Consider the following 72,089-nt stretch of genomic DNA (forward strand, 5'->3'; position numbering starts at 1 on the left):
CATTGGGCAGGGAGCAGAAAGGTGAGCAACTGATGCAGCAGGAGAAGAGGATTCAAGTGGAGTTGATCTTATTTTGTGAAATACCAACAGAAAATTGGCCCTCATTGTTCTTTTCTTCATGTAGGGGGCCCTGACTACTAGGCTTAGAAAATAGTGGGTGTTTGTCTTTCTTCTGTTCAGTGGCTAGAGTATTCACCTAGGAAGCTAGAGGTCCTCAGCTCTTGCCCATCATGGAGGAGGGCGGGTTGAATTTGAGCATTCCTGATTTTGCTGTACAGTGCTTTAACCACTGCATTACAGGTCAGCTATTGCTTACTATTTTCTCTAGTGCTTCTTTTGTAGCTGAGCCACAAATATAATCACTGGAAAAAATAATAGAAAGAAGACAGCATAAGGGCTGGAAGCTTCTGTCTCACTTGGGAGAATGGCTTGAGCTAGAAGGCATCTGTAGAGGCAGCTATCTCAATGAATCACACAGCCTCTGGCCTGTGCCTGTCTTCCTAGCCCCACATATGTGCCACAGACCTCCCACTTGTGGCTGCCCTGTGTGGCAGCTTCAAAGGGAGCACAAGAGGAGGACCTGGCTAATGGCTGCCCTGTGGGATGGTGGTTAGAGTGCTATGTTTAGAAGTCAGTGAAGACATGCTAGGTTCAAGGCCCTTCTTGATGCCCAGAACTCAGGCTGTCTCACTTCCTTGGTAGTCAATAGTTCCAATCTTTGTAACTATATAGTAGCCCCTACATATCCAGGAGTAGAATTCCTTTAGGCATGTAAGTGGAAAGCATGGTCACTTGGATGACCAGGAAAGAATATGATCCCAATAGGATGGGTATTCCTGCTTTCAGTTTTCTGTTAAATAAAATATCAGCAGGTGATAATCCAGACTTCATTGGTGGTAACCTGTAATTGAACAATCATAAATGTAAATCAGAGTCTGATTTTGCATCCTTTCTTTGTAGGTGCTTTATTTTGACAGTATTCTACCAACATTGTGGAATAGAGAGATTTTTTAATCTAAATCTACTAAACTGTCCCATCAGACATTGCCTTGTCAAGATAAAAGAAAAAGTAGGCTGTGTTTGATCACTTATTTAATGATTAAGTGTCAATCATATTAAAAGTCTCCTATGGTCTCTCTGGGTGTACACAGGTTGATCTGAGTCTTTACAACTCATACTAGTATAAATTAAATACACAACAAGATAGCATCATGCTAGTGTAAATTTGGCATCCATAATTTGCAATGCATTGCAGGAGTTGATAATTAAGAAAATAATTTTTCCACAGCTGCTGTACAGCACAGCAGAACTTGTAAGATAATGAAGTACAATACAGGTTTTACAAGGATGGAATTAAAGCATCCCTGAAGCAGCCAATGACCTTTGGACTCAGCTAGCAATTTTATATAGATTAGCAAGTGATCTTTGTAAGGAATGTTAATGAGTCATTAGTAGCCAGAAAAATATATGTTTTGTGGCTGGGTATATGAGGTTAGCAGAAATATTAGGGTGAGAATTCTTTAATGCTTCTTTGATACCTGCTAACTGCAAACCACATTTTGTGTAGTCTCCTGTAAACAGGTCTGAATCCAAACTTATTTTATAACCTTGTCATTGGATTATGGCTAAGGGAAGCCTTTGGGACATTTGCCTCCTGTTTTACAATAAATAGAGCTATAGAGATTTTTAAATTACATCGAGGGTTTCACAGTTCTGTGCTTTTATAGCTAGTCCTGGGAGCATTTTCTTACAAACGCAGCATCAGATTGGTATATCTAGTAGAACAATACATTTCTAGTAATATTATAGAGGAGGAGAGAGGACAAGAGGACAGACAAAACATTCATTTATTGACAAGCGAGTTTGCATTCACTTCACCAACACATTCTTAAAGCATAGAATACCATAAAATAAAATAAAAAGTCTTGTACAGTTCTTGCTACTTTCATACTGCCACCACTCTAATTCTTTAGGAAGAGCTATTTATGATTGCCTCATGTGCTTTCCGATTCCTTGTATCAATAGATTTGAATGTTTGACTGTCCAACAATGCTTTATTTTGGGAAGTTTTGTGTCACTATTGTTGATACCACTGTTTATTATTTAGTATAACAAGCAGCATTTGTGTTTTGGGGTATATTACTTCTGTTGAAGTATAAAGCCTGCTGGAACATTGAAACGTGTTAGTGACAACAGTGTTGGAATAATAAAGGCAATATTGAGACTTTTCTCTCTAATGTATTTGCATGCTTTTCATGTTGTGCGTGGGTGTTAAGGATCTCACTAGAGTCTTAACTGGACTAAACGTAGATTTTAATAATAGGTGCATTCAAAGACAGCTATAACAGCTATTCCACTTCTTGGCAAAATCTTGTAGTAAAATAACAAACTTACACAATCCCAAATATTGAGGTAGATCAGAGTTGTACAACTTGTAAGCAGCTGGGGTCCACATGCTACACCAGCATAAGCCACAGACCTCATGGGTGCAATAGTGCTTTCTTTTCATTGCACTGCACAAGCAGGCACTTTCTTTCACTGCGCTATGTGCACCCATGTGTCTCAGACCCACTTTCAACTCCCTAGCTGCAGGCTTTTGTCTTCTGCTCTGCACCGTGCAGTCACCCCAAGCCTTGAGTCAGGTGACATCTTTGAGTGAGAAGGTGGGCAGGCATGATCCACAGGGGCTTTCTAGTGTTCAGGAGGGTTTGGAGGGATCGGGGAGCCAGGGGGGAGGAGGGAGGAGTAGGGGCTATTTTTAGCCCTTTGAACTCCCTCCAGAAAATGTACCCCTCCATCCCTCCTGCCCCTCTCCCTACTGATAATTACTTACTCAGCTTCCAGCAGCAGCAAATGCTGATAAAACCAACAGCACCCAGAGTCGCTTGTGGGTTAGGGATTTGGGGTGGGGGGGGGCGGAGGTGCTGGCAAGGGGGCTGGGGCAAGGGGCCAGGGGGCTAAAAATAGCCTGATGCCAGGGGGGCATGAAGGAGAAGCACAGCCAGGCAGGTAATTATACAGAAGTTTGATTCCCTGGTCTAACCTAGATCAGGTAAATCTGATGCTACATTGATCTAGGTCTATCTTAGACCAGGTTCCACTATTTTTAGACAAGTCTCTGCATGTAGAATTTCTCTACAGTTACAGGTTTAGATTGATTTCCAATAACTAAGACCAGGTCTAACTAAGTGTAATGTCCACCACTGGGCAAACTAAGATTCGGTGCCTATTTTTAACCCTATTGAACCTCCCCCTAATATCCTAATAAAGAAGCACTTTTGCTTTTGATCACTACCAGTAAATACAGATCCTTTAACAAAATTAAGTTAGAGAGGAAACTTGAAATGAAGCACTAGGAAGCAGTCAGCAGTACTTTAAATCAGAATGCTCAACTTTTCAGCCCTGTGGGTTGGATGAGAGGTGCAGGGCTGGTCAGTGGGCCAAATCTTGTATAGGGTTGGATGTTGTGCGGGCCGGGCCCTGAGCCCGCCCTCATCGCCATGCGCTGCGGTGATTCCGATCCCATTCTGGCCGCCAAGGGCAAGCCAGGGGTGAACCGGGGTCGTACCGGACCCGTCTCCGGTGCACGTGGGCTGTGGCTGTCAGCCCGGGCACGCGGGGTGGGAAAAAACCGCGAAGCGGCTTGCGCACGTGAGTTAGAATTAGTCACGGAGGCGTAACGGTTGATTGAAAAGATTGTTTACTTACACCCAAAGATGGTATCAGTGTAGGCTGGATACGTTTCCAGGCACAGCTCCCGCTTGAACCCTCGTTGGAGGATTCTGACAAAACGATTGCTCCCACGGAGTTTGCTAGGCTCCGCGGGTCCGGTTAAGTTGGGTTCGAAAAGTTCCCCTGGAGTTATTCAGGCTCCGCGGGTCCGATAAGTTTTCCCGGAGTTTGCTAGGCTCCGCGGGTCCGAAATTACAGGAAAGGGATACGTCTAGGATTGCACTCGGCGAGGGGGAGAGGCTAGAAGCGAAAGCTCCGTAGGCTCGGTTCCATTGCCTCTCTTGCCTGCTTAGGGGAGGCGCGTCGGGTCTGCGAGGGTCCACAGCGCTTGGAGATCTTCACACAGAATATTTCTCTCTCCTCCCTCCTCCGGCTTGGGCGGAAACTGCCCAAGCCTTTTGTACGGCTAGCAAGCTAATCGCTAGCCGCCACGTGTGCCTAAATTAGGAGTCGGACAATAACATGGCGCGGACCCTAATACAAATGGCGGGAACTTCTTTACAGCGTGTATCACTATGATGCAAAAGAGATGCACGCTGCAAAGAAGCTGCAATTTGGCCGGAAATCCCCCGTTGCACCAGAGTTCTCTCTAGCAGCAGAGAGCTCTACCGTGCAAAGAAAGCGACAAATTTGGCAGGAAATAATTTAGCAGTGCCGAAGCACACGCACAAACAAAAAATCACAACTTTGGGTTGTGACAGATGTCAAGATCAAGCCTCATGTTCCTGGATCCCATCCTGCATTGCTGGGAATCAGGCCTTTTGCATGGATATCCCACCTCACATTATCGGGATCTGGCCTCATACCACCCACATAATACCCTGAACTTCCCAAACCCTGTGCACCCAGATCAGGCCCTGTGCCACCCTGTTCTTGTACATCCTATCTAATGTGCAGGGCTATGTTATCCACCTACATGGCTCCCACAGGTCTGGAAATTTGGCAGGCAGGACTGGAATTTAATGCTGCCACCAAGTTTGGGGCCTATTTTGATCTGTGGGTTAGATGACACAACTTTATGTGCTGGATCTCGTCTGCAGGCGCAGAGTTCACCACTCCTGCTTTAAGTTTTTCCCATCTACATTCATAACAGATTACACTATGCTTCCTCCTCCATCACAAAATGCTTCCTCTATAATTTTTCAGTGTTACTTCATAAATTGGCTTCTGACTGACCTTTCTTAGCTGGCCAAATCTAGCAGTTTGCTTGGATTTATCAGAACTACGTCCCATGGCATTTATATACCCCCCCCCCCCCCAAAATGCAATAACTTCAAATGCAGAAAGAAAATTGTCCCACTTCAGCAGTTTCCAGTTAAACAATAATTCTGTAAAAGAAATGACTCCCTTTTGCAGTAAATACCTGTTTTAAATTTGCAGTATTTTTTTCCCAATCAAAAATATTTTGTGTATACTATATTTATATGAATAGTTAATTTATCATGGGAAGATGAAAGCAATTCCCAGTGTTTTATATTTGCTATGTGTATTTTATCTGACCTGGACAGAGAATCTAGCTCTTACTACGAAAAATTTACACCCTGAAAATGCAGTGTTTTTGCAGAGCAAGTGACTAACCGTTATATCCCACACCACAATCTTTAAATGGTGTACAAAATATTTGAGAGGTGAATTTTTAATATGTAGAACAATATCCCAGTTTTCCATTTTAAGAGAAGAAGTTAAAAATAGTATTTTTTTACAGCTCGGTTTACCACCTGATACCCTTAGTAACACTGCTGAGCAGTAGTGTGCAAATTGATTTCAATAAGACTGTTCCATGGAATTAAGGAAGCATTCAGCATTAACAACAGTGGCAGAACTTTATATTTTTCTTTGTTCTTTAAATAATATTTCAACCCTAGTGCTGTAACAGAGTAAGAAAGGGGAGTATTATATGATACTAAATATTAAACATAGCACCAAATCCAGCCTCGTTGATGGAGAAGTTCAATAAAATACTGCAAGGACAAGAAACAGAAGATACCGCAATATAAAGACAAGGTCAAAAGATTCCCATTGCCTTTTTGCTTATAATGTACTTAACAAGCAAGCAATTTAAAATAAAATGTCAAATGTTCATAGTCAGTAAACAAAACATTATCCAAGCTGGATTTCTTTAGGCTTAGTAGCAGCAAAATTTAAATAAAGATGAGCTTCCTTTTAGATGTAATTGAGTCAGTATTTTGTAAGTTTCAATTTTGCTGGGTACACCAAAGCCTAAAAACCTAAAAAAATGAGGTCAGGACATAGTGCTGTTAATAGAAACTTTTATTGCTGAGATTCTATTTACATCATTTTTTAAATAGTTGCTTCTCCATATCATAGTCATACTATTTAAGGTCATTAAGGTGGCTAGGCATGTATCTACATGTGCACACACTAAGGCGCATTAACACGGTGTGCAAACCAACTCAGGACTAAGTTTAGTCCCAAGTCAGTTGACATACACAGCTTTAATGCACCTTAGTATGTCTATACATGTGTTAAGGGTCTTTAGCTATTTGTACCTAAATTTAATACCTGCTTTTGTAGGTATCATATTTAGGCATGATAGCCTAAATTCACCATTTTAAAGGCACATTAAGGGCATGAATATGTAGATCCACGTCTTTATGCTACTTAAATTTGGCTAAAGTGTCTTAAATCAGCACATGTAGATGAGCCCTCTGATTGGCTAATTAGACTCAGTCCCAAAGTTCTTCTCTGTTACAGTCTCTGCATTTTTCAAAGTGAAGAATAAATAGCAAGAGAAATCAAGTCTTAAAATTGTGGTTTTAACGTCCACAGCCCTATTAGTAGGAATGACAACAAACAGAAATACAACAAATATGGTAGTCAGCAGAAATAGGATTCTCTTTTTACAGACTAATGTTCCAGGAATAAAAGAATACTAATTGAATAAAATGTCAATAGATATTAGTCAAAAAAGCATGCTCAGCATTGACATGGTACCTTGAAAGACCTGTTAAGAAGTTATAATGATAAAGCAGCATATTAGTACATGCTGATCTTTTGATTCAGCATTGGTTTCAAATCAAGTGTATAACATATTTTAATTTTGATTTCAAGGCCTTGTTAAATTAACAGCTCTAACAACCTAAAACAAACTAGGGGAGAAAATCCAAGCTAATCAAAAATTGAAATAGTGCTGTGTTTAAGACTGATAGGAATGAATGGATACTTAGTATTAATCACTTCTGTAGTGCCAGTGGATAGGCACATTTTAAGTCTATGAACTTCTTACGTTCAGGTAGACTTGAAACCATATCAGGTGCATGATGCAACCTCTAGTACCTAGAAGAATATTAAGAAATAGCATTTTCAAAAGTTTTCATAAATTGTCACATTCCTGACTTAGCCATCAAATTGTTTTAATGGAATGCTAGGTTTTGTATAAACTGATTGTTTTATTAAATTGATGCTGATGGGCAATCTTATCCACTTCCATCAAGAGCTAGTATTAAAACAAGGACGTTACTTGTACATGTTTCATTAGTTGAGTCAATAGCAATTACTTATTAAAAGCTATTACTGACATTAGCTAAAATTGAAATAGAAATCCACATGTTTATGACACTTGATAAATCAGGAAATTAGTACTTGTATAAGAAGCCTTTCACTTTTAATTTACCTTTAATCTAGGGCAGTTTAGTAGTGACTGAAAATTTCTAATAGTTAATGGATATTGAAGACCCTCAGTTCATTTCTCAGTTGATAGGGTTCAGGGGCAAGAAACTATTTAAATGCTGCAATGTTGAGCATTAGGTATTAAAGTGTGATACCAACATATAGAGAGACAAGGTTCCTTGGGTGAATTTGATATCTTTTATTAGACCAACCCAAATGGTTGGAGAATAGTTATTAAGCAAGCTTTCGGGTTCAAAAGCCCTTCATCAGGCTAAGGAAGCTGCAGCAGTTGGTGTGTGCTCTTCCTGGATGGAATGAAAAGTAAAGAAGCCAGGGGCTGGGCTGGGGAGTCAGTTGCCAGTCAGATTATAATGTATCAAAAATCCAATGTCTATGTTTAGTCCATGATCTCTAGTATCCAGCAAGTTGATGAAATGGAGCTCATAGGCTCGTCTCTGGGAAGTGTTGTGTAAGTTTCCCTTGAGGATCAGGACTGAGAGATTGGAGAGAGAGTGGCCCTCCTGTGAGAAATGTGCCCCCACCGGTAATTGGGTATTTCTGTCTTTGATGGATTTCCGGTGTGCATTCATTCTGGTGCGCAGTTGTTGTTTGGTCTCTCCTACATATTTTCCATCAGGGCATTTGGTGCATTGGATGAGGTATATTACATTTCTGGAGGTGCAGCTGTAAGATCCTGGGATGCTGATGGCTCTGTTGTGGGGTGTAGTAATAGTGGAGGGGGTTGGCAGGTTTTGCATTTCTTGTCCTGGCATGGTCTGGATCCTTTTGGTGTGTTCTGGGGTTGAGGAAGTTTGCTTCTGGTGATGAGGTTGGTAAGGTTTGGTGCTTGTCTGAAGGCTAGGATGGGTGGCTCTGGGAAGATCTTTTTAAGAATAGGGTCTCTTTCTAATACGGGTTGCAATTTTTTGAGGATTTTCCGTACAGGTTCAAGGGATGGGTGATAGGTCATAACCAGCGGTGTGTGATTTGTGGGTGTTTTTCTTCTGCACTGCAGCAGTTCTTCACGTGGTATCCAGGTGGCTCTTTCAAACGTGCGATCTACCTCTCTGAAGGAGTGTCCTTGCTGGGTGAAAGCCTTTTTAAGATTGGTGAGGTGGCAATCCCAGGTGTTCTCTTCAGTACAAATGCGGGGGTATCTGAGGGCTTGACTGTATATCACAGCTTTTTTGGTGTGTTTCGGGTGATTGCTGGTTCTGTGCAACTGACTCCCCAGCCCAGCCCAGCCCAGCCCAGCCCAGCCCAGCCCCTGGCTTGTTTACTTTTCATTCCACCCAGGAAGAGCACACACCAACTGCTGAAGCTTCCTTAGCCTGACGAAGGGTTTTTGAACCCGAAAGCTTGCTTAATAACTATTCTCCAACCATTTGGGTTGGTCTAATAAAAGATATCAAATTCACCCAAGGAACCTTGTCTGCCTATGTCCTTAGAGCAACACGGCTACAACCTAAACCCATACCAACATATAGGCATGTGCATCCATAATGGAATTTAGAACCTTATATTAGCTCCATAGTTTTCCTATACATGGCTGCAGGGTGTGTGCAAGTGTTTAAATGAACTTGTGTGAGCTGCACAGTTTAGTCTGAGCAGCCTAAATGAAGGGTGCTCAACCCCCAGCCTGCAGGCCAGATCTGGCACCCAGTGCCCTGTCACATGGACTGTGGGTCTACCCATGGGTTTGTGGAAAGCCCTGTGTGCTGTGACCCCATGCAATAGATCTGCTGTGCAGGGTGATGCAAGGCCTGGTCCTAGCACCTGGAGCCAACAGGACGAGGTGCAGGGCTCCAGGGCTCAGTCTAGCACACAGCAACAAACTGCTTCATCTGCCTCAGAGGAGTAGGTCCTAAGAACATCTGTCTTGCCCCAGCCTTGTGTGGGAGGTCTGTCTGCCATATGTCTCCTGCCTCAGTTTCCCCATCTCCAGGTTTTACAGGAGCTGCCTCTTTCCACAGTTATGCACCTTTAAGTACAGACACCTTTGAAAGGACATAAAGAAAGAAGGGATTTCTCTTAAGACAAGCCAGATAAGAATGTGCTGCTACCACCCTCACCTTTTATCTAATTAAGGGACTTCCCAGGATGTGGAAGACCTGGATTTCATTCCCACCTCTGCTTGATAAGAATCAAAGTTATACCACTCATACTAGATCACCTTAACTGCCAGGCTATTTACTATTTTTGAGTAGAAGCAATTTCAACACTTTCCTCTTTCCATAAACGAATTAGAAACAACAAAAAGAGCATTTCTCTTATTTAGGGTATGTCTGCACAACACATTGTTGGGACATAGTTAAACTAACCCACATACTAGAAACAGTACAACTGGGATCACAGAACTAATTAGCCCAAGCTTAGAGCTGCACTAGAAGTAGTGTAACTGCATTAATATAACACAATGTCTGGGTTAATTAGTCCTGCTGAGAAGCAAGTGTTGTAACTATTCAACTATTGGGGTTAGTCAAGGCAAACCATTGTGCTATCTCAACTTCATTTTTTTTTCATATATCCAAATTAGTTCATTCAGACATTTGGTTATCTCTCCATGTTATTGCATTTGGCCATGTAGACAAGACATACCTTTGGTGGGTTTCACCATAAGATTTTGTGTGCCCAAACTTACTTCATCAGATGCTTAGAAAAGACATGCATAAAGTAGTGTATAAAACAGAGAGAGTTTTTAGAATGCAAAAAAGCAGGAAGGGAGGAAAAGTGAGGGTGGGATGGGGGTAGCATTGAGGGAAGTAAACAAGCAAGCAAAAAAAAAAACCCATAGACACATAGGAGTCACAAAAGTTAATCCTGGTAATTGGATAAGGCAGGGTAAGTTTGCAATTCATAGACTAAAGTACATTAGGTAGGGAGACAGACAGATACATAGATAAACATACATAGATAAACTCAGTGCAAGGACTTGACTGTTTGTGCACTTTATCCAATGACTATTTAATGTAAAAAGTGTAACCAGGACTACAGTCTTTTAGACAACTAACCTATAGACAGGCCTATTACTTTTGGTCTAATCAAGCCTTTAAGGGTGAGTTTCTATTTCTCCAGATGCCAGTTTTCTAGTCATATACCAGAGCATTTTTGCCCCTGCCTCTACACTGACAATGGTTTAAGCTGACCAATTACAATAGACTCTGCACTAGCCAGACACATACATACATACCTGAATGCAAGTCTGGGAAAAGCAGGTGAGTTCTCTTATGCTGGGTCCTCTGCCAATCTGGACTGCTCCAACCAGGCTCCCTGTGCAGTACACAAATAACTTCAGAGCAGTAAGCTCTGGAGTTTATTTATCCACATTAATTGCATGTGTAGATGTGCCTTGTAGATGTTGATATGCAATATGTGCAAAGGGGCTAGACCCAGGTACTGCAAGTGATTCAACTGCATCCGATTTAGATGCATGCCCATGTAGATGGGGGTGATATATGTTCATTTGGTCATGTGTGTTAAGTTATGTACCTCATAGAGCCACTGGATGGTACTTACACACATGATGGTTTTTTTACAGAGTAGATTCATGTACTTCAAATTCTCATGCTTTGAGTGGTGCTATTCTAGACAGAAAAAATATATTTATTTAATTTCAGTTTAGCTTTAATTACTTAACTTTAATTTAAATACTCCAAAAGATTAAATACTTAACCTTAAATAAATAAATTAATATTAAAAGCTTAAATATTTAAGAGTTAAATAGTTAGCTTTAATAGCTTAGCTTTAATTTAGCTGTAATTAATAATATATATGTATGCATGTATATATGTATATATATTAGCGGAGCACAGCAAGGGATTGGAGATGCTCTGTTCACCAGGGCATCTCTTGGGGTAACAAGGAACAAGGGTCACAAACTGACAGACAGCAGATTAGGCTAGACATCAGGAAAAGCTTCTTCATGGTAAGGGTGGCTTAGACCATGACAGTCTTGAATTGTATCTGTATGCAGACTTGAATTTTCAGTGTTAGCACAGTATTGTAGCAATGGAACCATTTTTATTTGGAGGAGCTGAGTTTGCAAAACTTCCCATGATTCCTGGCTGAGAACTTGCCGTTTCAATACGTCACACTCCAGCTTAAGCTTGAGCTTCAAGCACACCAACCTTCACCCTCCACCCCAACCCCAACCTGAAGGAGATTGCTTAGAGGATGAGAGGGAAACCTCCCAGAACAATGCATTGCCTACCCCACTACTGTGTTCGCCAAGTGCCTACTGTTGGCAAATACTAACTCCATATCACACCCATGTCTGTGCCCTGTACCAAGCCTCTCTGGTCTCAGGGCCCTCTCACACCCATGTCTGAGCTTTGCACTAAGCATGCCCAGCCTCATCTCTATGCACATGTAACACATTTTTCGGGTTGGAAAGTGTAATATCTATCATGGCCTTGTATACCCAGAATGGGTGTAAGTGTGTAGCTGCAGTCCTGTGGGACCTACTGGGCACGCTCAGTTTTATGTATGGGTGTAAATTCCAAAAATGCCACTTAAATGACTAGAAAGAGTTTAAATTTAATTTAAACTCACAAAAGAGGAAGAGAATTCTTTCCTAAAAATCACTCCTATGCAGTGGCAGAACCTCAACTGGAGGTGTGGAGAGTGTCCCAATCCCAAAATAGCCCATAAACCATTGCTCAGAGTTCTTTCCTACAAAGGTGAGAGATTTGGATTTAAATTCTTTAGACAGAAGAAAGATGTAACTCTAATCTCCTACAGCCGTTATGCTCCAACCTCTGCCCTGTTTTATAAAATGAGGAGACCACCTCCTTCTATCAGTGTATTAATAAAGTAACCATTACTGCATCTTATGTGGAGTATAACACTGCTTGGTGGTATTAGGCCCACTATGAGAACCCTTACCACATTTGGCGTGCAGCTGCCTATTTTATGATCTCCACTGGGGCACATGCAGAAGCAGAACTTTTGGTGTCTCAGGGACTGAGACACTTATTGACCCAAATGCCTTGTTAGATGCCAGTTCAACCAGTTGTTTGAGGGTTACAGTTCTGGGTTTGGGTGGTATTTAGGTATTTAAGGTCTTTCCTGAATCCAAGTTCGCAGTCTAGACCTAGTCTCATGTCTATAGACTGATGAGCAAAAAGACCAAACTGTTTATTTACCCTTCTAAATAAATCCTCTAAGTAAGGGCTCAAAAATATTGATGGAGCAATGGAAGAAATTTGCATACAATTGCTCACATCAGTCTTGTTTTGTGAAGAACTTCAGAATCTCTGTTTCCATGGCTGCCATTGAAATAGCTTCCATTACTAAAATACTCATACTAAATATTTCAATGATCACATTTTTTATAACCCAATAGAGATTTTGATGAACAATTAGTGGTATATTCTGGCAAGAAAGGGTAAGTATAAATTTTATTTACATGCAGTGGTTGTAACAAGGCACTTAAAACATATATTTTTTTAAATCCTGAAGAATTGCCTGAAGTCAAAAGTATTTCTCAGAACTTTCATGAGTAAATTTAGTGTTTTCTGGTGACAGATGAATCTTCAGAAACTACTGGTTAAACATCAATTCTGAATGCACACTTCTCTTCCCCATGATCCTCTCCCATTGTCCTTCTTGTATTATGATCATATGCACAGACAATTGTGACTCCATCAGCAACTGCATTTTAAAACGTCTTTTTTCCGGAAAGGAAATCCCTGCTATGAATTGTGAATATATGAAAGTTTATAAGATCTTCATGTGCCTTATAAATTTCACTATAACTTTCAGTAAAGTTAAATAGCCAAAAGATGTATATGTATAGGTCAAGACACATTGTATAGAAATATTTTGAATATACATTAATTAAAAATTGACCTATGATGACACACAGGGAAACATCAAGTTCAGTTAAACTAAAGCCTACACATTTATTAACTCTAACCATATTGAATTAATTATATATTTTTTTCCTCTGAAAAGCTGAAAAAAAAGTTTGTGGAAAATGTAAAAGAAAAATGTAGTTTCTTGCAAAAAATGATGTTTTTCAACATTGTGAGAAAAAAAATAGATGAAGGTTATGCTATGAAAACTATAATCTATAATCCTTAACAGTCACATAATGTGTATCAAAATAATTTATACAAAGCTTATCTTAACCTTCTCTTACAGCAGAATTATATCTTGAGGAATTTGAATATTGACTATATATATAGTCACATGAAAATATGAAAAAAAAAAGTGGTAAGGGGAAATTCAAATGTTAGGAAAGGAATACATGTGAAAGGAAACACATAGTATATCACCCTAAGTGATTCAGAGTGACAGACAGTATCGTGGATTACTCAGATGAAATAAAGGTTAATTATTCATTTAAAACATATTTGGAAACCTAACTTAACCTTTTGATGCAACTTTTGTATACTAACAAAAATCCCCAATACGTTTTAATTCCCTGAGGACTGCATTAAATGACAGCATAGAAAGCCAACATTTTCACAGTGATTGGCACTGAGTCCTGCCCAGAGTTCTGTAAATGATTTGTCATATCACCTAATGACAAACGACATACTGGAGCCTCAACACATATCCCTAAATGGAACCATTTTACCAACAAATTACATGCCAAAACCTTGACCCAATCAGCATTTCTACCCCACTGTCAGTCACTCTCAATCTGTCAGTTCAAATGTGCTTCCTTCTGCAATGCTTTAGATTCACACCAGCCTCTAAAATAAGAAAAATATTACTAGCCTTCAGAAAAGAGTAAAGCACTAAAGTTACAAGTGATATAACATTGCTAACATGTCAAGTACACAACCACTATGCAGACTAAAGTGATGACCACCTCTATCTGAAAACGAATGACCAAATCAAATAAAATAGGAAAGAAGTCCCCAGGTATCTTCAAAAACAACAAAACATGGAATCCTGTAAACTACAAAACAAAAGATACATTATAGGGAGTCAAAGAATAAGATGAAATACCCAATGTATGTTATTTTTATGAAATCCTGTACTTTAAAGTTAGTCAAAGATTGCATTAGCAAGGACTATTGTTCACAAAATTTCTCATAGAACATTAAAGAGTTTTCATAATATAAATGTTTCAAAATACTAAGACAGAGATCATATATGGAGGTCTTTAATGAGACAGAAAACATCAACCTCTTTGAGAGAGCATTGATTTATGATGTTTATTATTAAGAACTGACAGGCCAAAATTACCTGAAATCAACTTAAAAATTACACCCAATATCTATTTTGTTTTGGTCCTTTTATTACAGTGACTATGTGAAGGGGTTAGTACATAAGTACCTGGGTCTCTTTTATGTGAGATTAATGACTTGTCTTCTTCCACGCTCTGTTGTACCAAATCATGAATAACTGATTAAGAATGGCTGTTATCTTCTTGATTCATGAAAGAAGTTCTAATGACATCCTGGCTGTTTGACTCTAGAATTTATCCATTCACTGAATTAATAGATTTCTTCCATGTCTATATTGCTGTGAAAGCAGAATTTAAAAAATGTAGATTGTAAGGTTTTTGCAGGAAGCTGTCATAGTTCCTTTTCCTATTAACTATGGAGGAGTTCATGACTGAAACATACATCGGGTATGTATAGAAATTCAGGAAGGTCAGGGGGAGGCTAGGTACAGGTAAAAATGGCCATCTAACATAAGATGTCAGGGTGGGGGGGGGGAACTTGAGTGGTTGGAGTGGTTAGCAGGGCCTTCAGGGGAGGATTGGAGGGCTGGCAGTGTCCCAAGGGGTATTAGTGGGGTCTGGGAAGGCTTGGCAGAATCAGAAGAGACTGATCTAACCTCCCAGAACTTCTGTAAAAGTCACACTTAGATTGACCTAAGTAGAGATCTAAGGGCACAGACAGAAGTAACAATTTCCACCTAATCACAGAAAGTGGTCTATAGCCATGACCAAACAAGTGCTTGACTTCAGACAGGTTAAAAAATGGCTGAGCCAGTGAAAAGCTGGACCCTTATTATATGAGGGTTCAGATGAAGACTCTTCAAAACATCTTCAGTAAGTTGTGTCAGCATTGCCTCCCAGCCTGGTGCTGTTTTCAGAATGGAAGGGTGTAAAGAGAGTGGAGGGAGTTCACTCTGGGGTTTTCAGCCCCCACTGGAGGGTGAGGCAGGTGTATTGGAGCCCCCCAAGATGGGGGGAGTGCTCCAATTCATCCACCTCACCCTCCAGTGCTGTCTGGGGAACACCTGGAGCTCCCTCTGCTCCCTTCCCCCCCCCCTCTTCTAAAACCAGCCAGGGCTGGCAGGGAGCTGGCAGAGAGGAGGGGATGGGGAAATTGGCTGCATGCTGACAGCCAGAAGCTAGATTTCCCTCCTCTCTGGAACAAACTGTGAACTTCTGTTTGGTCTGGGAGATCGTTGCAACTCAGAACTCTTCCTGCAAAGCGTTCTGAGTTACAGTGGGGAGCTGCATTTCTGTCTGTGCCCTAAATTTACCTGGGTGAAATATATTTGATCACCATATAAATTAGATGGTCATATTTAATGCAATCTAACCTCACACTAACCTTCCCAAATGTCTTTATCTAGCCATCTAGTGGCCCCTTCCCATTTTGTGTTGTTTTGTTGCTAGAAGATGACTAATTCAATTGTGTTGGTGAATAGAATAATGTCCTCCTTTGCCTTACACCCACATGCTTTAAACTACCAATGCATCCAGAACCTCCCAACAAGATGGATCAAAACTCACCCCTTTTATAGATTCATTGAAAGTTCGAGTTGGAAGGGACTTCAGGAGGTCATCTAGTCCAACCCCCTGCTTAAGGCAGGACCACCCCGAGCTAGATCATCCCAGCCAAAGCTTTGTCTAGCTGGGTCTAGCCCCTTTGGACATATTATAATGGATTCACACTTATGAAAGAATCCACTTCAATACAAACACGAGCCAACTAATACATAAAAGACACCCAGAACTGATCACATTTTTCCTGGAATAGCTGGCTGTATTTACTAATTAATCCATTGCTCCATGTGGCTTCTGAGGTGCTATTATCTATATATATTCTCAAAAGCAGACTAAGTTTAGTAGAACTATCATTCTTTCCTGCCATGAAATCAAGTGTCTAAATTAATTTTCTTAATTAAGAAACTGTGTGTCACAAAGGTGTGAGGAAAAAACTAAAGCACATTGAAGTGGAGTAATATATGAAAATAGCAAAATAAAAATATTTGGTGTTAATATTAAAAAGGCAATATGTGGTTGACCTGATAATCAAGCATAATCTTTCATGCTGCATTAATTTATAGCGCATGCCTTGCACCACAATATCCAGTGGACTGTTTAATTCCAAAATCTCTCTCTCACTGTTTTGAATGGTAAAGCAGGACCCCAGGACATAAATTACATAAGGAACTGTTAAAGGACAAGTGCTAAGGGTGGCCTGTAGGCCTGTGTGAAGCAGCAAGTATTCACTTCACATTCAGATTCGGCCGATTTGGAGGGACAGTGATTTGATTCGATGATTTGAATTACTGTTCCAATTTGATTCAGCTGATTTGGATCCAAAGATTTGGTGCTGATTTGGAGATTCAGCCCTAGACTAAACAGGAAGCAGCCTTCACCACTCTGGATGTAGCTGCCTCCAGTTGGTAAGTCTGTTGTGGTGGGTGGAGCGGGGAAGGAAGGGGTGTGCAGGGGGAGATCAATGCCCCCACAGTGAGGGAGGGATTGGGGCTAGGGCTCAGACAAGCTGCCCAATTGGGGCAGGGGGCTCCCACCACTGCGTGCTCATGCATACTGCCGGTCTGGGAGGGCATGGGAGTAGGCATGTGCCCCCAGATCTTCATGGGGAAGGCATGGGGTGGGCAGGCTGTTCTTCAGATGGGCAATGGAAGGCACTGGGAGTGGGAACTATGCCCTTCTGCCACTCACCCAGGCTCCCCGTGCCTCCTGGACAAGCCGTGGCTTCACCCTATCTGGGCGAATAGTGGCAAGGCATGGCAGCAGGTGTGTGAACCCAGATTGGGGAGGGCCAGCAGCAGGGGCTATGGCAGGGGATATGGGGAATTTTAGAGTGACTGTAGCCCCCTGCAGCTGCTGCTCCATTGCACTCTGCGGGGTGGGTGGAGCCAGGGCTGCACTCTGGGTTAGCTGCTCAGAATGTGGCCCTGGTTCCATCCACCACATGGAGCACAGGCTGGTGGTGGGTGACTAGGGCTAGTCTCCCAGAGCACATCCCAATCCAGCTTCCCCCCACAGATCAGGGGGCACATGCCCACTCCCATACCACCCTGGACTGATGGCGCACAGCATTGCACAGTGGCAGGAGTCCCTTGCCAGCTTGTCCCAGCTCCAGCCCCAGCCCCAATCCCTCCCTCACTGTGAAAGCATTGATCTGTCCCCACACAAACCACTTTCCTTCCCACCTCTGCCCACCACAGCAGACTTACCAGCTGGAGGCAGTTGTGTCCAGTGTGGTGAGGACTGCTGTCCTTTTAGTCTATGGCCGAATCTCCGAATTGGCACCAAATCTTTTCCAAGTTGACTTGGAGGCTTCTGATTCAATTCAAACCTTTTAATTGGGCTCCCAATTCAATTTGGACTTGGAGATTCAGCTGCCTAATTAGGTCAAATCTCCTCCGAATTGAATCAGCTACCAAAGCTTCACATAGTCCTAGTGGTCAGCTCCACGTGTCAATGATTTTATGGAACACTGATATCTCCTTGGGTTTGCAGTCAGATGCACCCATTAATTTTACCTAAGAATCACGCATCTTGACTATATTACACTAACTATAAACTTCCTAAAATTAAATGTGTAAGTATACAATTGCAATAGCAATGCCATTTGTGTTTTGCATTAGCTTGTTTATATAAGGTTTTTTTAATACTGTATTTCCATAATGTTAATCCAAAATACTCATCTTTAATATAGTTTTTGAATTAATATTTTCTTCTCTCCATAGAGGGAAGACAGTAGGGCTGTGCAAAGTTTTGCCAGCTGTTTCAATTCGACACTGTTTCGACTCATTTTGAGCTTGCAACAGTGAAATTGAATTGAAATGAAGGGTTTTAAAACAGCCTTGAAACAAAACAAGGCTAGTCAAAACATTTTGAAAGTTTTGAAACATTTTGAGTTTCAAAGCAGCCAACAGTAAGGTGGTTAGAGACAGGAGAGAACCAGGGCTATGCTCCCAACAGCAGCTGGGAGCACAGCCCTGGCTCTCGCTGTCTGCCACCACCGGGCTGTGGGAAGCCAATAACAGCACAGTGGAAGGGAACTGAGCTCAGGCTGGAGAAAGAAAGTCAGTCTAGCTGGGTTGAATTCCCATCCCCAGCACTATATTGTGCTGTTTCAATGTTTCATTAGATCAGGCTGGGGAAAGGAAGTCAGCACAGCTGGGCTGACTTCCTTTCCCCAGCCTGATCTAGCGAAATGTTGAAACAGCATCGAAGCAGCCTCACTGTTTCAAAGAAGCAAAACAGAACAGCTGTTTTAAATCAAAATGAAGTTCAAAACTAAATGCTGTTCTCTCGAAACCTCGAAACTCAAGGCAAAACGTAACAGTGCCATTTCGCACAGCCCTAGAAGACAGTCATTTTTTCATAGGAAATACCAAACTTAGTCTGAAAACGTCAGTCATCACTTTTAAGTATACAATTTAGAAATCCAGTAATTTGGGAAAACTATATGCTTTCTTTTGTGGTAATTTGTGTAAATCAAAACACATTATTTTTTACTCTTTGGATGAGAATATATTAAATTTCTAACCAACTGTTTTTACTACTTCATTTAATATTCATATATTTTGCTAACCATAATCATTCATTTTAATCAACTGGCATTCCATAAGAATGAAAAATCATTATTATTAAAACATTTCTGAATAGGAAAAAGCTACCAATAACTAGGAACTTCTATTAAATCTTCTATGATTGTAGGGCAGCCCACATTGTTAATTTTACTATGAATAAGCCATTCATTCTATATTTGTTAAGGTAGCAACAGCTGCAGATAATTTATTACTTTTTTCAAGTTTTCAGAGATTTATCTCTTCTTTGTAAAAGGTTTATTTCTGTCCTTTCCATTCTCCATACACATCCCAGTTACAATATGTTTATTTTTATTTTATTTTCTAGATTTAAGAGGGAGTAAACAGAGGAGGCCAACCTGTGACTTGCAAAGAGGCATGCTATAGTTTGTGAGAATCCATTAGAGAGACAGGCTGAAATATAAAGCAATTAAGAATCAGCACAGTGTGCATCTGCTATGTGTGTCGTATCTTCTGAGTGTGCAGGGGGTGCTTTTCTGACTGTGCTTATATCTTTATCTGTTAAGGTAGCTCATACTTGTCTCTAGTGGGTTATGGAATAGAGAAAATCCCACACAATTTACTGATTCGTTTTGGTGCACTGGCTGGGGGAGTAGTTAGCCGATTGCACGATTTCACAATGATTACACAATTCATACAACACAATTTTATTTTAAAATTCTTTGCTACGTATATAACACTGCTTAGCTTTAAGAAACACCACAAACATTAAAAACACAATAACTACATATATCAGAAACAATGCTCCGAATGCACTTCCTTCCCAAACAATGCTATAAGAATTAGTATTACAAAAACAACTACAATTACAACTAAAAGTTAAATTTGAATCAATACTGTTATTTTCATAATATACTTACAATCCTAGAATTCCGAGAAGCCAAATACCAAAAAATGGTTTCATTCCTCAGTAGTACAATTTAATGGGTTGGCCTCAGTAGTACAGTTCAATGGGCTCGCCTCAGCAATACGGTTCAATGGGCTGGCCTCAGCAATATAATTCAATAGGCTGGGCTCAATACTGATAGGACTAAGTCCCCTTCTTTCAGTCCCTTTCGGGCGCTCTGCAGCTTCAGCGTGAACTAAGAGATTCGTGTTCATGGAGAGGGTGGTTCAGGTGATCAATCTGATCCGGCCTACACTTGCGATTCTTCCTTGGTTGTTCTGCAAGTGAAGTCACCTCCAAATTGGGACAGTAAGTTACAGTTTTTATTGAGCGAGCTGCCGTCTGGGCTCCTCCTACTCAAGCCTGTCATTACTCCCAAATTTGGGCTCGGATCTTACTCAACAGATTATTTTGCCTTTGTTGAGCATTTTAAATTACCTTTGGGAAACTTCCATATCACTGCAAATGCCATTTTCTTACCAATCTGGTCAAAAGGCCTTAGGGTTTGATCTCTCGGAACTCAGGATATTTGCTCTCTTTGTAAAAGACTTCTAAAGATAAAATTTAAATTAAGACTTTAAACAAAGTCAGGACCTTTTGCATGTAGTCCAAAAACAATGAGCTAGATAAGGAGATAAATCTTATCTTCTTCCTGAAACTGGCTAATGGGCAACCTTTACAAACATTCAAACTATTTCATTCAATATAACAATACTCTTAAAAAGTGGTCGGGCATTTAATAGGTTTCTTTTTAATTATTCTTGTAATGGTGTTCTTTGGATGCTACAGAAATGGATTTTTAGCTGCTGGACTCCTATAATGTTGTTTTTACTCAAATATCCAGCTTCTGCTGAGTCCTGGTAATAAACATGTCTCAGAATCATTATCCCATATTCAGAAATAAGTTATTTAAATTTTAGAAAAAGAGTATGCAGCCTTATCTTTTCCACTCTAATGGCTTTATTCGGTTTACACCATGAGGACCAGATATTCTGTAAGTGTTCTTCAAAATTAATAGGACCTATTTTGCCATTAAAATTACATTTGCTCATGAAAAAGGCCAGGGGGAAGAGTGCACAGCATAGATAAGTACAAGAGTGTTAAGAATGTAGTTTTGTACAGTCCCCCATTTATGTTCATGCTTATGATTTTGTGGATACTTTGTGTTAACAGATTCTTTAGCTTTCTTCACTATACCTGCCTTTGAAAACTTAGGGCAAAACTCTATGGGCATGTGTAGATGAAATGAGGGGCACATGCGCACAACTCTTTAAAGTAGGTTAAATACTTTTGCTCCGCTTTAATGGTGATGGTGTTTGCTCATGTCGGTGGCATATTGTGAATTAATTCCAGTCACTGTAGCCCATTCAACAGTGTAATGTGACTTAAATGACTTTGGGGTGTAGCAAACTAAAATGCTTCTGAGGAGTTTTAGTTTGCTGCCCTGCATCACAAGCAGGTCCAAGGAGGTGATCCTCCCACTCTGTGCGACATTGGTCAGGCCCCATTTGGAGTACTGCATCCAGTTCTGGGCACCACACTTCAGGAGGGATGTGGATAGCATCGAGAGGGTCCAGAGCAGGGAAACTTGCATGATCAGGGGGTAACAGGGCAGGCCCTATGGAGGGGAGGCTATGGGATCTGAACCTGTTCAGCCTCCACAAGAGAAGGCTGAGAGGGGATCTGGTGGCCACCTATAAACTTGCCAAGGGGGACCAGCAGGCAATGGGAGAGTCCTTGTTCCTTCGAGCACTACCAGGGGTAACAAGGAACAACGCCCATAAGTTGACAGAGTAGATTCAGGCTAGATATCAGGAGGCACACAGTCAGGGCAACTAGGAGGTGGAACCAACTTTCAAGGGAAGTGGTACTTGCTCCTACCCTGGGGGTCTTCAAAAGGAGGCTAGAGAGCTACCTAGCTGGGGTCATCTGACCCCAGCATCCTTTCCTGCTCATGGCAGGGGGTTGCACTTGATGATCTGCTTAGGTCCCTTTCAACCCTACCAACTACGAAACTATGAAACTAGGACCGCAGAGTGAAGCACCGGGGTCTGTGCAGCTCAGGGGCTCTGCAAGGCAGCCTGTACAGGCAGTCTGGCAGCAGCCCAGGAAGGCAGGCTCCACTGAAAAAGAAGAAAAAAGAAGTGGTGAGCCTGATCTTTCTCTTTTTTTTTTCTCCTGGAGCCTGCCTGCCTGCTTGCATGAGCTGCATGGGGACCCGGTCCTTCTCTCCACAGCTGCAATGCTCAAGAAGGACTGCCCAAGCTGGGTGCCTGTGGGCAGGTACCACCTGATGGGGGAGCACTGCTGCCATGAAGGGAAGCACCAGCCCCCTCCCCCACCCCCCACAGCCCAGGGACCACTCTGCCTGCCAGCAGCTCGCCCTCCCCTCCTCACTGCCAGAGAGGCAGGTAAGACATGGGTGTACATGACATGGGGGTTTACTTCACCCTAAATTGAAGTAATGTTTTTAGAAACCCACCACTTCAAATTAGGGCAAAGTAAACCCCCATTTCATCTACACACACCCTATTTCATGTACTAGTGAATTTAAGCATCTATGTACAATCCTATGGCATCCTTCTGTTGAAAATTATGTCAGTGTTTTACACTTTAATTCTTACTTTAAATGTTTGTATGTCATTAAAAATACTAGCTAACAAACAAACCAAAGCAGTAGAATAAAGTCACAGAATTCTGATGGACCACTTTCACCAGACAGGATCCCTGCCCCCACCCAACATTATACAGGCGACTATAAGCTTTCTTTTTCATAAAACATTGGATGCTGATTGAGGCAGGATGTCTGACGGAATAGTTTGAGCTACCCTCTTCAAGACCTGCAGTTACATGCTATTTTAAGCCTTACTAGATACCATGCAGAAATCTCCTTTGTTTAAACATGCACTGACAGCGGCCTGAGTGAGTTAAAGTGAGATTTCTGCCTAGGGGGAAAGTACAATGGTGTGGTGCAAACTGTATTAGTCACATGATTAGAGATCAAATGATGTGTGGTTAACAGAAATGCTGTTTTTTTGTTCAGTGTTTATTTGTATCTTTTATGCTTTTGTGTATTAAATATACATGGAGAGCACATAGAACTCTGAATAATTACATCTGGTGTAGAATTCTACAGAAAGACTAAAATTTAAAGAAAATAGGTCAAGATGTATATTTAAAGGCAGCCAGGAATATCACTCAGCACTAGTAATAATATCCCTGATTTGCTAGCCACCTATGGATAGGTCCCAAAACGCATCACAATGTTAGGTTTGCTTAGACTAAAGAGAGCAGAACTTCAGACAAAGATAATGGGTATAAGTGATAGTCAAACACACAGAAAACAATGTTAGAACTTGCAACCACAACCTACAATTTCAGCAAAACCAATACAACACTGTTCTTGCAGACAAAAAGCAAATAGAAAGAACGAAAATGAGAACAAGAATAGCTTGGAGCACATTTGGCAAGATGCAAATCTTCATGAAAAAAAGTCAGTGTCATTTAGTTCAAAAAACAAGTTGCATTACTGCTTATGTGTTACCTGTGGAAAGCAGAGGCCTTCGGTCTCCATGGCTATGATTCTGACACTTTTTATTAATACCAGATGTACTGCATTTTATTTCTGCTTCATCTCTATATCCTTGTTACAGTCTCAGGGACTGTCAAAGAAATGGTCTGTCTCTAAAAAGACACAAAATTTGACTACCCAGAAAAGAATGATTTACCATTGAAAAATGTTACAGAATAAGAAACAAGTGATGTATCAAAAACTTAACCAGCATTATAATTTGTGCCTAAGAAATCACAACACATTAAGAAGAATATCACAAGAAAGGCAGTGACAAGTGAGAAACAGTAGGAGTGAAACCTAGCCCCACTGAAGTTAACAGGAATATTCATTTCATTGAAACTAGAATTTCACATGAAGATGAGACAGATGAATAGTAATAGAGAAAATCAGTACATTTATAAGGCTAGAATGCACATTGTCTTAATATAATATCATTTCTCATTTAAAGTATTGGTATAGGCTTGTGCTTCCAAACAATCAATTCTACATTTGAAGTTTCTTATTTTGAAATAGTTGAAAGCAGAGCTCTTTTTCACGGTTATAGAGCAGTCTGTGTAGTATTTCGTATTGACTGCTTTCTTAGAATGTGATCAAATACAATACATACAAAATATTACTACTTGTGTGCAGTGTTTTATGTACACTGTTCAATGACTGCTGCATTTTACCTCAGAAGTAATTTCTGTCCCATACTGATTACACTTCACTTTGTGTTTTGAGGAGGATTCATTCATGTTTGTAAAGCAGTTTGAATTCTTTGTTTGAAAAGTGCCCTAATTTAGTGGCAATCATTATTCTTAGCTAGGCTGCAATCTACCTACGAGTAATGCACAAATTTTCTAAGCTAACTACATCAACTGACTTTTCACATTACATGTTTAAGACAATCTAATTAAGATAATTGTAACTTTTATCACAGTATTGGGCAGTAATTCTGCCAACACTCAGGTACACATTGAATGATATGGTATGTGACAATAGGTTCAATGAGGCACAGCACAGGAGTAAAATTATATACATATTTTCACAGGATAAAGATTTCAGTATTGTATGGTCTCAGTCCATGATTTCCCTTTTTAAAATTGCTCTTGTATTCACTTTCTTTTTTAAAATCCCTTAAAAGTTGTTCCACAGAAGCAAAAATTTCTTCAGTATTGAAGAACGTTTACATGTATGTTGAGATAATTATCTTTGCTAGAGGAAAGGATTTTCTTAGGTGATATCTTTTATTGAACCAACCGCATAGTTGAGATAGAGCTAGCAAGTTTTCAAATGTGAGACACTCTTCTGAAGAAGACTGTCCAATAAAAGATATCACCCAAAGTAATCCTTACCTCCTGCATAACTCCTGGACCATCACAGCTACTGCATCACTCTAATACTACCCTATATTTTCTTGATAATTCAAAATATTACCACACAATGACTTGTATAAGAGAATGTAGATGAATATGCTAGGGACTGAATTCACAAAACAAATTTAGCATGGGGAAAGTTCTCTTGAGGTTTTGAAGCTTTAGAAATAACAGGGAGCTTCTATTTTATCCTTCTTTTGTTTGTTCCTTGGTAGCATCAAACAACTGTCACAAAAACCCTGGAAGTTCATAAAATCTCTATCCTTTGCTTCCACTATCTTTAACAGACACTTAAAAGCACATAAGGGAATTCCTCCATTGCCAAAGGACCACAGTAGCAAGCACTGTGGAAAAAATGTTGCACCAGCTCTGGACATAATATAGAATACAGTGCTGGATGCATATAAATAAGTATATCTGAAGTGTAAATAAGGATGCACGGGCAAATGCATTCCAGGTTGTTGATGTGCCTAAGAACTGGCCCTAATTAGTGTGGCAACATGTTTTTAGCAAGTAACAATATGAAAAACTGTGAAGAGCCTGACTGGTATGAAGACAGAAGGAAGATATACCATATTTTCTTAAATACAACACACCCCAAAATGAGTACACATTATTTTTTAAATGAAGAATAAAAAAAACAACACATTTTCCTTGAAAATATTGGTAAGTATGATATTTTAGCAGCTGCACTGGGTGAGGGAGGGGGGCTGGGGTGTGGGAGACAGGGAGCAAAACACTATGACTCGTTTCTTAACCCCCTGTATACAAAATGCCACAAGTGCTCAACTCCTCCAGCTGAACTGGATGGAAAGCCAGGTCAATTGAGGGCCTGGTCCTGGCTTGCATCACCTATGGAGTCAGTTGATGGCCCACACAGCTGATTCAGCAGAAGTCTCTGAGGCTTGGCTCTACTTTAGAAATATAGGATAACTTGACTAGGAAAAGAAAATGTCTGCATTCACCAGCTAAGGAGTCCCATGTGCTCATTATTTTCTTACCTGTGCAGAACATGCAGCATTACTTCTTCTGCAAGCAGATGCTAAAGCTGCAGAAGCTGCTATTACCATGTTTTATCACTTAAAGTGTGCCCCCCAATTTCCAGCAGTGTATTTTTGAAAAAAAAAAATGCAAGCACCTCACATGAGAAAATATGGTAAGATCATCCAAGCTAACTAAACATGCTGTGAAAAGTAGGCTTCATTATTCTATGCACTTGCTTGCCTCAAGTGCCAGGGAGAGCTATCCCTCCTGAAAACTGAAGGGACATTGGGTTTGTTTTTTCCCCACCTAGTAACATCAATGATAAAAGATTCTATAGGCTAAATTCTGGCCTCAGCTATCCCAAAGTTATACTTGTGCAAATGTATTAGACTTCATTGATGTAGCCCAATTGCAATGGTAGGCAGAATTTAAAGTCAATAGCAGGGGCTAACAGGTCCAAGGGAGCGGGGTGGTAGGATCATTAGGGGGGTGCTGGATGTGTGTTTGTGTTGGGTGGTATAGTACATTTGAGTCTCAGGGGTGGTCATGATGCCCACTGGTGACTCTGCAACTGTGTCCCACTTCACCCCTAGGGCACGTTCCCTTCTTTCCTGCCATGCCTTGATGGAATAAATAATAATAAGAACAATGGGTAGACTGCCCACAGGCCTTTTTGTGGCCCCAGTACAAATTAACTCTTGCTAGGGTTCTCTGGTATACCAGTCCTCAGGTCCCTTCCCAGGCCTCACTCTATAACTGTGCCACTGCAGGACACCTCAAGCCTTAGGGACTAATTTGCTCCAAAACATCCCCTACCCCAAGCCCCAACTTTTGCAGGTGTTGAAATATTGTTCTCCTATCAAGGCTTCAGCCACATTGGCCTCCCCTCCTTTATTCTCAGCTATGCTTTCTAGCCTGGGCCCAATGTTGGACCTAACTTTGAGGCACTGTCTCTGGTCTAGCCCTTTCAGGCACTGTGCCCCTGCCTCTGTCTGCCAGGCCCCAGGCCCCTGTCTGGCTCGAGAGCCTTGTCCTCTGCTCCTCTCTGGGCTCAACACTAGCATGTGCCTTAAGCCTGTCCTCGGCTGGTCTTAAGGCAATCATGTACCTCTTGGGCACTAATGGGACCTCCATATACTATCCCAATCCAAACCACTGGTTTAACTCTAGCATAACAAACCCCAGGGCTATACTGTAATATAAAGGGAAACAACCCTTTTCCCCTCTAAGAGGAAAAACCTTCCTTCACCCATTGTCCTGGCATACTTCACAGTCCAGACTCTTTATGAGCTCCCCGAGGCTCAGTGTTCCTACAGGCAGCAATGCAGACAGGATAGCATCCCTAAATGGCTGTCCTGGGCAGGAGCTCATAACCCTGTGGCCAGCAGGGCTAGACTAGGTTACCAGCACAAGCCTTAGCCTTATATGCTCCCAGAGCTCTGCTGACTTCTGGTCAACAGGCTGCCTGCAAGTTCCTGCTAATCAGCTTCATTGGCCTGCTGCCCCAACAACTTCCAGCTGCTACCTCCTGCATAGCCTGTAGTGCTCCCTGGCTGGGCTGCTTCTTCTCTTAAAGGAACAGGAAGCCTCAGATTCAGAGGGGATGGTAGGTTGGAGGGGGGGGGGGAGAGAGGGAGAGTGGAAGGAGTGATTCCTCCAGGGGTGAGGCAGGGTGAAGGTCTAAAGAAAGCCTAAGCAGGGTGGAAAGAGTCGGAGGAGTGAAGCCCTGCAGCTGGGGTGAGTGGCTGCAGTTTTCCAGCTCTGGTACCATGCTCTGAACATGTGCAGATGTTCACTGCATCAGGTGAACCCATTCCCAATATACGTTGGGTAGGTGAACCAACTTAGATTGGAGCCATTATTTTTGGCCAGATTTTACCTCCCCACCCCCAAAATGTTTCATCTAAACATGTCCACAGTAAATTGTCAGGTGACAGTAGTCCTATATTGCCCTTCTAACAAGTGCTCCCAAAGCAGAGAAAAAACTATCCCTTGATAAGTTCCCAAAGGGCAAGTCCAAAGAGAGTGAGGACACAGTAGTACTTTTCTGTGGTGATGTTTATAGTTTGACTTCTGTAACCAGGATGCCAGTAAAACTCAAACATAGACTTAAGGAGAATTTAAGGATTAATAGGGAGAGCCATTGTCCTACTGGTGCTGAAAGGCTTGGTGGAAAAAAAAGAATGCATGCTACAAAATGATAGTGTATCACTCTAAAGATGTGAGGATAGGATCAGGCCCTCAGCTGACCTGGCAGGTGCCCCTGGCTTCTCACCCAGTTCAGCTGGAGAAGACAAGAGGGTGTGAGCACGTTTGTTCAGCCAGTAGCATCTGTGGCATTCTGCAACTAGGAGGTTAAGAGAACAGGAGCTCACATGGGATTGTTTGTTCACCAGAGTCACTATCAGCAAAAGTCCTATAAGTATTCAATAAGATCAACAGGAGAGCCCAGATTCTATTCTACCTGTTAGATATGTAAGTGGATTTACGCGTCTCATTCCCCTCTGTTCAAGTCCTGAAAGTCCATTACATCTACTTTTGTGAGTCTTAAGACTGAGTCACAAAAGCAGCAAGGAATGGTAAGACCCATTCACCTTCCATATGAACTGTTTTTTTAGGGTTCTGAGCATTCTTAGTGCATGCCTACACATGCATTAATGCACTTTAGTTAATGTGCATTAAATCTAGTACTAAGGACCATGTGTAGACAAAATGAGAGGCGTGTTTGCATGACAATTTAAAGCGGGCTAAATGCTTTTGCACCTCTTTAATGGTGTCAGTGTTTGCATGCCTCAGTGGTGTATTGCACATTAATTCCAGCTGCTGTAAGAAATTCAGCAACATAACGCGCCTTAAATGACTTGGGGCACAGCAAACTAAAGGAGTTTTAGTTTGATGCCCCTACAGCCACAGAATGAAGAACTGGGCTTCATACAGCTCCTCAGCTCTTCAAGAAGCCCTGCAGGCAGCCTGGCAGCAGACCAGGAAAGCAGCTCCACCCAAGAAAAGCAGGGAGTGTGATCTTTGTTTTCCCCCCCCTACCCTAGAGTCTGCCTGCCTGTCTGAGCTGCACGGGGGCCTGCTGCTTCCTCCCACAGATGCAGTGCCCCCTGGGACTTCCCCGAGTTGGGGGTACAGCTGCTGTGGAGGGAAGCACCCCCTCCCCCGCCTCAGCGCAGGGACTGCTTCACCCACTAGCAGCTCACTTTCCCCTCCCCACCGGAGAGGCAGGTAAGTCAGTGGGGTGTGAACACTACACAGGGGTTTAAATCAGCCATAAATTGAAGCGGTGTTTTTTAGAACCCACCACTTTAAATTTAGGGCCCCTGTTCACCATGCTGAACAATATTGGTGGGGTGCTTTATACTAAAACTAATTAAATCACTCCCTCCCCCTCTCCCCCACCTCCCAGAGCATGTCTATACATTCTCTACATTGTGAAGTGCTAGGAAAATATGCATTAGCTGATCTTAATCTGCATTAACAGAAGAACACAGTTTAGTGACACTTTAATGAGCCTATTTTAATGCACATTAACTAAAAACACTTTTTGTGACAGTTTAATGCACAATAAAATAAGCCAATGCATATTGAAGTGCAAGTATAGAAGTGACTTAAAGTGTATAGGTACCTAAGGCAAATCTACATAAGTCCACTTACGTGTCTGTGATGAAGTTATCTACTTGTGGCTGGTCCCCATATTAGCTACTCCTCCATCTAGGGTAGTCTGCCCAGTCTCACCTGTTATGATTTGTTGGATTATAAGCAGCCCCCTCCTTGGGTCCCCGCTCTGCCCCCTCCCTGGGGCTTGGGGTCTTACACCCCAAGGGACTCAGGTGCCTCCCTTTAGGCATGCCTGGCTCCATTATCTGTTTTATAACCAATAGGTAGTGGGGATAGGGTTATAAGGTGCCCCTACCTGCCTCTCACTGGGGAGGCAAGTGGCCTGGCATTTCTAGGGAGCTACTCCAACACAGGTATTCCCACCATACCATCTTTCTCCATCAGGGTGTATTTTACAGACATACCCAGCACCAGGAGCTTCCTGCCATCCACATAACTTTTGCCCTTCCCTCCAAGGTGTTCCTGAGCAGCTACGCAGATGTTGTTCTGCTGGCTGCCAGCAGCAGACTGGTGGCTCATCCCTGAGGGCCTGAGCTAAATTGGAGTCTGCTGACCTCTGTCCTCCAATCACAGGGCCCTCACAGGGTCATGTGACTGCTTAATCAGGGATGGCCTGCACCTGCTGGCTGCCCTACTGTCACTCAAATCCCTTGAAGTGACAGGCACCAAAGGTGCCCTGTCACAATGCCCAACAGGTGGGAAAGAATCTAGCTCAGCATGAACACAACTTTCTTGCTTCAGACTTTACTAACTCAAAATTTTTGCTTTTATTAGTAACTGCCAGAAGTGGTGCACCTGTAAGAGAGAGTGTGACAAGAAAAATACTAGTTTAGATTGCATTAATGCATTATTATTACACATTTTCATGACCATTGTATCTATAGAGACCTATATATAATGTATGGCCTAGCAGCAGTTCAGTGTCAATGTTACTTAAAATACCCAAATATAGGTGATAATTTTACAGATGTGCCCAAGAAACAATACATTAGATAGATAGATAGATAGATAGATAGATAGATAGATAGATAGATAGATAGATAGATAGATAGATAGATAGATATTCAGACAGAGTATCTATAACAAGAGCTAACTGGCCAAGTTCGCATACAACACAAAGTTATGTAGAAACATGTTTACGATTGAAGATAGGCTACAGATACAGGTGGACCTAGACAGGCTAGCAAGTTGGGCAGATCGGAATTTGATGAAGTTCAGCGTCGAGAAATGTGAAGTGGGACGAGCAACTCCCAACACACCTACAGGCTTTGTGGCACCAAACTGACTAGCACCACGAATGAAAGGGACCTGGGGGTCATAATAGACCACCGTATGAGCCAGCAGTGTGATGCTGTAGCCAGTACAGCAAATAATACTCTGGCATGCTCCAATCTCCAGCAAAACCAAGGAAGTTATTCTTCTGCTCTACTCAGCACTGGTGAGACCACAGCTGGAGTACTGTGTCCAGTTCTGGGCATCACACTTTAACAAGGACATGGACAAGCTTGAGAGAGTCAAATAGTCATCCATATGATCAGAGTCTTACATAGCAAGTCATATGAGGCAAGGCTGAGGGATCTGGGACTCTTCAGCCTGAAGAAAAGGAGGCTGAGAGGGGACCTGGTAGCAGCGTACTGCTACACTAGGGGAGTACATCAAGGGCTTGGTGAGCAACAGTTCATCTAGGCACCAAAGGGGAAAACTAGGAGTAATGGCCACAAACCCCTGGCAGACCAATTCAGGCTCAACATTAGGAAAATCTTCTTTACGGTCACAGCGTCCAGACTGTGGAATAAGCTCCCTTCAGAGGTGGTGCAATTGCCTAACCTGGAAATCTTCAAGAGCAGACTAGACAGTCACCTTGCTGGGGTCACCTGACCCCAGCTACCTTTCCTGCTTGGTCCAGGGGGCTGGACCTGATGATCTTTTAAGGTCCCTTCTGGCCTTACCATCTATGAATCTATATATCTATATCTATATAAAGCTATTTATACTTCTGTAGGTTTTTAAAACATGAAGAAAACCACAGACAGTCTGTAAATTCTGGGGATTTATTGATTTGGGACATCCTTGGATTTCTTGTCTCTGTTGGGTTACAAATAGTTATCTCTGAAGAAAAATATGACTAAAAATATTTCATGCTAGCTGTGTCTTCCAGAAATAGATTGTATGCTATTTCTGCACGTAACATTTCAGAATGAATTGTATTGTCTGTAAACTGCTACAATCTACTGTGACCTGAAAGCATCAAAATAGTAGTTTTAATTATTTGGGGGAGCTATCGGAAGGAAATGCAGTGAATTACCTGTTACAAAAAGTATGAGCTGGAATCTAGATTATATTGGGATTATTCAATTGGCTTCAGTACATCAACACTGAATAACAAGAGTTAATTTCTGGACCAAGTTTTTTTTACCTGATTTGGAAGTGAATTTCCTGATCAAAGAAATTGTGGTAACTACACAGTAGGCCAGAAAACAGACAGAATTGATTTAATTCCTGTCTCTTCAGGGTCAAGTTGTTTAGTCTCCTTAGGTGAAATTCACTCCTCTCAGTTTTGCACCATAGTTTTTGCATCACTTGAGACCCAATATGAAAACATAAGTGACCTACATGAATTTTTTCCTTTGCACCTCACTTTTCCTAGATGCATATCTATCATAAAGATTCTCCCTTTCTGCATATGTGTTGAGGCATAGAAAAAATTATTAACATTCACAAGGTCCTCAGAGCACAGTTCAGTGCAGTGGAGAAATACCCAAGTTAGTTCAAAATGAGACCACTCAGGTACTAGAACCAGGATAGCTGCATTAACACATTTCTCTTCCTGGTCTAATTTACTCTGCTTCTCTGGTTTTACACAGATGTCTCTCCTGCAACTTTCACACAACAGGTCATTCCTTTCAAGAAATTATTCATGTGAATACTATCATACATTATTCATGCAATTTACCCTGTGAAGCAGAGTAAATTAGCAAGGTCAGAATTCTGTGCCAATGTAGTTATGCTATTTCCAGGTAGCTTGTTTAGAGCTACCTCTGGTATCTTTAAACAGTACTGCTTTATGCTGTGTAGATCTATCCCCAGACATATAGGGGCCATATGGATAACCAGATAGATGCTGCAAACAATTCATGGCTGTGTAAATTGTTTCATTGAAATGAACAGACTGTTTGTGTTATAAATGAAGGAGGGGTGTCTGTGTGTGTTTAAACCATTTTGTCAGTAGCACAAGGCCTGACTATCTAGATCTTAAGCATGTATGTAATGTGTGATTATATGATATTGAGAATCTTCACAATGTTTTAATATGTAAAACGACTGGCATTGGGAAGCTTCTTAAATGTAATAGAGCACATATGTGTCTTTCAGACTGAAGTAATATAATGCAATATATTTCCTTGTTCCTGCTGCAGCACCATTTGAACTATTATGACTCTCACAAGTTTAAATATTCCCTGTCTTCTCTGAGCACAATTCAAGGCCATCAGATAACGTGGCAGCCATTCCTTTTGCAACAAAGCACATGTCTCAGCAGGAAAAAAGATGGAAGATGTAACACAAGAAGCTCTCTTGACATTTCTTAAAACTACTTACAGCTATTGCTGATATTTCCTTGAAATGAATGTGCTGCCTTTCTTTACACATTTCTCACTGCCTATCCCTTTAATTGAAATCAATTTGACAAACACACTACACTTTGCTAGGAACATAAGGACTGTCACACTGAATCAACCTCTGTACTTAGTACTGGGCAGCAACAAGTACTCCAGAGGAAAGCTGAAGACCTGCCCTTTCTTCCCCACATTAGTTCTCACTCTCTTTGACTTCAGTTAAAGATTAGCCTAGGCTTTAAGGATAGGGACAGACATTCAAAAAGCCTGATCCTGAATTGATTCAATCTTTGCAGGTTAATCTAACCTGGCTAGGTTAAATCAAATTTATAACTGGACAAACATTCCAGAAATGTAGGCACATGCCTGCAGTGGCTCAGGCTAGAAGCTGTGGGGTGCTAGAGCATCCCTTCTTTTACTTCCACAGCGCTGAGCTGAGGGGGGCATGGCCATCAGTGGCTCAGGCTAGAAGCTGTGGGGTGCTACAGCATCCCTCCTTTTACTTCCACAGTGCTGAGCTGAGGAGGGCAGGGCCATCAGCAGCCCAGCAGGGAATGTTTATCACCCCTAACTCAGTGTTTATCAAACCAGTAAGAAAACAAAGCCTCTCTCCATTAGTTCAAGCTCTTTTTAAACAGTTCTTCCAAGGAAGGATATTAAGCGACCTGTTGATTAGCTTCAAAAAGTCTGTCTCCCTGTTATCTGCCACAGTACAGACCATAGCCAATATGTGGTCTGCTAGCTAATGCTGAGGTGTCTGCATAAGGCAGAGAGGAGAGAGGAATTATCCCTTCTTAGCAACGAGAAGCCAGGCAGATGCTCTGTGCTTGCAGGTCACTGCCAGAGCTCTGGCCAGGGAGCAGAGGGGAAGGGACAGCCCTGCTGGTGAGCAGAGAGCCCCGCCCAGCCCAGCCCAGAGAGCATGCCAGGATGTTCAGGGTGTCTGGTTTATTTTAAACCAGTAAGGGGTCTGGGACAGACGTTGTATAAACCAGTTTGACCTAAATCAGTTAAGTCTGATACTGCATTCAGCCAGGTTTACAAACTGGCATATGTGCACTGAACATATGTTCTGTTACAGGCTTAAATCATTTTCTGATCACTTAAACCTGTTTATGTGTAAAGTCTGTCCCTAGCTTAAAGCTCTCGTATCCCTTTTATTTTATAATTATGTTTAAGTATAACAATTATGACACTGAATGATATTCTAAAAAGAGCCATATGTTTTAAAAAGTTTTTGCCTCAATGAACTCTACAGTTAATTAAATGGTGCCTGGAAAAAGTATTTTCTTTTGTGTTCGTTCCCAATTTGCCACCTTTTAATTTAATGAGTTGTTCCCTTGTTCTTGTGCTTGAGAGAACAGAAAGTCTACCTCATCCAGGAGAACCATTTCTTCTTTTATATTCTTTTATCAAGTACTCTCTTATTGATACTCTGAAAAATATTTTTCCAACATCTTTTCATATAAGAGCTTTATCAAAACCCTTGATCATTCTCCTTCCTCTTTTCTGACCCCCCTTCCCTCTAATTCTGAAATATACTTTTTAAGATAGGGTGAGGAGTATTGCACACTGTGCTTCAGATGAGGCTGCAGCATTGATTTGTACAAAGGCATTATAACATTCCCCATATTATTAACTATCTCACTTCTAATATAATTTATAATCCCCTTTGTTATTGGGGGGGGGGGGGGATTTTGTTTTGCTCCATATTTTAGACAGCTTAATGAGGCTAACATAACTTTCCCCAGGTCATCTGATTCTGTGTAATTCATACTGCATTGTGAAAGGGCAACTTGGTGCTAGGCATTCTCTCTCATGATGGGCAAAGCATGACACGCTTTTGCCCTCATCTGGACCCTTGCTCTAAATTTACAGTGTTTTGTCTTTTTCATGATTCAGCTCTCCAGCCAGATTGCATTTTGCCCCACCCTGTCATGGTGCATCACTTTCTTCTCCCAGCAACCCTATCAGTGGGTCATTGTTCTCCTTCTCCCTCCTGACCTGTAATGAGACCAATTTAGATACAGGTCAGAATATAGGCTACGACATCCAGGTTTTCCAGTTAGGAAATAGGAATATTTCATAATATTGTCACCGAGCTGATGAAAGGGCTGCTAGTTGCATTGGTTCAGGTAATAGTTGGAAAATGATGGCTGCTAAAGCTGGAAAAGGGAGTCTTGAATAAAGATAGCAATATTTATTGTACAATTTAAAATAGCAAATGATGTTCAAAAATGTGTATTAGGATGTTGGGTAAGAGTAGATGCTGATTCTACCTGTAGGTGATGGTTTGAAAATGACAGTCCTTGCAAAGAAATAGGAAAATACATCAGGTAAAAATAACAAATTTACATGTGTATGTCAAGTGCAGTCTGAATTACTGAATGACACTGAAAAATGGGTTAACAGCTTCTGAAATAGCTGATCACTTTTAAACCATAGCTTCTAAATGTAGAAAATGCTGCCATTGTGGATGGGGCCCTTTCCTCAAACTACCGTTACTCATCTTGAATCTTTGACCCAAGTATAAAAAAACAAAACAAAAAAGCTTTCTTCTTCCAGCTATGCAACCTGTGGTCCAGTTCTCCTTTTGTAAACTTCTTATGCAATGGTGTAATTCCGGGAAGTTCAGGACAGGCACTGTCATCTTATGTTGGTACAAGTAAAGACAAAAATCAGGCATCAGTTCTTCAAATTAGTCTTCCATTTTCAGCTAACTTTAAACCCTGAAGACCTGTGGGAGACACGATCATATCTAGTTTACCGTAATTCTTTTGAAAACTAAAACACAGTCCCTTACTGCCACTGATATTTTGAATAACATTTTGATTTCATTTTATTAATATTAAATCTAATTAAAAACAACAAACACCTTTTGATAATACTCCTTTTCTTTGTTATGACAGTGTGAGGCTTCCATATTCTAAAAGTGACCACAAACTTAAATGAGTTATTTGCTCCAATATTCTTCTTCTCAGGCATTTGGTGATATCTAAAGTTGTATAGGATTATACAAAATGAGACATATTAGTTCAGTGGGTTCTGCTTTAATAATGTAACCTTCAACTAACTGCCATCTTCCTTTCACTTCAGTAAAGGCTGTTTTAGGCTACAGTCAGGGCTGTATTGGAGCTGGGGCTTTCACAAGTACTTAGGCACTCCTCCTTATTCCTGGCTGCTCTAAAACATAATCTGAGGGGAAGAGGGTGTCACAAGTAGTTTGTGCTCTTGTTCAGTTACTACTGTAATAAAATATTCGAGGACATTTATTTTCAGTTCAACTAATATATATTTTTTAATTTGTATATTGCAATCACACCAATTAAGCTGTAAGTACTACACAAACATGCCTTAGAATAGTTCCTATCCTCAAGAGTTTACAATCTAAGGTGTATTGTTCCTGAGAAAGGTGTCAGCTATAGTGAGGTATTAAATTGTTCCTCTGAAACTATTATCTATATCTCTATCTATATCTATATATAAACAGGGAAACACATTAGGAGCAGAAGAATGTACTTTACTTAGATGTGTCCTTTCTGTAAGGTGAAAAAAGAAAGTTATAAAACACACTACTTGTAACGCACCAGTAACAGGGAAGGGTTTAAGAATACTAGATAATGAACTATAGTGAACTTTCAACATCCCTTGCAACCTCTCAGTGCTTTTGTTCTGAAAGAAGCGTATAAAATGAATGCTAATGTTTTCAACCTTGAGACAAAGTGAAGGACTGAAGGGTAGAAAATTTCCCAGAAAGGTCTCTGAGGAGACAGAACTAATTATCTGATAGGAATAAATAGGACAACAGAATACCTATCTCTCAATTCTTACTAATTTTAGAATTGACAATGACAGAGATGTGGCCATATACCATGCTTTGCTGCTCAAATAGTTTTTCAGGCTAACATAGAAAATGGTTGTAAGGGCAAGGCAATAAAAAATAAAATATAGGTCGGCTGCAGAAAGCCCTCTCTCAGCAGGACTAAATGACAATAGTTGGCACTTAGGAGAACTGAGGCATATTATATATTGTGAGATACGCAGCTAAATTATCTACCATACAAATTCAGTCATGATTTCTAAAATAAGTTCTATGTTTCTTATGCTCCTTTTATCTGTCAGTGTATCAGAGGCCATCAGTCTTCAATTAATTTAGCTCTATAAAAACCCAAGAAAATAGGTCAGTGCTTTTACTTTGAGTTTATAGATAGGGAGCTGAGGCACAGAGGCCTAGATTTTAAAGGTATGTATATGCATATATATACATACTTTAAATGCATATATGCATTTAAAGTATGTATATATATACCTTTAAAATCTGGGCCAGAATTACAAATACAAGCAATATGCAAGAAATCTATGGCGCAACAAAGGGGCTAGAGCAAGAAAAATGGGTTAGGTACCCAATGGGCTAATAAGTGTAAGATTTCTTTTTTATTATTTTTATTTATTTATTTATTTATTTTACTAATTAACAGTTCCATTCACTCTAAGTGGGACTATCAACTTAGATGCAGAGTGTGCTCTCAGATAAGAACAGAGACTAGAGATCCATAATAAGCCTATATATAGCTATTTATTTATCTATGTTACATGTCCCTAAATAGATAGAACTTAGTTCAGTAACTGTAAAAACAATAGGTAAAAAATCTTACCTCCATTTTTAAGCAAGGAACACAATTTGCTCAAACTTTATGTGGTTAAACTGGAATTAGAGCAGGCCTGACAAACATCAGGCTCATTTTCTGATACAGGCCATGTGTAGACCCTTCATTTGGACCAGGAGAAGGAGAAAAACCTTTCTCCTAGCACAAAAATGAGAGTGTTCAAGGGATTTTCTTGTAGGAGGAAGAAGGAAACTGCACCTCAAACTGTTCAAAGCAAAACTTGTGATGTATGACTTGTGATGTATGACTTTGTGTGTGTTAAGGTACAGTGGGATGAAAACTGCAGGGATGGTAGCCCCTGTTCTCACCCTCACAACTCCACTGCAACCAGTAAGACTCAGGCCTCTCAACGATCTTACAGGTCTGGGCTTTCCCCAGCCAGGACTGTGCGGTGGCTGGAGGTTATCAGGTGCCTTCTGCCTGCCTTTCACCAGGGAGGTTCACAGTCCTGGCATTTCCTGGGGTTGCCACACCAGTGGCAGCCCCATCCAAGCCTCTCTACCCTGGCAGGGTGTAGTTTTAGGTCATGCCCAGGATGATGTGGGGGCTCCTTCTCCCCATATAGCCCCAGCCCTTATACCTCCAAGTTCTTCCTGGCACGGGAGCTCAGCAGGGAGATGTTCTTCCACTGCTGGCTGGTGAGAAACTAAACTGCCACCGCCAGCTCTGTGAGCACGGCAATAAATGGCTGCCCTCAGCACCTGCTCTGCCACATACATAGCTCCTCCTGTGGGCATGAGGGAAGCCTGCCAAGTTTCAGGCAGAGTGGTGCAGGGGTTTCTGTGAAACTGCACTTCAAACTGCTGAAAGCAAAACTCGTGTCACTTGTGTGTGTTAAGGGGTGTAGGTTGTAGCCATTTTGGTCTAAGGAAATAGCCCAGACAAGGTTCTTAGAATCAATCTGATATCTTTTATTAGACTAATGGAATAGTTGGAGAAAATTTCCTTTGCAAGCTTTCAGGTTTAAAAACCATTTGTCAGGCTGAGGAAGCATCTGCAGTCAGTGTGTGTGTGTGCTCTCTTCCAGGATGGAAGGAATAGTAAAGAAGCCGGAGGCTGGCCTGGCATGCAATGCAGGCAAGAAAGCCAGTCAGTGAAAATGGAAATGGAGGCATCACGGGGTGAGAGACAGGCTGGGAGGAGGGGTGTGTGGAAGGGGGATGTAGCAGGTACAAGTGGAGAGGTACCTGCTACCTGGGGAGTCAGATGTCAAGCAGGTTGTAGTGTGTCATAAATCTAATATCTATATTGAATCTATGAGTTTCTGTATCCACGGGGTTGATGAAGTGAAGTTCATAGGCCCATCTGTGAAAAGTGGTTTGCAAATTCAAACAAGCACTGAACTTTGCTAACCTCATCACCAGAAGCCAACTTCCTACAGCCCCAAACACATTGAATGGATCCAAACCATGCCATGACAAGAAATACAAAACCTGCCAGCATATCTCCAGTGCTCCCACAAACTGCACACTAGAATCTCTTACAAACAAGAATACCCAACTACCTGGGGGCACATTTCTCACAAGAAAACCACTCTGTCTTCAGTCTCTCAGTCCTGATCCTTAAAAGGAATTTTACCCAAGAGTTTTGTAAGAATTTTTCCAACTATTTTATCTGATCTAATAAAAGATATCAGATTTACCTAAAGAAACTTGTCTGCCTTGTAAGTAGAAATCTATCCAATCCATTCTTTGTGGATCAGAATTATGTTCATGGCTACACATAGGGAATTTGCCCTGAGTGTTCAAAACTACAACATCTATATAAAACACAGGTCTTTATTTTGGGGAAATGTGGTCAAAGTTCTCTGAGTCATCTATAGTTAAGCACACCCTTTTCCAGAATCCTACCAAAAGTATGGGTCTTTAGGGTTACAGTTTAATTCCTTTGGAGCATGAGACGTGTTATTAAACAGGCAGGTGGCCTCATGCAGATTTTACAAATATAAAATTGTTCCTTACTTTAAAAAGATAAAGTGTAAGAGACAGTACAAATAATTGAGAAACAGCAAGCACACTGCTCTTCACCTTATATCAGGTTTTCCTTGAGAACCTATGGTAGTCACTTGTGTTCAGGGTTTTCCTTTCTCTTAAGATCCTTTAGTGGAAGCAACCTACCATCAGCCTGAGTTGGTAAAATTCACAGAAGAAAAATGGCTGAACTCTTGTTGTTTTATAATTTTTCACTTTCTTTATTAGGTGACTCCTTGAAGAGCTACTAGTTGATCACAAACTTCTGCCAAGTGACTTAGTTATCAGGAAAATCTCTCCTCTGATAAGCCACTCTGCTCTGTGGGAGTTAGCTTTTATTTATTTATTTATTTGTAAAGGTTTTCTATGAAAAAAGAACCACTGCCATTCAATAATAGTCTATTGTTAGGTCTGTACTAGCAATCTTTCAAATTTCAGTCCAACATGAAAGTAAAGAAAACAAAGAAAGACAACAAAGAAGAACAAAATCAAGTTGACAGACTGGTAAGGATAGATGCAGAGAGTTCATGACCTCATTCAGGATTCATAGGTTGCACAGACAAATTCCTCAATTCATTACACTAGTTCAGTGTTAAATGGTTTAGCCTTTCTGGTATTAGTGACCTTGGACAAAAATTCTTAATTCAATGTTAATTAGATCTTCTCTGGGCACATCAACACATTCATTTTACTGTGGAGTTAACTAGTTAGCTACATGCAGATGGTGACCAGGGCTGGCTGGTGAATGAGAGTGTTAATGTGCAGGGCTGTCTGTTCCCTAGCCACATACTGTAGCACCCTTGTGCCTCAGTCAGCCCTTCTGTGGCCCAACACTGCCACCTGGAGCCTGGGGCTGATTCCCCTAGATCCTTTTCCAGCTCAGGGCTGTATTGCCTTGGCTCTAATTGCTGTGGTTGTGAGAGCATGTGTAAATGCTGCACTTGGAAGCAGTTGTTTCTATGCTGTTTGTGCCACATTTTGCTCTGAGTTAATTGCTTGCATAGATGCACCCTCTGATTAGGGTTACATAAGGTGGCATTAAAAATATTGGCAGAGGCCATTTTCCATTAGATTTCAAAAGGCTAGTAATGCCAGGAGAGAAGAAGAGATGTTGGGAATAATAATAATAAAAAATCCTTGGTGAAAGTGGGCAATAGATTTACTGTATTTTCAAAATATCTTTTCAATTCCTATGTAACTTTAATGTTGCTTTTCAATTGAGGCTTTTTCAAGCACTGCTGCTTTTAAACCAGCTGTTTACTTTTACTTAACCTTTATATACATTATTGTTTCAGATTAACAGTCTCTTCTTTGTCTAGAAAAATGGTCCTTTTCTTAAATTCTCTTAAATTTATGTTTGGGTTTCTTAATCTCTCACTGTGTCTCAGAATTAATCAGTTCTTGAAACCCTTGTGCCAGGTCTGCTCTGCTGCTTTTTCTGTTTTTCTACTACTGCCTTTTCTTTTGGCTGTAGGTGGACATAACAAGGATAAAAAAGGATTTTAAAGCTTTCCATTTATAAGAATTCCCATTAGCTAATTGGTGTCCTTTTTGCAGAGAAAGTCAGAATAGGCAATCACAATCAATCATCTAGTGATCATCTGAACATATAACCTATATTTCCACTAACAATACTGAAAATTGGAAAATTTATATATGTTTACTATTTATTTTCTATAGGTTTTCTGTAATTTTTTTAATGGTAAAAGTACCCAAATTAAAACTTGTAAACAAGGAAAATGTATTTAATATCAGTATTTCCATGCCTTTATTATTAAAATATAAAATCAATCACAAGGTTTTCAATGACATCACTATTGAGTTGCATTCATACTTCATATGAAAACAGTTTATGAAACGGAACCTAGATGCTTTTAGGGTTAGATTTCTTTACAGTGAAAAGATCAGAGTTTTCAAAATAGCTGAGAAAATGTATATAGCTGCAGTAATGTTATGTGGGACCACTGAGGTACTCCATCTGGTCGTGACCTTGAGACTGGGCCTTCTTGTAACTAACTCTGAAACCTGCAAATGTTAGTTGGCTTAATGTTGTTTGGCTTACTGGAGCAGTCACATATTAAGGCAAAAAACCTGCTCTGACTGTATTTCACCAGCACAACTGTGACTTGCCACTAGAGGTTTGGTGAGTAGGGGCAGGACTAGGAGTTAGAGAAGGACAGGATCACTGCTTCTGCTGGGCATAGTGCATGCTGCTGCCTGTGAGCACAGTGAGTGCCTGGCAGTTGCAGTACCTCCCAGTGGGAGCAGAGAAAGCAGGTCCAAACAGGGAGTGGTATTACCTCCCCACTGCTTCTGGGACAGGTTCTTCTACCTATGGGAGCAGATTAAGCTGGTCGGGGGGATGGGGGAGGGTAGGAAGAGGCACTGCTTCTGTGCCACTGCTCTGACTGGCTCTGGGAAGCATTGTGGCACCAGGCACTTTAAGGTTGCTGTGCTCCCTGTGCTGCATATGCCCGGGGCAGGACAGGACAGGACAAGGCATTGTGCCCAGGCCTACTGTGCTCCTGTGTCCCTATTCACCCTGACTCTGGAGGGCCCACTTCCTCCTGGGATGCTGAGCAATTTGAGCAGAAAAACTGTGAAGAGTGTCTACAAATGAATGGAACAGTAGCAAAATTAGGTGGATTAGGAATAATCCTGCCCTGGAGTGGCATAACATTAAGAGGTTTATCTTGCTGGGATCCTATGATCCCTGCTGACTTCCTGCCCCTGGGGCTGGATGATATTCTGAGGTCCCTTCCAGCCCTAATGTCTATGAAATCTATGAAATCTATGAAGATGAATAATAAGTGCTTTAGGACACTTAATATTAAAGTGCAGCTAGTCCAGGGGGTTAAGAGCTCCAGAAATTGCCTAAAGTTATCGTGTAACAAGGCCTCTGCTTCAAAGAGCATTGATTCTCAGACCACCTGTTCCTGACAGCTGATGGGTCTTAGCTAAGTGGAGAAGCATGGCCATTTGCAGCAAAAAGTCAAGAAAATAGCTGAATGACACAGCCTTAATTTGGCAACCCTATGAGAATTAAGCAGGTTGTGAACCACATGGATAGGAAGGAGCAAAGTTCTACTGTTCAGTGTTTAATTGTGATGCAAGCATATTAGAAACAGGACCACTTGATCCTGTAAGCACAACCTTTACAACTCAAGTTGCAGACTTGGGCCTTGAAAGAGGATAGAAAATAAACAGAAAAATGTTAAGCTCTGATATATTGTGAATTTAATATTCATCAAGATGAGACAAATGTGTATTGAATGTAATCTTTATATCTATATATATTGTTTATTTCAAAACTCTTTTTTCATCAAATATTCATCTGCTTACCTGAATACTACTAATATGGCTGCATTGCATTTGAAATCATAAACTCTAACCCTTTTTGCAGATATCCAAGTAAAAAAAACCCTCTTCTTTAATGGAAAGGCATTTTCAGTGATGATTTAAATCATTCAAACGTAGCATATAAAACAAATTACTAAGAACATTTCTAAGGGATCTAAAAGATTATTCTAATAGAGTGAGACCAGTTGTATGAGCTTTCTTGGAAAGTACAATAATTTGAAAAAAAGAGTTATCAAGTGAAAATAAAACAATAATTAAGTAATGCCAAGATAGACTCAAAAATTAGTTGACTGTAAATTAAAAATAAGATGGAAATATAGGGCAAAGGGAAAACAATCAATGATCAGTCTGTGAGGTTACTTACATAAATTACATTTCCAACTCTGTGGGTGTATCTACACAAGACATTTACTACAGAGCTTACTAATTAGCTCCTCAGTAAACATCTCGGCATTTACACATGCAGGACTATGAGGCTGGAGTAAACTAATAAACTCTGCAGCAGCAGAGTAGTACTTGTAAAGACATGTACTATCATGCTGTGGAATGTTTTACTTTGCAGCACCACATGTGTAGACACTGATGTGGATGGCTGGGGCACAAGGGTACTTCTGTGTGGGGGCTGCCTGCTGCCTAGCCTCACACTGGAACACCTTCATGCCCCAGCCAGCCCCTCTTCAGCATGATGAACTAGGTTGGAGCAATCCTGGGCTGGCAGGTTGACTTTCTGGGCTCCCTGCTAGCCTTGGCTGCTCCGATCAGGTTCAAAGTACTGTGGTCCCAGGTGCACATGCAAATGGCATGCCCGGGAGCAATAAGATCTGGCGTGATAAACACTGTGGCTTATTGTGGTTTATTAATTGCATGTGTAGACGTGCCCAGTTTCTCATATCCTCTAACATCATAATACTATGATTCCCCAACCTGCTATCACACCTTATTGAAATCTCATTAGAGAAGAAATTAGCCCCAGGAAAAACTGGCATATTAAGGCAACAGTCCTTCCAGGTCAACCCTTTCCCAGAACTTCCAGGGTTACTAGTGACCCCTAGAAGACAGGAAGGCACCTAGGAAAAGCTCTGAGGCAGGGATTGACAACATTTTTGGCCAGAGTGCCAAAAACACCTCAACCTCAACCTACACCCTGACTTGGCATGCCTGGGGTAGATGGCAGGGGAGCTGCTAGGGGCCCAATTTTTTTTGCTGGCAATGGGTGCATGCATACCTCTGGGCAGATGGTGGGGTGGTGGGGCAGTGCAACCCCAGCTCCTTCTCCACCATGCGCCCTGTATGAGTAGCCGCCACCACCGTGGAGCTGGTGCCGGGGCTCTAGACCCCTGGTGCAGCTGTTTGCAGACTGCCCACCATCTGCTGCAGTTGCCCAGTCTGGGCCACCTGTGGCAGGCAGTCAGGAGGTTGCAAACAGCTGCATGGGAGTCCATGCCTGGACTCTGTAGCAGTGCTGACTGCACGTGTGCCTCAGGGCTCATAACAGCAAAGGGGCTGCACTGCCCCAGGCCCTTCCCTATCATGTGTCCTAAGGTACATGTGCAGCCTGTGCTGGGGCTCCAGAGCCCTTCCAGCTGACTGCCACAGCCAGCCTGGGCTCTTTGCAGCTGCTGCCTGCCACAGAGCCCAGGCTGCTTGCAGCAGGGCTTGCAACCTCCTACGAGCAGCTCAGGCTTTCATGGCCACCAGCAGCTGCCCAGAGCCCAGACCAGTGTGGTGTGCTGAGCAAAATAGCCTCACGTGCCATGCTCTGGCATGCATGTTGAGGGTTGTTGACCCTTGCTCTGAGAGGACCAGACTACATTAACTGGATGCGTAGGTATCATTTTAAAGTTGTTACTGAGGTTTTAACATGTTACTAGAGTTAATAGTGATCCCTAGAAGACATGAAGAAGACCTAGGGAAAGCTATATAGGACCATGAAACAGGAGAAAGAGAAAGGAAAAAGTCTATTTCAGAAGAGAGAGTAATAAACCTTCATTACTGAGTAATGTGTTATTCTATCACACATCATCCAACCAGTAGAGGGTTCTAGCATCCCCACAGTACAGGAAATGGAAATTAATCCTAAGGGAATCTGAAGGGAGTAGACTATAATAACTGGATACATAGGTATAATTTCAAACATATCAGTTGTAACAGAAAGCCTCACATTGGTATTCTTATGCTTAGCAGTTTTAAGTCTACATGTGTGATTTGTATCATCATTTCACCATTTCACGATTAGCATTTCATTTATATTGGCAGCTTAAACTCTCTATAGTCTCCTTTACAAATGCAGTCATTTGTTCTTTTTTGTTTTGTTTGTTTTCAGGAGTGCCAGGCAAATTCATTTTCTTCAATATTGTCTCCAATTTATCTTTATCATGTCTATACAGTGTCTAGATTATCAGACAGCGTTATCATTTACTTTTTAAATTTCATTTCATTTGTTCTTTCTTTTTTTTTTGCTACCTTTAGGGTTTTTTTTGTTTTTGACATGGTTTAATCTTAATTAGTAAATACATGGAGTTCTGCTGACTTCATCTCAGCCATGACAGCCAGGAAGATGATTTTTTTCATGAAAGTCATACACAAGCTCATTGGGTGCAACCGCATGAGTGGGAATGTGTGTGATCTCCCAAATTTCCCACTGTCAATAAACTCCCTCAAGTGTCCCATATGCAGGCATTTGCTGTGCTGCTAATTTGCAGCACAGCAGGATTTTTTGACACTGGGAGATCCAGGTGTCAAAAAAAACAGTGCCAGGAAAAAGCAGGGTGGCACATGTGGCAGCAGCATGTGCCACCTGAAACTGGAGCCTGGCAGGCCAGAGCCAAGCTCCAGCTGCTAGCCAGACTCCACAAGCTCAGATCATTGCTGCTGAAGCCCCAGGAGGCCCCCAGAACTCCAGATAAGGCTGCTGGGGACAGCCTCTCCTGCCCCACCTGGGGCAACTTGCCACATGCCAGAGCGTGGAGAGGCATTCCTTGGGGAAAGTAGTCCTTGTCTCTGAGGAATGCACATTGCCGCTCATGGGGATACACCAATAGGCTGCAGCACTAAAACCCTAGAACCAGGTCAGGGACCCCCATCTTTCCCAAGGGCTGCAGTAGGTTAGGAAGGTGCTAGACAGGCATTGCCACCAGGGACAGGAACTAACCAGCCAGGTTCCTTCAGAAAAAATCAGCTGTCCAGGACAAAAAAACCCCCCAAGCAAATAACATCTAGTGGGATACAGCACAATGAGACATGTAGGAGTAGAGAAACACATATTCATTGTGCTATCACATAAGAAACTACAATAATGAAAAGGTCAAGGAACCATAGAAGTGGTGTTTAACACTGCTCAAAACCCAGTTGCACACTTGTCTCTTCATATTTCCAAGACACTTACAACTTTGCCCTGCTGCAATTTCTTTTCCTTTTATACTTGTGATTTTAAAGGCCTGAACTGGAATTAAATTGGCACCAACAGAACCTCAGTAATTTTACTGGAGTCCTAAAACTGAAGAACTTCATGCCATAAAAGTATGTTATATTTAACTAGAAAAATCTCCTTAAGTTTAAATATATTGTGTCTCCAGCTCTACTCATTTTGTACTTACATCAGTTTCCTATAAATACTTAATTTACAAATGCATAAATTGCTATGCTAGCTTGGATCAGAGATCTATTTAATCCACCATGATGCCTCTACAAGTAACCAGTACCAAATGCTTTATATTTGCATCTATGCACCAAGCTTATAGACTGGCTCTGTACACAAGATCCAGCAAGCAGGGCTGGCTTGGTGCAAGCACCACCCCAGACTGGCCCAGTAGTATGCACCCCAGGCCAGCCACACACATCATGAAAGTTTAAAAACTCTGTAATGAACAATCCTCAAATAATCGGCCCATAAAGAAAAAAAAAACCTTCTTCTTTACTATTTATTTTGTAATGCTATTTTAATATATATGTGATTGTTCTAATTATTCATATAAATGTTTAATCTTATTTAAAATCTTTCCAAATTCTTAGCCTCAATGGTACCTTATGGCAATAACTATTTTAGGTTAATTATGCATTCTGGAAGGAAAAAAGAAAAGGAACCCCCCCCCCCCCTTCTTTTATCTCTTTCCAGGTGATGTTGTCCTCAAGTAGAATGCACTACAGGAATCTAGGTTCTGATACTACACTGCCTTGGAGCTCAGTACTGCATGACTTTAATTGACTACACAATATATAAGGCAATAGGAAAGGAAGCCCCCAGTCTGATAATAAGGAGTATGGACTACTTGCAGTGATGCTGAATGTAAAACATACAGTATTTTGGAGAATTTCTGCCTACATTTGACCTTAATGTCTTGAATGATCCTGCAGTATTGCTACATTGCTAAACTTCTGGAAAAAGGTAACCTCCCTGTGATGAGAGAGTCTCTAAATATTTTCTTTAGCCACAGAGCATTATCTCCATCTTGTATGAAGTAAGATGCAAGTGTCATCACAATATTGGTAAAATTATAGCCCAGAGTTCTGTATTTTCTATACCAGTAGCCTCCCCTACATATTAAGGAGAAGTAACATGAAAGGGGCATGAGGCATATACACAAGGGATTCCTCAGGATAGAAGAGCAATTTCTACATTCCAGCTTTATGATCTTCTAAACCAGAAAAGAATGGAGTTATACTGGCACTATTATCTTGCCTGAACCACACACGCGCACACACACATATGTGTATGTACACACACACACACACACACACACACACGATTGGAAATTAAGGTAGTTGCCTACAGTATCTCAAGTATCAGTGTCCCCATGCTTCAAAATAGCAGGAGGGGCTCTTTAGCTAAAGTTCATTCAGCGCTGTAATTACAGTGTGTCAGAGTAGTATCCCCTCTTGTCTACAGGCACCAAATGTTCTAAAAGGAAATGAAGTTCCAAACTCATAAAAGAGTGCAAAGTATTCTGCTAACAGGAATATTTGGGATGTTTGTAGAAGCCCATAGGGAGAAGAGGAAGATTTTGGATAGATATGCTTCCCACATGGTTCTATCAAAGCTTGAATATTTTATATTGAATGTTTTACCTTAAGAGCCTGTTAATTATCATTCTATTTCATTCATTGTGAAATCCAGGTGTCATTGATGCAAACAGCAAACTTCAGTTGACTTCACCAAATACAAGATCATTTCATACTTCAGTTGTTGTCCTAAATCAGATTTTTCTTTCATTTCATTTTATGTACTTGGTTAAAATTCCTGACTAAGAAATAAAAGAATAACTTGAATTATCCATTTTTATCCTAAAAAGGATTGGAAAACTCTTGGGAGAAAGGTGCATCAATAGTTATTAAACACAGGAGTTAAAGGTACAGCCTCTAAATCAGAACTTCTTAGACCCTAAGTTTCAGGGTATTTAGTATTTAGCAACCATATTGGTCTGAGACAAAAACTCTAGAAAAAGATTTTTTTTTTTTTGTGATGTCTTAGTTGTTTTAATAAGAGGTATCATCTCTGAACAAAGAGTTCTAGAGTTTTGCATTTCTTAGACCCTAAGGGCATTTATATACATGCTTCAGGAGTGGGGAGGGGAGTGTTTTAATTAGAGTGGATCCAAGAGCCAGTCTAGTTAAAGCACCCAGAGTGTCTCGTGTATCAATGTCCTCACACTTTGAAATGGCAGTTGGGGTGCTTTAACTAAAGCTTGTTGAATGAGCTTTGGTTAAATTACCATTTTCAAGTGTGGAGATGCTGATACATGAGATGCTGGAGTCTGCTGGAGCGCGGTAATGAGTGCACTCCAGAAGACTTGATTGATCAAGTCTGCTCTGATGTGCTGTTATTATAGTCCATCAGAGCAGCCTCACTGCCCATGTATAGGTGCCCTAATGCTGGTGGCTGCAAGTGGGAGAAGAATAAGAAAATATACCTGGTCATACCCTGTTCCCTTTCCCTTTCCCTTTCAGCACCCACTCTCTGCTACTGTGTAACACAGGATACTGGGTAAGATGGCAGTTTTCATTATACATGAATGCAGAAGAAAGAAGAGGAATTCTGAAAGAGGGCTACATTTAAAAGAAAAGAGGGAAGATAAAGAAAAAGTATTGTGCATTCAATATATTTTAATTTTAATTAAGATTTTCAAAATACAAATAATATAGAAAAAACTATTACCTATACAAAGAAATAGTACAGTGCCAAAAAATAAAAGATATGCAAGAGACAGAACAGTGCACAATTTATAAAAATGCTAGGTTGAAATGATTAAATAAAAAACATAAAACCACATTGGTTCATGTTAAATTAATGGAATAATGAGGCACTAGAGATAAAGGAAGCTCTAATGAAGTGATGGTTTCTGCTCAGACATTCTATGCATACAGTGACTTGACCTAAATTTTCAAAATTGGTTAGTGATTATAAATACTTACGTTTCATTTCTCAAATTGAAAAAAATAAGAAAAAGAAAAGATTAATCAGAGAAAATTCCTAAATATCTTATGTTTAGGACCAGAGTGACTTTAATTGGATGTAAACTATTGGAAATCTTGAATCTAGATTTAACTCTGAGGTTGGGGCCACAAATGTCCACCTTTAAACTCTAATTTGTTCATATTTATTGTATTTCCTGACATAAAAAGTTGACAGAAGTGAAAATAAAATCAATGCATAGCATGCTTTTATAGATTCAAGATCAATTAGTGTCTTTATTTCAAGGCTGTTTTGCTGGATGGTTGAAAAATCACTTCATTGCCTTTATGCTGAAACTTAGGCAGAGTTAGAACACACAACAGAACAGTAAATGATTCGTTCAAAGGATAAGGCAATAAACAAGTAGAGAGCAATACATCTCTTCAAACCTGAACACAGGATGTGCCCATTACCAGCTCCTTTCACTGGTGCTTAGAAGAGCCAGCTATTTACTGACATGGCCTTATCTGGAATGTTAAAATCTGGTAACCTACATCAAGAGCACATCAGTCAGAATTCATGACAGGTTTGACATTAAAACATGAATGATGTGACAGTAACAACAAGTTGCATCTTACAATTACATCAGTCAATGTGTATGCTTTCAAGGAGTCTACATGATGTCCCCATGAGTGAACTGTATTTTCCATATGAAACTTCTCCAAGCCAATCATTCACAAAACAAAAATGATATCTCTAATACATGACGGCTTTTAAATCAAGTTCAACTTGAAAGTAGTCACAGATCTGATGAAACATAATGGGATGGGTCAAATCTAGGTGAACACACCTCCAGATATCTACCACTAAAACCTGTCAAGCTGTTTTAGAAATAGGTACACATTTTTTTTCTTTCTTATTTCTTTCTTTCATTCTTTCTTTCTTTTTTCTTTTTTTGCCAGCAGTGAATTTTAAAAGTAATTTCAGTTGGGGAGAGGAAGGAAGGAAGAGGTGGGTAAGAAAGCATGATATACACAGTAGGGTAGTGATGACTAGTGTTTAAAAAGTTAGGCTCTGCAGCTCCATGTTTAGGCACACATTTTATTGTTTATTACCCATCTGACACCAGTATGCAATAACATACAGTTAGTTTTATGAAGTGAACCTTGGCTTATTTGATCATTAAATAGTTCCGATAATTAATGGCCATGTTAGAGTGAAGTTGTAACTGCAATGGTCCAGGAATTATGTTGGACCAGATTTTTTTGGATGATATTTATTATTTGACCTGCTGGGACAGCTGGGATGAAGTTAGACAAGCATTTGAATGCATGCTATACACTACAGGTGATAATGACACTCCTCCTTTTTGATAAGTCTTGATCTCCATGTTAGCAAGCTTTTCTTTTTCTGCTTGTCTGCTCCTCCTCAGACTACAAGAAGAATGCTTTGTATTTGAAAGTTGGTCTAACTTTATCCCTATTACGTAGTCAGTCCAATAAAAAAGACCACACCAGAACAGCCTTGCCTTTTGATAATTAAGATATTTACTTTGGAATTACTTCCATGAATTAATCAGGAAACCATTGAGTCCTGCATCTTCTCTCCAACAGCAGCCGGCTCAAGATGCAACAGAGAAGAGTGAAAATAAACAGACTCTTCTGTAAGAGCTTAGGCTTAGACAGTGTCTCTTCCTGCCTTGAGTAATTTATTGATTAAATTATGCCTTGAAGCATGAGTATTTATATCCTTAATATATTTCTGTCCTAAAGTACTTTAAGATGTTCTTTTTATCCACCAAAATGTCTAAGTACTTTTTGAGTCTCTTCTGGCATTATTTGGATTAATGCTCCTGTGCTTTTGCAAGTGCAGCACTCCTTGGTAGTATTTTTTGCATGTAAAAGAGAGAGGAGGGCAGGGGGAAGGCATTTTGCCCAGGATCATATAGATCTCTATCAATGAAGAAGAAGGAGCATACATTACAACCTGCAAAAGGGTGATAGATGAATTATAACCTTCTTTCATGGGGTTGGATTGACACTGAGCTTTGATAGCTTCACCCTTTCTGCAACAAAGCCCTAATATCAAACATACCTGCCAAACATTTGTTTACATAGCAGAGGATCTTTCTCCCTTAAGAATGTTTTATGTAGAAGATAATAAAAAACAGATACAGATCAACTTTATATTAGAGAAGGTTATCTACTACTAATTTGCATATTTAAGACCTCACTATTTATTTGGAGGAGATATGAAGTTTTATGAAAAAAAATTAAATTTTTTAGTTAAAAAAAACATATTCAAAACTCAGGGTTCCTCTGTGATCAATTAGAGGGTACTAACGTAGCAATTATGCAACTCTGTAGCCTTATTCTATATTATTTTTTGTGATTTGTTCTGACCAATTAACTCTACAAGCACTGAGCACAGTTAACAATGATATGGATATTGTACTTCCTTTTTCATCATCCTAATACATTTTAAGAGGTATCACAAGAAACACAAATATATTTTCTCTATACATCTCCATTTCTAAAATAATGGTATAAAGTCAATCTAGAGTCCACTTGTTCTCCTTCTGCCTGGTAAGGTGCATCTGTATAGCTGCTAGATTTTTGGTTGTAGCTGTGTTGATCTAAGAACATAGGCAGGCAAGTTTCTTTGAGTAGATGTGATAGCTTTTTGGACCAGTTGATAGACCAACTGAGTAGTTGGAAAAAAATTCTTAGCAAACTTTCAGGCCCAATCACTCTTCTTCATGCATTGGCAGTCTTTGCTGTTCTGAGACTCCAAGAAATGAGAGAAGCTAAAAGTGTGGAGGGATGTCAGTGAGAATGTAAATAGGTAGAAATTAGAAAGACAAAAGGTAAAGCAGGGAAGGGAGGGAGAAAAGCAGGGGGGGGAAAGGCCAAAGGGGGAGACTACATTGGTAGTAACACAAGGTAGAAAAGAGGCTGCCTGTGAAAAAGGAAATAGTTGAGACTTAGGAAGACAAGGGCAGAAAAGTGGAGGAGGGAGGGGAGAAAAGGTGGTTTAAATTTTAGAGTAAAATTTAGAGTTTAACTTTAAATTTAGAGTAAGTTTAACTTTAAAGTAAAACTCTTTAAAGTAAATTTTAGAGTAGATTTTAAATTTTAAATTAAGCTTTAATTAAATTCTAAATTTAGAGTCTAACTTTAAACTGAACATTAAATTTACAGTTTTTTTTCATTAAAAAGTTATTTTCACTGAAAATGTCCCTCCTCACCAGGACCCCAAACTATCATATGGGATTTTAGAAACTGTGAAAGTTTTCATAGGAAAAATGTATTGAAAGAAAACCAACTTAAATATTATTTTCACTCTCTCCAGCTACAATTGGATGAAGCTATATTTGAGAAAAAAGAAGCTCAACTAAATATAATTCTGGTTCTAGACTACAATAAAACTAGAAGCACATGAATAATTTGGATTGAAACCTGAAAACAAATAAATCTCACTCAATTCCAGGTTTCATTACTAACCCAAAAACATCTGTGTAGGTACATGAACCTTCTCAGAAACTCAGGGCCACTTTGAAGAAGCATTTTTGTTAGCACTTGGGCTGCATTTTCAGATGCAAAATTGATGTCCTCCAAAAAATGTACCCTTCCTAGACAGTCCTGACCTCCATATCTTCATATTTTTAAATCTTTCAGGGATGGGGAAATAGTACTCCTGCCTCCAATTCCTCCACTGTTACCCGATATAAGTGCAAGTGCAGAGACCAGCAGAAACCTTTATGTGCCACTGCTGTTTGTGTAGGTAAGATGGGGGGAACACAGGTATTTGCTCTCTGAAAATACATTTTGTGGATTGTGATTTTTTTATGGTTACCGTAGAATAATGTATTCAGTTTATATGTGTTTATGTGTGTTTGTGTGTGTGTGTGTATACACACACACACACACACACACATACATGTATGTGTGTATTTTCTAATACCCTGGAGATTTGCATCTTCTAAATAACTGGAAATAATAATTATAACTACAACAAAAACAATATCATCATCTATTTACTAGGGTAATTGTCCCCTTATTTTTTTTTCTTAATTTGTCAGCTTTCTCAATCATACATGGTCATTAATGTCAGACAGCAAGACCTACTCCCCATATTGAAGCATAGTTTTGTAAAACAGAAAAGAGAAATAAAAAACCTGAAATTAGGTAATAGGATACTGTTGCTAAAATCAACATTCTCTGATGAATGATTATTGATTTCTGTCTGCAGACTATAAATAAAATTGCATGATACAGATGAAAATTGTTGCTTAACAAAACATGCATATCTATGTTTTTCAACCTTTCTAGACTTGAGGAACCCTTTATTATATTCAAATCTCCCCTTAGACTTGAGGCAGCCTTGGAAAATGATGGCTCTTTTCTTTTTCTTTTTTTTTTTTTGACTAAAGAAACATACTAGAACAGGGCGGTTTTTTGTTGCAAAGAACTCAGAAAAACCACCAGAGGGCAGAATGTTTTTAACACTATGTATTCCTATTTAAAATCTCTGGGTTTATCTTGTGAATTATGCTTGCACACCTAATAGTGTTAATACTGTGTGGCATTCTGCGGCACCCTTAAAAGGATTTCAAGGCATCCCAGGGTGCTGAGGTAGCCTACTTGAGAGTCAGTGATGTATATAATTTACTGAATAAATTATTTTGGGAAGTGGTAAATATGTATTTCCAGGCAGGGAGAGATCTTCTTCCCCTCCCCTCCTCCCAATTAATTATCAGTTGTTTCCAGTAATGAAGATACAAAAATGGCATTATAGAATGTGTTTAGAGGAACCACCTAATACTGTGTTATTAGCTCATTACATCACCGACAACATTGTATTTAGTCTACATGTTCATTAATTTGGCAATAGACTAGACTTCCTTCTATTATAACTGAAATGAAAAGTATACCCTGTCCTATATTACTAATTGCACCTCTCTCCTTTTCTCTCATCCTCACAAAAAAAGACTAATGGCTTCCTGTTTTGTAGTGTTATCATTTGTCTTTCTGGCATTCTAGAATTGTGTGTAAGCCTGATTGTCAAATAGCCTAAGAATGCATACCAATTTAATTGTAGAGGTGCCATGTCCAGAAGCTTTTCTTAAAATGGGGGGGGAAACAATTTTAGTGCTTGACAAGTGGCTATAAACATGCTACTAAGTGAAGGATCCAATATCACCTTAGTTACGCATCGAAAACACCCAATGAAGTACATGAGATTTGGAGCGTACAATAAGTGCAGGACACAGAATATATGACAGTAAATGAAAAATTCATTCAGAAAAAAATGGGTACTAGAACTTGGCATTTAGATTGAGGCCATGGGTATGAACAGTCATGAAATTATTTTTTATATACCTGCAGGAATTTTCACTGAAATCAATGCTAATATGTAGATTTACATCAGATGAAAATCAACATGCTTCTCCTGTTTGGCATGAAGTAGCCAAATATGCTTTGTTAATGTGGTACCTATTCATGGTTCCATTTTGTAGCAAATGTTTATTTTCAGGAATTTACAATTTAGTTTTAGAAATGAGTTTCAAACTGGAATTTGGTCCTCAAGTTTTCAGAAGAAAGCTGGCTCTTTCTCAGTTGTGCAGTCAATAATAAAGATAATCCTACTGTCCTTAAAGACCATTTTATGTCCATATTAGAGTTTTCTGCCCTTATCCTTTCATTTAAAGTCACCTTAGCCTTTCTGAGTGTGCTTATTATAGACACCTGTATACTGATAGAAGTAAATATTCTTTTTCACCAATCTGAGCTAAGGGTCAGATCAAAATTATTTTGCTTGACATTTCCACTTAGGCATTGCCGAAATGGAAAAATGCCTTGCACAGGAGAGTGATCCAAATTAGGAGATTAAATGCCTATGGTCATGTGTAGATGAAACGGGGGCCCTAAATTGAAGTGGTGGGTTTTAAAAAACACTGCTTCAATTTAGGGCTGATTAAATCCCTGTGTCGTGCATGCACCCCACTGACTTACTTGCCTCTCCAGCGGGGAGAGGAGGGCGAGCTGCTGGCAGGCAAAGCAGTCCCTGGGCTCCAGGGGGGTGGGAGCTGGTGTTTCCCTCTGCAGCAGCTGCACCCCCCCCCCCAGTCGGCACCCATCCCACAGGCACCCAGATCACAGGCACCCGCCTCTAAGGAGTTTTAGTTTGCTGTGCCCAAAATCATTTAAGGTGCATTTCGCTACCGAATTTCCTACAGTAGCTGGAATTAATGCACAATATGCCGCCAAGGCATGCAAACACCAACACTATTAAACTGGTGCAAAAAGCATTTAGCCCTCCTTACAGCGTCATGCACACACATCTGTCATTTCATCTATATACAGCCTATGAAGCCAATATAATCAATGTGGTTAAGTGCCTCCCAGGGTGATTTAGAGCAGGAGTACTGCAGCAAAAATGGCACAGGTAGCTTCTCTGTGTGGTGTACAGATTGGGGAGGAAACAGGCAGGACAGTGGCAGATAGGACAGAGAATAGAAAGCAGAACAATAGATCAAGCAGGAAGTGCAGGTTTGGAAGCAGAAATCTTAGTAGTAGGTCATGTAAGGGAAAGGGATCAGAGTGTCACTGAGGCAGGGTGCAGGGCTAATTTGAGGCATGCCTGCCAAAACAGCTTGGCCCCTACTGATCTACAAAATGCACATGATGGGCAAGAAAGTAACTCAAGCTGGATAATAAGAAACAATGTATTCCTGGGAGTGTCAGGGCTTGGGCACTTGAGGCAGGGCTGCATATTTGATATCTCAGATCCAGAATGCTGAGGTAACTTCCTGACTAGGATGTCAAAAGCATTGATTGCTAGATAAATTATAACCCCTGTCATTTCCCTCACTTGAGAACATGGCTTGCAAGACCTATTGCATAATCATCTAGTAGTTACAGTGCTCACCCAGGAAGTGGGGTTCATGGGTGTCTGATACTTCTCAAGTCAGGGGGGGCATGTGCCCCCCTGACACTAGTCAGCAACCAGGGTGGGATCTCCCGGTGGCCTATGCCGCTGTGTGTGGGGAGGAGGGGGGCTTGTGGCCCCTATCTCTGGATGGCGCTTGCATCAGGGGCACTGGTGTTCCCACCTGCCCTGCTGCCCACTGGCTACACAGGGAGCACGGCCTGACAGGGGGTGCACTGGCAGTCTCAGGGTGTGCACGTGCACCTCCATGCACTCCCTATGCATCACCCCTTGTGATAGCTGAAAGTAATGTCTGTGTGGTAAGGTGCTTGCTGTATGCTCTGTGATGTTTAGACCAGGCATTTCCTGTGGTTTGTTCATGCATTGTGAAATGTATGCTATAGCTAAGAGTTTAGTTAAAAGTTTAAAAAAACTGGTTAAGGCTTGGCAAGGCACTTAATTGGTCCTTCTTGCTTGGGAGGGTGGGCAAATCATCAGTTTGGCTGTCAGTGTGCCTGAGCCATGTAAATAGTATGATGTGATTTGTGCTGTTTACATGTCGCCATATATTACCTCAACTATGTGGCTGATCACATTAAGTGTTATAGTGCTCTGTATTGCCCTATTAGCAGTAGCTAAATGGTGTTTTAACAGTTGTTGTCATAAATCTGTTCATTCACGAGTCCATGCTATGCAAGTTAAACACAAAGATCCCTCCCTGTTTCCTGATGTAGCGCATGTAGCTCTAGCATCTCAACTGTAGCCATCACAGTGCTTCAGCAAGCAAGGGATGGAGTGTGATAGCTGAGAGTAATGTCTGTGTGGTAAGGTGCTTGCTGAATGCTCTGTGACGTTTAGACCAGGTGTTTCCTGTGGTTTGTTCATGCATTATGAAATGTATGCTATAGCTAAGAGTTTAGTTAAAAGTTTAAAAAACTGGTTAAGGCCGGCCTTGTCAGTGACGGCACAGCTGAAATTAATCATATAAAGAAAATGCAAAGGCTTGTACTGCTATTGGTTAGTCATATAAGGAAAGTTTGTGGTCTAAAACTGTGAGTGGCTGTGAGCCAACAGTGTAGCTCAGAAGTTATAAATTTGCTAGCACATCTGGGAATCATCAGAAAGAACACACAGCGTGGTAAAGGAAGCTATCACTGTAAAATGAAGCTGCTGACCTGGGTTTGGTGGCCTGGTGGATCTCTAGGAGCCCGAGGACTGAATACCGGGGTCCTTCTCAGTACCCCTTGGGTAGCACAGATCAGGGATGCCTGACTTCGCTGAATTTTGAGAGGCTTGTCATATACCAGGCATCAGAGGGGACTGACAATAAGTTGCCAACTCAGAATTTTATTGTCTGTCATTGTTATCTTGTTATACTACGCGTAGTTCTGTGTTTATTAAGTCAATAAACCTTTCTTGCCTTTTTACTTCCGACCACTTTCTCAATCCCAAACCCTCCCACTGGTAGTTGGGACACCCCTGGTGGGGTTCAAAGTTGTCTTTAGCCTGTCTTTAGCCACATGCAGTTTGTGATGCTCCAAGCCACAAATGGTGAATGTTAAAATGTGCCCCTGTCAGCAAATTTGCAGTGCTGGAACAAAATTTGTTACCAGGATTTCTGGGTAGGAAAAAAAAAGAAAAAGAACTGGCATAAAAAGCATCACAAAGCAAATGAAAATAGTGTGTCCTGGGACAAATGAAGAGATGCTTTCCTGTCTCCATGTGCTGATGCTGTGGAGCCCTTGAACAGAGGCACACTGAACCCCAGCCATCCATGGAGCATCTGGTTGGGGCTCAGTATGCCTCAAGATGGGGGAACAGGCAACCCTGGGCTGCCTGCTCCCCTGTCTTCATGTGCTGCTCCCTAGCTGGCTGGAGTATAGGGTACCTCAGTATAGGGGGTGCCTGCTACCTAGCCCTACACTAATATACCCCAGCCTGCTCCCCACCCACTGCAGCACCTGGAGCCTGACTGGGATCCAGGAGGAGCTGGGCAGGGCCTGCAACAAAGGGCACGAGCAGGGGTGTGCACTGCAGTACAAAACAGAGGCACAAATTTGTGCCACTACAAGTGCACACACCTGCTTGTTTGGAAGTGGCTCTAGAGTTCAAATCATGTAATGCTCTCCTGCAGGAGAGTGACCTAGTCTAGAAGAAGTGTAAATAAGGTCTTGCCTCTGTGGCCCCCTGGAAAGGTGGGTATCCTGGTTCTTGCTGCCAAAGCTAGTTGTGTGTCTGTTTATTGTTTTGTTGCGGGGGTGGGGCGGTGGTGGTGTAGGGGAAGCTAATAACTTTCTATGGTAAAAAGCACATACACTTCAGGAAGAGGTGCTGGGATCTAGGAACCTTCCCTTCATTGAGCTATAAAGTGTGGCTCCCTTTATTGAACTATAGCATGTTGTACTACACAAGTGGGTGAACTTCAGCAAAAGACTTGAAGGACTTTTCTTATAGCCTGATAATTAGGACTCTCCTGAGAAGCAGGAATGTGTAATTCCTGTCCCCTTTTAGACTGAGGAGGATTTGGAAATCATATTGTTTTCTCTTAGCTATTATGGAACAGGTGGACATCTCTCTCTGCTTCTTTTCACTGGTTCAGGTGAAGGTTGCTTGCACAGAACCCCATATTATCAATGTGATTAAGGTATGCTTCCAGGTTGCCTAATGGATCTATGATTTAGGAGGAATTTAAATGCTGCCAGAACTAATAATGGGTGACAAGGAAGCTTAGGAAGGAATTAGGTGCCTAAATGCTTGATCTGGGCAATTTACAAGCGTGTTCAAAAATGGAAGCTGAGATATCTGGAAATTTTCAAGACAGAATTGAAGTATCTAATGATTCTAGGTTTCCATTGGAGGTTGATCTGGATCACTTACTCCATTTAAAAGTGCTCACTTAGAGTTACCATTTCTGATTTTCTGTACACTCTGGCTGACATCTCTTCATTAATTGGGTCACATTTTTAAGACTTTCTTTTTAACTGCCAGGGCAAGATTAAAAAAAAAAATCTAATGTCTTTACATGACTCCAGAAGCTGGAGCCATAAGCCCATATTTATAACATTCTGGCCTTTACCTGATGTTTTTCACAATTCTTTATTTATATGCAAAGTGATAGGTAAAACATCATACTTTTTGGCTTGGCCTTATCTTTACTTCTAGTATCTGGATCTAGTAGCATGTTTCATTTTTGATCAATATGTAATCTTGCCTTAACAGTATGGGTCCTTTTCTAGCTGAAAATCTTTTACTATATACATTTTTTTTTGATTCTGAACACAGAAGCTGCATTTCAGCTATCTCAGGGATCTCATTCCTCAATCAATAACAATTTGCAGTTTTCCACATATCTAAAGGTAAGTTAAGCATACACTTACTCAACAATTCCAGCCCAGATTTCTGTGCCATTTTCAATTCAAGCCTCTTATTCTCTGCATACTATGATGTAGCCTGTAATCTATTTAATCTCAAAGCAATAATGTCTGCAGTTGATTTCATACAAATTTTTATAAATAATAATAATATAGATTGTATTCACCCAAGAGTATATTCAGACAACTTTCATCCATGAAAGGTGAGAGATATATAGGTTTGAACCTTCTCAACTGAGGAATGCCTAAAACTGAGTTTTCCCACTTCCATGAAATTATAGTACTAAACGTATGCAAAACTGAAAATTGCTGGGGTTGACATGCCTTGCACTGAATTCAGTTTTGTTCCCAGGTGAGGATGAGTAGTAACAGCAGTAGAACTAGTAATAATAAAGCCCCAAACCCTTTGAAATAAAGGACATGGGCATGCATTGACAAAAAGCTTTCATATTGTTTCTCAAGTGCAGAGGAGATACTGACTTGCAACCCTGAATGAGACACATCAAAGAGATTTTAAAACCTACCTCTATTGTCACCTCTTCAATTGCCCCCAGGAGAAAATTGGAGGGGAGGCTGGCTGGACCAGGCAGTGAAGGAAGATGCAGAGTGCAAGGTCCTCCTGAGGAAACTCGGCATGGAAGCCAAAAGCAAGCCCAAGAGCTTCACATGTGAGGTGTGCAGCAAGGTGAGTGCAGCACTGAGTGCCATGCAGGGGTCATGTGGGGCCCCACCACTTCCTTAACTTGCCTCTCCTACAGGTCTTCAATGCGGTGGAGCCTCCACACCCATGGCTTGTCCCCCATATTGCTGGCTCATAGAAGAGCCAGGGCTCTGTTGGGTTGCTCCTGTGCTGCTTGCTGACCTCAGCCCTTCACAGTACATGATGCTCAGCAGGGCCCCACACTTCCATGTTGTGTGCTGCATGTTTGTCATGGGAGCACCCATCCCTGGGCTGGGGCTGGTGCTCCACTTCTGGACTAGATGGACTGGGGCTAGGGGGAGGTGGGGAAGAGGGTATGTGGCTGGTCCATGGGTACAGAGCTACACAGAACTGTTTGCACCCTTCAGGTGGGCAGGTACCTTCTCTCTTCCAAGGCAGAGACCTGACAGGGATGGGTCACAGTGGGGGCTGAGCTGCAAAGGGCTCTGTGGCCATGCACCCCCAGTTACCTGGATGTGGGGGAGGGGCATCTGAGCTCTGTCACCCACACTAGACCCTCCAATTATCTCTCCCTTGCCAGATGGTTGCATTGCCTGGGACAGCTCACACATCAGCAGACATGCCAGCAAGCCTCAAATAAATAATGTATTAAAAAATATCCCCTGTCTTCCTTCTCTGACTCTTTCAAAACCACAGCCATGAACACAACAGATTGAGCAGGCCTGGCACCTCCAGGGAGGTGAAAGGTGCCTCTGTAGAAAGAATGACACCTCCAAGTTACCAGTGTTTAGCAGGCTGCTTGCCAACCGCTGTCTCAGTCCACTTACTGCAGTGTGTGAGTGCGTGAGTGAGTGTGGTTGTGTGTGTCTGCCTGCTCCCCTGCTCCACACTGATCCCAAATCCTGAGCCTGCCTGAGGAGAGGAGGTAGCCCAGGTGCATTAACAAGTTTAGTTCATGTTTAATGTTTCAGGAATGATTCAAACAAAACAAAACAAAACAAAAATTGAGATGTATTGTGTAGGCCTACTACTTTATTTTAATTGCAAGGATCACTCTTACTTGAGTTGATATGGCCTGTATTTTTCTTGTAGTAGTGTACCGTAGTGTAGGTACAATGTAAAATTTATATTAAAAAAAAAAGAAGTCAAACAAGAGTCTACATGACCACTAAATTAAAACATCATTTCTTTTGTGTTATTTACATTTATGGTGATCCCATGCATCTGAGTCACTTTACTAGGGCAGTTGCTTTTTTCAGTTCTGTGAGACAAAACTGAGTAGTTGATTTTGACATTGCATGTTGTGCTTTATTAATGCACCATGTAATCATTTAACAGGTAAATTATTAATGCTTTTTGATACATTCAAGTTTATAATGAAGTGTGGGGGAACTCCAATTTTTTGTTTGCTCAGGACCCTGATAAATCTTAATCTGCCACTGGATGCTACCTTCTTTGAGGAGACAGCCATGAAGCTGAAGACAGGAACCTGTTGGGGACTGTGTTGGAGACTCTAATAGAGGAATCTTAGCCACCTGGGTGAGCTGGATCCTCCCCCTATATAAACGGCAGCTGGCCATTCTGGCAGCCAAAGTATGTTGCTTTGTAAGTCTGACCTATTTTTGCTTTGTTTATTTTGTTCTGTTTTTATATGTTGCTATTTTTATGTAATGTTCAATTGTAGTATTGTTTACTTTATTGTGCAATAGCCTGTCCTTTCAACAATACCAGTTCATTAGTTGGTCTGCTAAGATTCTCTGTGTTTTATAGATTCATAGATGCTAGGGGTGGAAGGGACCTCAGTGGATCTTGGAATCTAACCCCCTGCCTATGGCAGGAAAAAGTGGTGGGGTCATGTGACCCCAGCTAGGTGCTTGTCCAGTCTCTTCTTGTATACCCGCAAGGTAGGAAAGAGCACCACCTCCCATGGAAGCCTGTTCCAGATTCTGGCAACCCTTACTGTGAAGAAGTTCTTTCTGATGTCCAACCTAAATCTACTCTCTATCAGCTTGTGGCCATTGTTCCTGGTTATTCAAAGGGGTCCCCTTGTAAACAGAGCATCTCCTTTTCCCTGCTGGGTGAATTTGTATACTGCCACAACAAGATCATCCGTCAGCCTTCTCTTGCCAAAGTTGAAATGGTCCAGGTCCCTTAGCTTTTCCTCATAGGGCCTTCTCTGCTGGCCTCTAACCATACGAGTGACCCTCCTCTGGACCCTCTCAAGGTTGTCCAAATTACTTTTGAATTGCAGTGCCCAGAATTGGATGCAGTACTCCAGCTGCTGCCTGACCAGTGTCACATAGAGGTGAAGCATCACCTCTGTAGACCTGTTTGTAATGTACCTACTAATGCATGACACAGTGCAGTTAGCTCTGCTAATTACTTCATCAAATTGATGACTCATATTCATCTTGGTGTCAACAATGACTCCAAGATCTCTTTCTGCCGCTGTGCTGCTGAGTAGGTCATCCCCAAGTCTATAGGTGTGCTGGTGATTCCCTCTCCCTAGGTGCAGCACCTTGTATTTGTCCTTTTTAACTGCATCCTATTGTCCTCTGCTCAGTTTTCTAACCTGTCTAGGTCTGCCTGGATTAGTGAAAAAGAAAATGAACTTTTTACTACATCATCAACTATAAGTATTATAGGAAAAGGAATTTTTAACATAGACTTATCAAATCTACAACTATCCCTTATTCTTGATTCTAATTTGAATGGAAGTTTTAAATCACTCCATGGTTTTATCCTCACAGAATTCAAGACATGGCACATAAAACACCTCTACAATGGAAAAGTTAAGGTAACAAATATGGCCTAGATTATCAAATACCCAGAGTATCTTTCATGTGCTCAATTGTTATAATTAAAGGAAATGAAGAAAGAAATATTCTACTTCTAAAGGAATTAGCAGCTATCAAGAAATTGAACTGAAATTTAAAAATCACACCAGAAACTCATGATAATTTTTTAAATACAATCAAAGGTAAATTGACATTTCAATGAATAATAAAAATAAAATTCTAAATAATGAGGATTTTATTACAATTAATGAATTGACAGCATCAAACTTTGACCAACAAAAGACTTTTTCCTCTATTTTTATTACTGAAGTGCCATTAGAGGTAGAAATAAAAGAAATAGAGAGGAAATATTAAATTATTTTAAATTTAAATTGTTATTCATACAAGACAGATTTTTTTTAGCATAAAATAGAGAATCTCATAATTTTTAGCCAAAAGATTTAACATTTCTATTTGGCTACTGGAAAACAATATTATTTATGTATCCAGGCTGCAGTCCTTAAGAGGATGAACATGTACAGCTGTGCATTGGGTTTAGGAGCAGATATGTTAGGCACTTAGTAATAACTGGAGCAGCCTATTGTCCTCTTAAGGAAATAGAAATTAAAGAAGCTACTGTACCTCTTCAAAGTAAAGAATATAATAGACAGGTGAGGGCCTCAGTTCCTACCAATGATTGTCCTACTTGTGTATGTCTGGACTCAAAAGATTGATTAGATTCTAAGGTGAAGCAAATTGCTTCATCTCTAGGTGAGATGATCATTTGGTTTGGAGTACATCTATCATAACAAACAAATTATGTGACCCACTATGGATAAGTTTATTTATGATTTTGATATCATGATTTTACAAGAGACCGGGTATGGGAAAATTATGTCCATTACTGGAGGTTTTCATTTCATTAAAATGGTTGGAAGGATAGGTTGCAGGGAGGCTTGTTCACTGTCATCATATTAAAGGCCCTGACTGAGGGATTAGAAATTGAATTAGAGTCTAATTCTTTTAGCAGTACTTCTTAAGTTTCCTGACAGATTTCCCTTAATTCTTATTAATGTTTATTTCCCATCATTTAGATCAAGAATGTATGCAGTCTTGATATGGGAATTGTTACATAATACTCTGGAGAGGATCCAAAATAAATACCCAGAGACATAAGTAATAATAGCAGGTGATTTCAATGCCAGAATTGGTAGCATTGAAATTCATGACAATGAAGATATAATAAATTAAATATGCAATTTTATGTGATAAGAGACTGAATGAAGAAGGGGGATGCTTTTTGAAATTCATTGTAGAAGAGCATTTCAGAATGATTAATGGATGAACTGGAAATGAAGTATTTAGGCCATTCACCTTTGTTATAATTGAAAAAGCAAGTGTGAGAGACTATATACTACACCCCAGGTAATTGTGTGCAGAAAAAGTCAAAATTATGTGCAGAAAAATTCAAATTCATGCAAAATTAATTACATTTTTTTTTTACAAATTAAACTAAATATAACTCTATTTGAACCTTCTTTAGAAATATATGCGGGCACTTTCATGTCGGCAGGAGGGGTAGGTTGGGGTGGATGTTGGGTATGTGTGTGGTGGGGTTTGTGTGGGTGTGTGTGGGGTTTGTGAAGTCATGGGGGGGTATGGGGCTGGTGTGTGGGGTTTGTGGGTGGGTGTGGGGATGGGAGTGTGTGGGGTTTGTGGTTGGATGTGGGTTCACCTGCCACATGCCCCCCTATGCACAGTTCCTCCCAGTAAAGCCCACACCATCACATGCTTCCCCCCATGCACAGTCCCCACCACTATCAGGCAGAACCCCCAACAACGCATCGCTCTGGAAAATACTGGGGCTGCATGTGGTGGCATGGAGCCAGCCTGGTTCAGCTTGCTGGCAGTCACTTTCAGGCCAGATTGGACTGGCTCTGTACCAGCACATGGTGCTTGTAACACTGCAGGCAGGAACCACATGCAGCCACAGGCACTCAGCTGCAGCTGCACGCCACCAGGGGTTCTATCTGCCCCAGCCAAGAGTGCCCCAAGGGTGCACCACCGGCCTCTGCTGCTGGCAGTGGGGCTGTGCACCATGGGATGGGTGGTATGTGGTGGTGAGAGGGGCTATAGGGTCCACAAGGGGGGTTGGTGAGGTATGGAGGGGTTGTTGGGAACAGGAAGCTGGCATGGTCCAAGGGGTCACTGGCAGGTTTTGAGAGCTTCTCTAATCCTACCAACCCCTACCCTACTCCCCCACCCTGCCCCCTGATCCTGCTGAACCATGTCCTGTACCACAAAGTGCTTCCAGAACCCATTTTACAGGTGTTTTCTGGCACCAGGAGCATTACTGAAGTAAGCTGTGGGGGAAGGGAAGGCAGATGGAAGGGAGCTAGCAGTTCTGCAGGGAGTGGTGGGATTGGGGGCTAGCCCCTCTAAAAAGAGGTTGGCAGGATCAGGGAGGTCCCCACAATTAGAAGCTATTTTTAGCCCCCTAACTGTAAACCATCCACCCTCAGACAAACAACCCCCCTTGTAAACCAATGCCCACCTCACTGAACTATCTCACCTCTTTCCACACCCCAATTGACTTTGCTACAGCTCCTGGCACCAGTGAACATCAGTCAAACCAACACTGGGGTCAGTTTCTGGCTGGGGAAAGGTTTGATGGCCTTGGGAGGGCTAGCTGCTCTACATGGATAGTTTGTTCATATGGGGTTGGGAAGGAGAGGTCAGGCCCTTGAAAATAGCCTGATGGCGGGGAGGGGGGGGAGGGTAGGAAAAGTGCAGCCCCATGGCTGGGGCATGGCTAGCCTTTCACAGCCTGAGGCTGCACTCCAATTGTATATATCTGTCTAATTATGCCTGATCTACCGTAGTGCACCTCTTAGGTGAACTAAACTTAGTTTGGGGTGACCATTGTTTAACTTATCTAATCTTCCAGTGATGTCTGTACAGTTCAGCTCAAGTCAACCTAACTAGGGATCTAAGTGTAAGGTCTGCACATGGGGAAACTAAGGTAGATTAGGCAGCCATTTTAACCTGATCTAACCCCCCCCCCCAAGAATCTGAATGCACCCAGAATCATATATGTAGTATAAGTACAAATCATCAAATCATAGAGTTCAGGGTCCTGAGGAAAGGAAGGATGGAGAGCAGCAGAGTAAGGACTCTGGACTTCAGAAAAGCAGACTTTGACTTACTCAAGGAACTCATGGGCAGGATCCCCTGGGAAGCCATTCTGAGGGGGAGAGGAGTTCAGGAGAGTTGGCAGTACTTTAAAGAAGCCTTACTGAGAGTTCAGGAACAAACCATCCCAATGCACAGGAACACTAGCAAGTATGGCCGAAGACCAGCTTGGCTTAGCAAGGAACTCTTCAGTAAATAAAATCACAAAAAAGAGACTTATAAGAAGTGGAAACTTGGACAAATATTTAGGGAAGAAAAGCATTGCTCAGGCATGCAGAGATGAAGTCAGGAAAGCCGAAGTGCAATTGGAGTTGCAGCTATCAAGGGATGTGAAAGGGTAACGAGAAGGGTTTCTACAAATATGTTGGTAGGAAAAGGACGATCAGGGAAAGTGTGGATCCCTTACTGAATGGGGGAGGCAACCTTTTAACAGAGGATACAGAAAAGGCTAAAGAGCTCAATGCCTCTTTGTCTCACTCTTCACAGGCGAAGGCAGCTCTCAGACCACTGCACTGAGCAGAACAGTTTGGAGAGGAGGTAAGCAGCCCTCAGTGGTGAAACAACAGGCCGGGGACTACTTAGAAAAGCTGGGCAAGTACAAGTCCATGGGGCCAGATGGGATGCACTTGAGTGTGCTCAGGGAGTTGGCTGTTGTGATTGCAGAGCCATTGACCATCATCTTTGAAAATTCATGACAATCAGGAGAGGTCCTGGATGATTGGAAAAAGGTAGTGCCCATTTTTAAGAAAAGGAAAAAGGAAGATCCAGGGAACTACAGACCAATCACCCTCACCTCAGTTCCTGGAAAAATCCTGGAGCAGATCCTCAAAGAATCCATTTCTAAGCACTTGTTTCATAGTTGTTAGGGTCAGAAGAGACCTCAATAGATCGTTGAGTCTGACACCCTGCCCTGGGCAGGAAAGCGTGCTGGGGTCATATGAAGAGAAAAAGGTAATTAGGAACAGTCAGCATGGATTCACCAAGGGCAAATCATGCCTGACCAACCTAATTTCCTTCTATGATGAGATGACTAGCTCTGTGGATGCAGAGAGACCGGTGGTGTACCTTGATTTTAGCAAGGCTTTTGATAGTTTTCCATAACATTCTCTCAGGCTAGCTAAGGAAGTATGGCCTGGATGAGTGGACTGTAAGGTGGATAGAAAACTGACTGAAGCATCAGGCTCAGAGAGTAGTAATCAATGGCTCGATGTCTAGTTGGCAGCCAGTATCAAGTGGAGTGCCTCAGGGGTTAGTCCTGGGGCCAGTTTTGTTCAATGTCTTTATCAACATCCTGGAAGATGGCATAGAGTGCACCCTCAGCAGGCTTGCAGATGACACCAAGCAGGAGGGAGTAGTAAGGTAGGGCTAGGTCAGAATGACTTAGACAAATTGTCCAAAAGAAATCTCATGAGGTTCTACAAGGACAAGTGCAAAGTCCTGCACTTACGATGGAACAATCCCATGCACCAGTACAGACTGTGGACTAACTGGCTGGGCAACAACTCTGCAGAAAAGGACCTGCAGGTTACAGTGGACAATATGCTGAATATGAGCCAGCAGTGTGTCCTTGTTGCCAAGAGAACTAATGGCATACTGGGCTGCATTGGTAGGTGTGTTACCAGTATGTCAAGGGAAGTGATTATTCCCCTCTATTCAGCATGGGTCAGACCAAATCTGGAGTACAGTGTTCAGTTTTGGGCACCCCACTACAGAAAGGATGTGGACAAATTGGAGAGAGTCCAGCAGAGGGCAACAAAAAATGGTGAGGGGGCTGGGGTACATGACTTATGAGTTATGAGGAAAGACCAAGGGAACTGGGCTTATTAGTTTAGAGAAGAGGATACTGAGAGGGGACTTAATAGCAGCCATCAACTATCTGATACAGGGTTCAAAAGAGGATGGAGCTAGACTGTTCTCAGTAGTGGCAGATGACCGAACAAGGAGTAATGGTCTCAAGTTGTAGCGAGGGAAATTTAGGTTAGATATTAGGAAGAATGTTTTCACTGGGAGGGTAGCAAAACACTGGAACAGGTTACCCAGAGACATGGTGGAAGCTCCACCCTTGGAGGTTTTGAAGACCCAGCTAGACAAATCTTTGGCTGGGATGATCTACTTGAGGATGGTCCTGCTTTGAGTAGGGGGGGGTTGACTAGACGATCTGCAGAGGTCCCTTTCAACCCTAATTTTCTATGATTCTAGGATTTGCAATTCTGCCATGTGCAGACAGTGAGAACTCAGCCCTCTCTCTAAAAATTCCATTAGAATTTTATGAAAATTCTTTCCCAGAATCTAGATAACTAGTCCCCAGATCAGAAGTAATTAATAAGAAGACAATTAAATAGAATAATAAATTCAAACAGAAAGGTGTCACCCTATAAAAAATAATGGCTTAGGCCACCTGTCTCTCATTCTTAAAAGAAAAAGAACCCTAAGAAGCAATTATTCAATATGAAGGATTCATTCAACAGCTGGAAAATGCTCACACAAAAGAGAGTATCTTTATAGGGCATAGGCATCAGTGGTTTGATAAGGACTGCTATAAAGTTAAAGACTCTTTAATAGAAACCTTGAAGGAATACAAACCTTAAAATTATTGTGCTGGTTTCCTACAGATCAAGAAGATTAAAATAAAGTATATAAAACTAATAGCTAGACAGAGTAAACAGTACCAAATGATGTTGTTGGTAGCTAAAGGGAAAAGTAAATATAATAGATCTTTTTAGTACATTAAAGCCAGAGAGACATAACAATTTAGCTTAATCCCTGATGCATATATTCCTGAAGCAACATAGGTTTTCTTTTTGAAATAAGTTTAACAGACCCCTTACAACTGGTGAAAGAAACAATGGCTGCTTGCTGAAGGAAATCTCTCTCTCTTAAATCACAAACAGATCCTTATCTCACCTTTGAGACTCAAGTAAGAACTTGCATATCCTTATTGAGTAATGGAACAGCCCTTGGCCTAGATTTTTCTTCCCCCAGAAATCTTCAAGGTATTTATTGATTGGTGGGGTCCAATTTTGACAAAAATATTTATAATCATTTTATAAGGAATCTATCCTAAATATTGGAATGAAAATATGATTACTGCAATTTTAAAAATGTTGATAAAAGAGATCCTGCAGCATACAGTCCAATTAATTTTATGTGTTTTCCTGCCAAATAATTTGGGATATACTTACTCTTTCATCTACAAATGTGAATCTCTGAAAATAGTGTTCTGGGAGAAGAGTAGGCCAGTTTCTGAGAAGGCTATTCTTGCATGGATCGTTGTTTAATATTGTATTTTTTGGTATCAAAATATGTTAAACGACCAAATTATTTACATTTAGCATTCATAAATCTAAAGGGAGCTTTTGACTTTATAGACCAAACACAATTATGGAATAAACTAGTTGTGACAGTCACTGGATAAAGCTGTCTTACAGTCAATCACCATCTGTATCTACATGAGCAGCAGACTACGCAGTAACTGGAGTTACTGCACGGTACCATCACTGCATGTTTACTCATTACTACTGCACAATAGCATTGCGCCATGGTTAGTGCCTCCTGGCACTACTGTACTGTAGAATCTCGTATAGATGCACCCATTATTTACTATTCAAATGTGTAGGTGTAGTATCAAATAGTTTTCCAACTAAGACACAGGGGCCGTATCTACATGGGTGGTGAACTGCACAGTCGTGCGAGTACTAAATAACTGTGTAGTAACCAGTAGGGCTGTGTGAGGCTTCAGACAGAGCTTTGGATCTGGAGAAGCTACAGACACTTTGGGGCCTGAAGCAGCACATCTGGGTTAAAGCACTGACCTTATTAGGCTTCCCGAAGCAGTTCGGAGCTCCTGAAGTGTTTTGGATCCTCCTCGGAGCCACCTCAGAAATCCGGCCTTAGGATATAATGGTGAAACAATAAAATATCTATAACTTTGTTGTTTTTTGTCCAATTTGGATGAAATTTTCAGCAGTGGTAGACTCTGCAGATAGAGTGAAGCTGACCAAGTTTCAAGAAGACCAGTGCAGGGGTTTGGGGGGAGCTGCCCCTCAAGCTGCCGACAAGCAAAACTTGTGCCATGGGTGCTTGTGGGACTGACTGTGTCTGTCTTGGGGTGGGGAGGGGAGACACAACTGCAGGCCTGGCTGCTAAGCTGCTGTGTTACCAGTTACCAATCAATCAATCATGATTCACTCAGGGACCAGGGACTCAGGCAGGGGCTCAATATACAGGACCTACCTACTACATAATGACTTAACGAGCATCAATAAGCACCTACAAAACCAGGCTAAGGAGAGGAAAGAATCAATACAGACAATCAACTGCCCTAAGATAGAGACAATCTTGGCAGGACTTTTGCCCATCAGCAGCTTGGGGTGCAGGGCCCCAGAACCCCCCTGCACAAACCTCCTCCACAGCTAGCAGGCATGCCACCATCCCTGTAGCTGTCACCCCGCTGCGCCTAAACACAAGTGTGTTACCCATGGCATGAGTTTTGCTTGTCTGCAGCTTGAGGTACAGTTCCCCCCAAACCCCTGCACTGATTTCCTTGAAACTTGGCAGGCTTTGTGGCCTCAGTAAGAGCTACCAGCCCTGCAGTTTTGAACCCCCTGTGGTATAACACACAACCATCACATGAGTTTGGCTTTCAAGAATTTGGGGCACAGCACCCCGCAATCCCCTGCACCGATCTTCTTGATGCTTGGCAGGTTTCATGCTCTCAGCAGAGGCTACCACCTCTGCAAGTTTCATCCAAATTAGACAAAAAAGCAACAAGGTTATAGATATTTCATTGATTCTGCATTATACCCTATGGCTGGATCTCCGAGACAGCTCCGAAGCTTCAGAGCCGCTTTGACCGGATCAAGGCAGAAACCCGGTCCAGAGCTCTGGATCGGATCGTGGCCATCTGAAGTGGCTGGATCCGAAGCCAGATTGGATCTCTGCTGACTCACACAGGTCTAGTAACCAGCATTTTTGCACTGTACCATTGCCACACATTTTTTTTTTTCTGATGCTACTCTGAAGTAGCTCATTACAGTGCGCAGTAGCATCAATTCATGGTTAGTGCCCAGCAACACTATCGCATGATAGCAATAAGCTACTGCATTGCTACCACACAGTAGCATCTTGTGTAGACACACCCAGGTATGGCAAGGATGTTTATTTGCTCTGTTACTTTTAATTTTATTTATGAATGATCTAAAACAATCCCAGAAAGGCCTCCAAATGTTATTACATGCTTTTGAACAATATCATGTCTCAAATAGCTTGGAAATCAAGACTGATAAATCTAAGGTACTGGTATTTGAGAACAAAAGGAGGAAACAAGGCTTTTTTTTTTTTGTTTTTTGTTTTTTTTTTTTTACAGAAAAATACATTGGAGCTGCTGTCTCATTTAAATACCTTGGGATGTAGTTCAATAAAAATCTGAGCTGGAAGAAACACATCAAAAACCTCCCCTCTTCCAAAGAAACCCTTATTTGGATGGTTAAATAACATTTTATATTCTCATCCAAACAAATGACCCGGGAAATGTTCTGACAATTGCTGACCTAATACTTCCATTTATTTAAAATAAGATATACAT

The sequence above is a fragment of the Alligator mississippiensis genome, chromosome 1 (genome assembly GCF_030867095.1).
Source record: "Alligator mississippiensis isolate rAllMis1 chromosome 1, rAllMis1, whole genome shotgun sequence".
Taxonomy (NCBI): domain Eukaryota; kingdom Metazoa; phylum Chordata; order Crocodylia; family Alligatoridae; genus Alligator; species Alligator mississippiensis.